Source organism: Macaca fascicularis, chromosome 6 (genome assembly GCF_037993035.2).
Source record: "Macaca fascicularis isolate 582-1 chromosome 6, T2T-MFA8v1.1".
Classification (NCBI taxonomy): domain Eukaryota; kingdom Metazoa; phylum Chordata; class Mammalia; order Primates; family Cercopithecidae; genus Macaca; species Macaca fascicularis.
The window spans coordinates 93,870,920-93,943,008 of NC_088380.1; the positions used below are offsets into that span (position 1 = coordinate 93,870,920).

The window sequence follows — 72,089 nt, forward strand, 5'->3', positions numbered from 1 at the left end:
CAATAAAGATAGGACCTCATTATATTGTTCCTTCTAACATTTCAAGATGGTTTATACCTCTTGCAATTTTCTAAACCAGCATGTATCTAGACCCTAAATAAACAACCCACAGTGTTACGGTTAATGGTAACTCAAGTGGGATGTGATAATAGAATCCTAGGTAATTAATCTGTACTTCCTTTACTATTTCTCAAATTTTTGTTACACTGCAATGCATTTACACTCCTGATTCAGAACTTCAAGTTCTACTCCTACTGTGAAGAAAAAAAAAAGTGCATAAGCTATCTTGGGATTTTCAAAATGTTGTGCATCTTGTGCCTGTACAAATCATAAGACTCTTTGTCTGCACCTCATGTAACTTGCATCAAAAAGTAGAAGTTTTCTCTGAAGTTTTAAAGACACGTTAACATGCATATGCTTAAAAGAAAATGATCCATGAATTACAGAATTTTCCAACATGCAATCTTGCCCAGCCTTGGCTCTCAATTCCTTCGAAACTCTTTGCTTTCCTGATATAAACGCCATGTGCTGGTTTCATTCATGGCCGAGCAAAGGTTTCGCCCAACTTTATAATGGTTTGCATTGACTTCAGACAAGATTGCCTCTGCCAGAGTAGCTTAAAAAATGTTTATGTTGATATAACTCAAGCCCAGGCACCATTTCTCCTCATTTTCTTTTCAATGTGCTTTTCAAAAATTATGGCATATGTCTGCCTGAAAGTCGGAAACATTTTTGACAATAACTTGGAACTTTCTCTAACCTAATATACTAACTTTAAAGTGAATTATACAGCCATAGGTTGACATGGAGCCATTTTAATAGCAGGTAGTTGACCTGAGAACTCCAAAGCAATTGCTTACATATTGAATCATCTTATAGCACAAGACAGCAAAAGCTATGGTTGGCAGAGTAATTGGTAATTATGTTTTTAAAGGAAGTACACCCATGTTGTCCAGGTAAAAGATAGAAATATAGAATAGTAAGGTTTAAAATCTTAGACAATTATTTAAAAGGAAAAAATAGAGTAATAAAATGCAACACAGGACTAATGAATGTAGACTAATGTGCGATGTTTTTAAAGCCTTCACTTTTTCACATGGGGAAAAAATGTTTCCTTTTGTTTACAGATTTTTTAAGTTTAAATAGGTAATCTCAAATATTCCAATAAATTTGCAACTTTAGATTCAAACTTAACACATGTCTACTAAGTGAAATATATTGGAGAAAATAAAGATGTTTCTTGACAACAAAAAGAATTGGTTTATCATAAAGTGCTAAGCAAAATGGTATAGACCTTGTAAAAGTGCTGTTAGGAATTCCAAATGAAAAGTGTTAGGTTTCTCATTTTTTTACTCTTTTTCCTACAATGGAATTTTATATGACATTGCTAATTAACATCTTGTTCCAAGAGACCAACAACAGATAGGTTGGCCTTGCTTTCTTACTCCTGGAAATAGCAAACATGTGGAAGAAAAAAATCCTGGTCCGAATTTGTTCCTTTTGTTGTAATTTTTGGGAGACATCTAGAACATCACAGACAGGTGTGATTTTGAAACACAATTTTCTAGCAAATTGGCTGGCTCAAGATATTAGTAAAAATATATATATATAAGGGGAAAATGCTGGAATTTGGAATTACATATTTTTCTGTTGAACATAATTTGGATCAGAACTACTTAAGGACATACCCCAATGCTAACCAGAACTTTCTTAATTCGTACTGTACCACAGATATGAGGATTCCAGGCTCTCTATGGGATTTGGGACAACAAAAGCAAAGGTATTTTGTTTTCTTTTAATATCTCAAAAGGGAATTGGAGAGATAAACCATACCAAAAAAGAAAGCATTAAGGGATAAGGCAGAGGCAATAGATAACTGTTTTTGGTGCCAGAATTCCAGTTTAGTAGTTATAATTCCCTTTGATCCTGTGACAACTTCTAAAAAGGTAAAGCTCTTTCTCAAAGTTGACTGCTAGGAGTAAAACTGGTACAACCACCGATGGGTGATGTTTTCCAAAAATGTACATATTTATATCTAATGGTCCAGTAATTATTCTCCTCAATGACCCAGCAATTCTATCTCCTAGTTGTATACTCAGATAATATATATATCTCTACACCAAAGACGTACAAAATCCTTCACAGCAGATCTATTCATTACAGCCTCCAAACAAGGTGAAATAATACAAACATATGATCAATTGTGGTTTATTTCTGCAATGGAACACTACAGAACAATGAGAATGAATTATCGTGTTTAGCTAAAAGATCCATTCCAATATTATTTCATCAGTTATGATGTTTGAATGACAAAACTTACTTGACACAAAAAAAGTTTATTTAAATTCTTATCAAAATGTGTAGTAAAAGTCATTGTTCACTATTCCTCTATGTTTACTTTGATAAATTATTCATATGGTGACAAGAAATAAAAAGGATCCTTTCACTTGAACACTTAGAGGCCATTATTATTGGCCTAATTTTAATATTTTTGTGTCTTGGGGAATAGTGAGGCCCTAGAAGAGGAAGAGAGATGGGAGAATGGCCAGATGGTGGAGCAGTCAGAAGACACATATTTATTGATAACATACGCTATCTTATATGGATGCAGTTGATGGTGCCCTAAAATAATTATAATAGTAACATAAAAGATCACCATGGAAGATATAATGATAATAATAAAAATGTTTGCTATACTGCAAGAATTACTAAAATGTGACAAGAGACACAAAGTGAGCACATGCTAGTATAAAAGTGGCACCAGTAGACTTGCCGTACAACAGGGTTGGTAGAAACCTTCAACTTGTAAAAGATGCAATATCTGCAAAGTGCAATACAATAAGGTATGTCTATATGTAGTGTTTCAAGGTTTTAAGAAGCCTGGCATTTCTTTTTTTTTTTTTTTTTTTTTTTTTTGAGACGGAGTCTCGCTCTGTTGCCCAGGCTGGAGTGCAGTGGCCGGATCTCAGCTCACTGCAAGCTCCGCCTCCCGGGTTCACGCCATTCTCCTGCCTCAGCCTCCCGAGTAGCTGGGACTACAGGCGCCCGCCACCTCGCCGGGCTAGTTTTTTGTATTTTTTAGTAGAGACGGGGTTTCACCGTGTTAGCCAGGATAGTCTCGATCTCCTGACCTCGTGATCCACCCGTCTCGGCCTCCCAAAGTGCTGGGAAAAAGCCTGGCATTTCATTTAAGGTGACATCCCATTTTGGTTTTTTGAGAAGTGAGTGAAAACAAGTCTCAACTTTAATGATTACATTTTGCAAAACTAAGAACTTTGTATTGGGAAGAAAAACGATGCTTGTGATGGTTAAAATTATGTGATGACTTGACTGGATGAAAAGATGTTCGAATAACTGGCAAAACATTACAGTTGTTCCTAGATGTATAGGAGGGATTGGTTCCAGGACCTGCTACATATTCCAAAATCTGCATATACTCAAGTTCTATGATCAGTGCTGCAGAACCCACATATAAGGGTTAAACACTATTTTTGACCTGCATTTGGTTGAAAAAAATCCATGTATAAATGTACCTGCACAGTGCAAACCAGTGTTGTTCAAGGGTCAGCTGCATTTCTTGGTGTGTCTATGAGAATGCTTCTGGAAGATATTAGCATTTAAATAGGTAGATGGAGTATAGAAGGTCACCTTCACCAATGTGGATAGGAACCATCTAATCTGTTGAGGGCCCAAAGTAAACGAATGGGCAAATACAACAAATTTTCACTGTTCTTGAGCTGGAGGATCTATTTTCTCCTGCCCTCACACATCAGAATTCCTGGTTGTTGAACTTTTAGACTACAGGGACTTACAGAAGTGAGCCGCTCTGTTCTTAGGCCTTCAGACTCAGAGTGAATTATACCACCAGATTTCCTGGTTCTCCAGCCTGTGGACAGTTTCTCATGGGACTCCTTGGCCTCTATGATCATGTAAGTCAATTCTAATAATATATCTCCTTGTTTACATCTCTATTTATCTATACATATCCTATTAGTTTTGTCTTTCTGGAGAATACATAATTATTGTTATTTAACAATCATTGGGAGGAATAAAAATGAGAAAAAACTCAGTGTGTTTTGAGTGTGGAGTGAAGAAATTAGAAATAGAGAATATCTAATCTTATATTTGATATTTCAGTTGTAGCAGAAGTCCAATAAGTTCCCTGAAATTTCATTATTTTAAGTGAAATATATAGAAGTCACAGAGTTACTACAAACTCTCTACAGAGGGTTGCTATGAAACTTCAATATCTACAAAGTGCAATACAATAAGTTATGCCTGTACATAATTTTTCAAGGTTTAAAGGCTGGGATTGCTTTTAATATAACTAGAGAGTTATCTAGTATATAAGGCCATCCATCCATACAAGTATTCTTATCATAAAAGAAATGTTTGAAATTGAGAGTGAGTGCTTTCAAAAGGTGAAGTAGTGGTCTGCTAGAACTGGCTTCTACAGGCTTATGAGAGCAATAGTCAAATTTAGAAAAGTTTTACAAACCAGTTTCTAAGCAACCATCATAAAAAAATAAACGCTATAAACATAATTAAATGAATTACATCGTAAAAATGGTAATACAGATTCAAAATCCATCACTTTGTAATTATTTTACATTTTTCTGTTATCTACAATCTTGAGGTTATTTAGGTCTATTGTATCTGTATGGTGCAAATGACACAATTATGGGTTTTTCCATTTTTCCTATTCTACATTCTTTTTTTTTTTTCTTTTTTTTTTTTTGAGACAGAGTTTCGCTCTTTTTGCCCAGGCTGGAGTGCAATGGCGCGATCTCGGCTAACTGCAATCTCCGTCTCCCAGGTTCAAGCAATTCTCCTGCCTCAGTCTCCTTAGTAGCTGGGATTACAGGCGCCTGCCACCATGCCCAGCTAATTTTTTGTATTTTTAGTAGAGACGGAGTTTCACCATGTTGGCCAGGATGGTCTTGATCTCTTGACCTCATGATCCACCTGCCTCGGCCTCCCAAAGTGCTGGGATTACAGGTGTGAGCCACCTTGCCCGGCCCCTATTCTACATTCTACATCAACTTGGTAGGTTGAAATCACCCATTGTGAACCACTTACAGCATGGAAATTCAACAAATTTACAAAAATATCAACACACATTCATGTCAGAATGACTTTCATTCATTCATCATAGGCTAGTTTAGCTGCATATAAGAATTCAGTCACAATCAACTAGTTATGTTCATTGTGCAATACAGGGTACTGTGTATTTTGTTCTTATTTGTAAATTGTATGTTACCCATATTTTATATCAGAACATCCTATAATAAAGTTATACATATACATGCATGCTTTTTTTCAGAAATCTGATAATTAAACTTTTCTAGAGCACCAATAGATATAAGTGATTCATCACATTACGTTTATATTTTCTGTATTTCAATGTTTTGTGATACTGTCACATAAACCTTTCTGGCCGTTTTTAACTCTGTCCAGTGATGGCCAGTATAAAAGATCAACCTTAGAACCCTGCATTGTGGACACTGGAGAGACCATAGAGTAGTCAGAAGGAAACCACTGTGGCTCGTTATTCAAATACAGGATCCAAGGCTTATTTTGCAGAAACTGTGAGAGAGGTATATTCCCCTCCTCAGTTCCACAACACAACCTCAGACTGCCCTTCAGAAAATTCTTGTTCTTTTTCCAGGAAGAGATTCACTTCAGGGAGTAAAAAAATAAAGATGAACAGAAACAATGTATTCAGTAGCAATGTCTTTCCTTCCACACCTCTTTAACTAGAGCTCCCTCACCCAAACGTTTTGTTTTGTGTTTTGTTTTGTTTTGTTTTGTTTTGTTTTGTTTTGTTAGGAAGGGAGTGAATTCAGTGTTTCAATGTGGCAGCAATTATTATTTTTATAAAATGATTCTATATATGAACCTAACTTTAAGATCAGTAGACAAACTTGATTGCTTTTACTCATATTGGGGAAATTTCTCACAAAAAAAGAAGACAATTCAAATTGAGTAAAAATTTAAGTGTGGTAGATTATTTATTGAACATACAGGTTTAATACATAATTTAAAATCATTTACATGAACATAGAAGTTTTTAAACATCAGTTTATTTGTATAATAAGCTGTATGTTAGTGTTCTTCAGAGGAAAAAAAAAAGGAGATAGATCCCAACACACACACACACACACACACACACACACACACACACACAATTATGGGACCGAACTAATGTACTAATAGAGGGTTAGTAGTCTCATGATCTGCCTTCTGCAAATTGGAGAACCAGGAAAGCAGGTAGTGAAATTCGGGCCAAGTCCAAAGACCTGAGAACCAGAAACTCTGATATCTGAAGTCAGGAGAAGATAGATGCCCCAGCTCAAAAAAAAAAGGAGAATTCGTTCTTTCTCTGCCTTTTTGTTCTATTCTGACCCTCAATGGATAGGACGATGCCTGCCCATGTTAATGATTTTCTTACTTAGTCCACTGACTCAAATGTTAATCTTTTCCAGCAACATCCTCAAAGACACACCCAGAAATAATGTTTTACCAGTTATATGGACTTCCCTTACCTTAGTCAAGCTGACACATAAAATTAACCATCACAGACTGTGAAGGGTGGCAGAATATGTCACCCCGAAATATGCTAGTTTGGTGTAAAGATTATTTTGAGCTAAAGGCCCTTGAAAAACAGCAAATGCAAGAAGGGCATTCTAATCTCCTCTTTTCTTCCTGAAAACAGGAGACAAAAACTCCCATGTGAAAGATACGCTCCCTGTACCAGAAGAGAAGAAACATTCTTGTCACCGGAGATGAGGAGTTGAGACTAAAAAAAAATCTGTACAAACAGACCTTGTTAAAATAGCTCTTATCTTCCTTTAGCCTCCCCACACATTTTAGTTACTTTTCCACAATTGTCACACTTTATTCAATCTGCTATATAAGCATTTGGGTTTTACCACTTCTTAGGGTCTTTATTGTCCTATGGCAGCACCCATGTACATGTAAAAAGTCTGTATATGTTTCTCCTGTTAATATATTTTATGCCAATTTAATTCTCAGACCCAACCAGAGGACCTAAGAGCATTGAGGCAAAGTTTTGCTTGCTCTGTAACTGAGATGTCAGGATTATCTGACAAAGACTCCTTGATCAGGAAGATAATCCCAAGTTAGAATGAAATCTTTATAGAAAAGGGGGATCCACATTGCAATTAAATTGCTTGTAACAGTTTCTGGTTACACCTTAGTGGTAAAAAGTACAGCTTCCTATAAATGGTGATTAAAAATAAAAGTCTAGAATTATCCTTACTTCACTTGATTACTATTACAGAGCCAATAGGCTGTTTTCCTTTCATTAAGGGAGGTAATGTTCCTAAGGAATTAATGAGATTTTTCATCAGTTCTCAAGGTATGTATAAAGTTCCTAGAAACAACTCATCAAATGGTCATTTGTACCCACTCTAGGACACGCATACCAGAGACCTAACAGTGATTGTCTCCTCCTTTCCACTTTGCCCTGAGTAAACAAAACAGCAAGGCCCATTTTAACCTAAAAAGGATTCACATTTTCAACCAACTTTTAAAATTAAGATTCTTTTTGTTTTGTTTTTTTTAATTTGTTTTTATTTTTTGAGAGTCTCACTCTGTGACCCAGACTGGAGTGCAGTGGCACTATCTTGGCTCACTGCAATCTCCAACTCCTGGATTCAAGAGATTCTTGTGCCTCAGCTTCCCTAGTGGCTGGGATTATAGGCACCTGCCACCACTCCCAGTTAATTTTTGTACTTTTAGTAGAGATGGGGTTTCATCATGTTAGCCAGGCTGGTCTTGAACTCCTGACCTCAATTGATCCACCCACCTTGGCTTCCCAAAGTGCTAGGATTACAGGTGTGAGCCACTGCACCTGGCTGATTCTTCTTAATAATCACAAAGGGTTCTCCCTTTTGAAAAAGATGTAACAATTTTTAACATTTCATGTTAGAAACAGTGTGAGGTTTTCTCATACGTGGTACCTAAACTCAGATGACAGGCAGAAACCTCAACTTGTTCCTGAAGTCTCTCAAGAGCCCAGTGCCATCTCAGGCCACCTTCACTATGCAAATAGACCCAAGGTGGCAGGAGGATGCTGCAAGGACCAGTTCCAGCACATTCCATTCCATTTGCTCAAACTCAATACCTGAAAGACAAAAGAATCTCTTACCAAACTTGATAGTGTTAACTTTTAGGGACCTACATTGGAGAGTTAATACAAAAATGTGTTAATTCATGAGGCAATATTTCAGAAAACAGCTGAAGACAATAGAAAATATTGTCTTCCCTACTTCAGGAGACAAAATTTTTCCCTACTTCAGGAGAAAGCCCCAGTTATTTAGAATATGAAATCATAAAATTCAAGATAAGGAGAAAACCCCCAGAATTTATTTGATCATTCAGGTTCTCTTGAATGAGTCAACATGTACCAGTAGAAAAAAATGAAGGAAATCTTTCCACATTGAGAAGCTTATTTAGTCAGCAGATGACTCTCTAAAGGTTTCTGTTAAAGTCCCTGTGCCTGTACTTTTAGCCCCAGGGGGGTAAATAAACCTCAGAGTTTAAACAATTCATCACAGCACCTGGATCTATTTACAATAAAATCATATTTTCACCAAAACCTTTTCATGCTAATACTGGGTCCAGTGTATACTTCTGATGTACAAGGTTGAAAGTATTTTTTCTTTTTCCAATGGAAAAAGGTGCTTGTGACTCAATTTTCTTATACTTCACAGTCCTGTTACTTGGTTGAGGGTTTATTGTACTAATTTGTTTTGGGTGAACCCCATACACTTAACAAATCCTTCTTTAGCCAAAGCAACTTGATCTTTTTTTGACCAAAACAAATCAACCAAATCAGAGAGAGGTGGGAAGAGAGTAATTTTTTCCCCTGAAAGATTAAAAATGCATGGTTGAATAGATTATTAAAAAAAATTAAGAACTTAGAAATCACATGTGGGTAAGGGGAGAGAAGGAGAATTTGACAACAAAAATGTCAAAACTTTTAAAATTCAATGTATTCTTTGCTGATTCTAGTTAGTCCAGTATATATAATAATCAAAGAACAAATTCTGCGTAGTGGTGAAGAGATTTAAACTAGGGGCTTTTAGGTACAGATTCACATTACAAAACCTTGGTTCCTGCACTTCCCTGGCTTTTTCTAAGAATTTTTTGTAAACCTGAAGAAAGTTTATAATTAAACAAGAAAACTCCCTTTATCCCAATCAACAAAGCAGGTGTCTAGACTGCTATGACTGTGACTTCTACACTATAGTCTCCACACCCCTTTCCACCAATAAAACTAAAAGTAAAAGAAAGAGTCTCACCTGAGTAACTGTGAATTCCTGTGTAGAAAATTTTAGTATTTTACCAAAAAGGAAAGTTGGTCATCTTGAAAGTACATAAAGTGCAATACTATTTAGAGCAATGGTGAAATCAAACATGGTGTGCTCACTGGGAAGTTTGCAACGTTTGACAAATTGTAATTCTGTTCTTTGCAAACTTCTAAACACTTCCTGCTAAGTGACAACAAGCTTCAGCAAGTTTCCACAAACCTTCTGCAGCTTCTTCATCTCACTATAAAGAACAGATGCCTTTTAGGGGCTGCTGTGAGCTCTTCTGTTCTCTGTACAATATGTACACGTACAAAAAGGAATTCACATTCGATGAAAATGTGATAGTCAAGGCCTCCAGAAAGCTTTTGCAGTAACTGCACAGCATTCCAACAGCTGGCCTAATTCAAGGGCTCTCTGTCAATCACAGAAAAATGTGACAGACTTGTGACTTTGTGGCAAAAGCAACAAAATTTACAGTTTGAGAGAATTACATCAATAACAAAATAATTTGTGTCGTTAAAATATACAAAGATGCTTCCATTTGTTTTCTAACAAGTTTAATTAAAATGAATGCATATTTTCATAGTTAATATTAGAAAACTGAAAAGTAGATAAATAAAGCTCTAGTCATTTTAATTCAAATCATTAGGGCAAAAAATACGTATCTGGCAATATTTTTTTATGAAGATTAATGCCAATAAATTCAAGTCAAAAAAGAACTCATGCATTATGGGAAAATCACAAAGTTTACTGCGTACTTGATTTTCAAGTTTTTTTTTTAAGTGAACTCAGTTTCCAAAATATTAATCTACTCATAGAATTCACAGGTCATATTTACCAGTACATACATTTATTTTACAATATTTTAAATAAATTTTTGATTGTTCAATTTAAAATTTTATCTAGTATTCTTTTTCTTTTTTTCTTTTTTTTCTTTTTTTATTTTGTTTTTTTTTTTATTATTATACTTTAAGTTCTAGGGTACATGTGCATAATGTGCAGGTTTGTTACATATGTATACTTGTGCCATGTTGCTGTGCTGCACCCATCAACTCGTCAGCACCCATCAACTCGTCATTTACATCAGGTATAACTCCCAGTGCAATCCCTCTCCCCTCCCCCCTCCCTATGATAGGACCCAGTGTGTGATGTTCCCCTTCCCGAGTCCAAGTGATCTAGTATTCTTTTAAACCAAGTTTCTTTTAGAATTTGTATTCTATTCAATGCAAAAAAAATTGTTTGTAGTCCAAAAGACTTATTCTCAGACATTCTTGTTCATATTATCTTAATCTTTAGCTTCATCTGTGATAATTGTCAAAATCAGCAATTACTGGAATTACTCTCTGAGAAAGTTAAAGTAGCTGATCTAAATTGGGGATCCTTAGACAATAATTAGACAAGTTTGTCACACATTGCTCTAAAAATAAATACGTAAATACATAAATAAATACATATAAACAAATAATTGAGAAAACAGTTGTCCAAGACATTTGAATAATCATTAGTAGTTTAACTGGAGGACAACTGCAAAAAAAATAGTAACTTAAAATAGAAAAAGAAAAATAACTTTATAGTAACTGAATGACTTCTATAGCTACTCCTTTAAGCAAGAAATAAAAAAAAAGTAGGGAGCTTGGAACACAAGTCAAAAAGAAGGAGAAAAATGATAGTTTTCTTAAACATGCATATCACATGTTTTATTAGGTAAATTTTGATACAAAAGGTCATATACACATTACTATAATTTAATTTTGTCATTAAACTGTATAATTTGGGGTGGGAAGGCCAATGATACAAATAGTTTTCTTGAGACACATATTACATGTGTGATACCATAAATTTCTTTGCACTATTCTTTTCAGAATTTTGCCTACACTAGGTTTTCATAATTGGCATCTTCTACTTTACAGTTTGGGTTATAATTGATAACCATATTATATTTTATTTCCAAACCTATGATCAATATTTTCATTTAGTGATTCCATTCATGTTATTTTTGTTCACTTTAATTACCTAATTAAGTTAGCAAATGTATTAAGTGTGAGAGGAAAAGACTATACTGCTCTAGCACTTATTTGTTCTGTGATATTTGGCAAGATTTTTAACATCTCTGAAGCTTGCTCTCATCTATAAAATGGGGCTAACAAGGTTACCTGACTTACAGTGTTGTTATAAGGATTAAGTGAATTAAAATATTTGAAGCACTGACAATATGGTCTGACACATGGTCAGTGCTCGACAAATATTAATTATTAGTATTAGAATCGAGATGCCGTGTCTTCTCATAAAATACAGTCCCTACAATGACCATATAATTTATCAACCAAACCAGAAAGTTTGTGAGAATAATATATGGCACGATTACTAATTTCTTAGGAACAAAGGTGAAAACCTGGACAGTCCCAGGAAAATAGAACTATATAATTACCCTCTGACCCTTAAATCTCAATGAGTATATGTTTTAATTATTTTAGAAAAAAAATAGACTAAATTGAAATTAAATTAGGATAGAATTTACAGAACTTTGGAGCTGGAAGAAACTTTAGAATCATATAGCTTCATTTCACTATTTTATAGACAGGAAATTTGAGGCCCCAAAACCTGAAAAGAATTAATCAAATTCTTAATGTAAAATCAAGTTCTAAGCTGACTAGATGAGCCAGAGTGACTTGGTTGCAAATTATCTTCAAAAGATAATTCAGTACAGTATGTTTTATTTTATCTTGTTTTTCATGAGTACTAAAATCTGAGCAGTGAATGAAGTATTCAGGCTGCATTTTATTGTTTGGGGTCCGTTCTAGAAAGGAGAGAGATAATGGGGAGGGAAACAGAAAGGAGATGATGTCACTCGAGGCTAAATGGACACCTGTGGATTCATTCAGAGCCTCTTCAGGAGGGGACTGAATATATTTTTTACAGTCCTCGGGTGAATATAATATGTACACTAAACATCAGATTGAAGGGATTCTCTTTATTTCTTAAGACAATTATATGCTAATTTTGTTGAGGAAGAACCATTCCTTTCTACCCTCAACTCTCTGCTGAGCTTACAACTGATTCTACTTTCAGGTTGCAAAGATGGAATCAGTGGCTCAGAATAAACCAAGCCACACCCAGAGAATCCCTTGTGGATGCTGTAGGGATGGATGGAGAATGCTAGTCAGGCCAATCAGAGTCAAGGAAGGAGTTGCATTTCAGCTACAGGAGAGCATCTTTCACTGAACTAGAGTGTTGATAGTAAACTCAGAAATGTACCACTCTAATGGAAGTGAAATCTGATGTCAGCTACATTTGGTACCAGAAAGTTTTCAAGAGCCAGTGAACACTATTTTGTGCAATCCAGTAAGGACCAGATTTCCTATCACTTGCAACTTATCTGTAAATGTATCTATGTCAGCTCACTGAACACCAACGTTGAGGGAGGCTCATGATTGCATACGGAGGAGGAGCTAGAACAGGGCTGGGCCTGCAGACAGAACTCACCAGTTGATGGCAAGTAGGAGGAAAACAAGGTAGGACTTAGATACAACCAGAGCAATGATTCTCAGACTGGCTGTGCATTATTATATTCACCTGCTGACCTTTCAAACTATACCTAGCCCTTCTCCCCAGAGATTCTAATTTAATTGATCTGGCCTGGAGCCCATATCTCCTGATTCATTGAGTCAGGGTTGAGAACCACTGACCCAATTAATTAATCAAGAGAACCAAATCAATTCTGAAAATTCCTTACTTCCTGCTGACCAATGCGGAGTCTTCTAGAGTCTTCTAATGCAGCGCGGACAAGCCTGGGCCATGGCCTTATGTGCACCTGAATTTTAATCTTGCACTGCTTCTTACCAGTAAGGTACTTTGCACAAGTCTCTCAAGCTCTTGAAAGGTGAAATTGTTGTTATTTAGTATACTTAATGGATATTAAGCCCTCACACATTACTTGGAGGATTGAATGAAATAGTATACATAAAGCTCTTGCGCCAAGCATGGTGGCTCATGCCTATAATCTCAGCACTTTGCAAGGCCGAAGCAGGTGGACTACTTGAGTCTAGGAGTTCAAGACCAGCCTTAGCAAAATGACAAAATCCATCTATTAAAAAAAATACGAAAATTAGCCGGGTGTGGTGGCATGCACCTGTAGTTCCAGCTACTCAGGAGGCTAAGATGGGAGGATTGCTTAAGCCTGGGAGGTGGTGGTTGCAATAAGCTGAGATCACAACACTACACTCCAGCCTGGGTGACAGACCTAGACCCTGTCCCCTCACCAAAAAAAAAAAAAAAAAAAAAAAAAAAAAAAAAAAAAGAGAAAGAAAGAAAAAGAAAAAAAAAGCTTTTGACACAGAGATTGACCTAAGTGAGCACTCAAATGTCAGCTGTATGTGGTAATTAAGTAATAGTACAAATGCTGACATTTCTGTCAGATAATTCTGTGCTATATAAGTACTGAATATGTGACTTTGGACAAATAAATTTCCCTTCTCAGTATCAGTTATCTAAGCTATTCAATAGTATAATAAAATATGCATTAAAAATGTAAACATGCATCTTTAGTTGGTTCTGTATATCGTATATCACATGTGACAGTTTCTACTACACAATAGTCACTTAAACCTTTGCTATCTTATGTTTTTATTTAATTTCATTAAATCACAACTTTTCCCACTACAGAAAAAAAATGTTGAAGTTATTTGTGGGAGGTTTTACATAAGCATGTGAAATGCATTGTATTAGTGTTCTCCAGAGAAAGAAAACAAATAGGATATGGATAGGTGATGATTAATAGATAGATAGATAGATAGATAGATAGATAGATAGATAGATAGAAAATAGATAGATGATAGATAGATAGATAGATGATAGATAGATAGATAGATAGATAGATAGATAGATAGATAGATAGATAGATAATTATGAGGGGTTGGCTTACATGATTATGGAGACTGAGGAGTCCCATTATCAGCCTTCTGTAAGCTAGAAGAGCAGGGTAGCCTGTAGTACATATCCAGTCCAAACCCAAAGGCCTGAGAGCCAGCAGTGCCAATATTTGAGGACAGAAGATGGAAGTGTCAGTCGAACAGAGAGAAAATTCACCCTTCCTCCTCCTTTTTGTTTTCTTTGGTCCCTTAGTGAATTGGATGACACCCATCTGCACTGGTGAGGGCATCTTCTTTACTCAGTCTACTGATTCAAATGCTAACCTCTTCCAGCAACGCCCTCACAGACACATCCAGAAATAATGTTTTACCAGCTATCTGGGCATTTTTTAGTTCAGTCAAATCATCATATAAAACTGGCAATCACATGCATGCTGGAAAATTGATTCCCCTTGGTGAAGTGTATATTGATTCTTCTAAAATAACACTAATCACAAATAGCCAGTGGCAGAAAGCTACAAAACAACAGCATTATCAAAGAAAGGTAGTACACAAGAAGTTAAACTTATCTTCCAAAATAGCATGGTCAGGAAGGATTCAAAAGTATGTAAGAGCATTTCTTGCAAATGAATAAGAACAAGCACAGGGTGATTTCTCTAGCAAATTTTGGTAATCCGTCCAATTGACAGAGCAAATGTTGAGCTGCTTCAAACATAATCAGTCCACATGCCAGCACCACAGTGCCGGCCGGGTTCAGGGGTTGGATGAAAAAATCGATTGCTTTATGAGCAATAAAATACATACATACAAACATATACACACACAGACACAAGAGAATAAAGTAAAATAATGAAGGTCAACGCTAAATAGAAATATTAGTTGATGACATTTCCCCATAAGCTCCTACTCTTAAGATTGAAACGTTGAGCTACTGCAGTTTTGTGTACTTCCAGGGTATTTTTTAAGAGTTCACCTAAACTAGGAGCAGAACTGCCACTGACTACCGCCTTGTTAGAGCACCAGATAACCTACATAATTAGCGAAGGACTATGAGAGTAAATCCTGGCTTAGGAAGTGAAAGTGGAAGCTAGAAAATGGAATTTTAAAAACGAATAGGCAGATAATTATTCATCAAGTAGTCTTTGATTCTCTAGTGTGAAATAAGACCAGACATTATTTCTAGTGTGAAATAAGACAGACATAATCATGACAGGTGAGTTTTGTGAAATATAGGTAGAAGGTAAGTTTATTATCTGGGAGTGAGGTGTCAGCTTCTGGATGAGGCTTATGTGACTTCTCCAATTGCGTTCACAGGAATTCTGGATGTGTCGGCCAGGCCTGTGTATTGTTTGCACTCAGCCCCAAGTCTCAGTTTTTAAATGCGTAAAAATCACCAAATTTTACAGTCTCATGTGAGACTACGAACATTTTTCTTTCTTGTTTTTAATTACTAGAAATTGTAATTGACCTGTGTAAGTGATATCCGTTGCATTTCTTAAGTAGCTGAGCTCTGATGTGAACTCCTTTCATTGTTAATGAAGAAAGGAGTGTTTGCTTCAGGAACTTGAGTGTGACGGAAATGTCAATGAAGAAAAACATAACAATTTTATCCCTGAAACAAAGAATAATTTTTCTGCTGCGTATTTTTTTTTTCATTGCAGCACCATATGATGTACAACCATATGATCTAAAAATCTGGTTTAGTTCACTCCTCTGAAAATCTCAGAGATTAGAAATATTCTTATTCTTTCTTAATTACCTTGCTCATTTCCAAATTAAATCTCTGTTTTTTTAACAATCAATTTGCATTCAAATTCCGAATTTCTTCATGGCAGTAGGCCAGGCTCTAAAGAAAATATTGTTGGTTAAAAGGACTATAAGTGAAGCTAGGGGAGCCTGATTTATTTTTGTCCATTCTCTCTCATTTGTATTGCAGGAGAGATTTTTCTTAATTTCTTTTCAGCCATTGGTTTATCGTTCTGCCTTCCTATAAACTTTAGGTAAGATAGCTGAAGGTCTTAGGATTCTGCGTTTTCTATATCAGCAAAACTCAGAGTCTGTGCTATGAAAGGGGTGTGATTTTTGATTATCCCAGTGTTATATAACTCTGCAGATTTTCTAAGATGTAATGATATTTAGAGGTGACAGTAAAAGCATTACAATTCCACCAAGTGTTATACAGAGAAACCATGCATAGCAAAGGCTCAAATTTTTCAAACAGCTAGTAGGAACATAATGAACTATGTTTTTCTCTATAATATTTTTATCAAACTAAAATAGCTAGTTGAAATTTTGGTCACTAACTTGAGATGCTGTTATAATATACCTATTAACTGACAAATAAATCCTTTATACTATTTATGAATTTTCAGTACTTTCATAAGATATACATTAAGCAGGAATGAAAAAACTCATGTGGACTATTATGCAGTGAATATTTTTAGTTCTTATTTGAATGAAAAAATATATTGACACATTTAGAAACTTTGGAAATTCCTTGAATTATTTTTCCTTTAAAGTGTTCGTAAAGCTTAGTTTCATCATGACAGTAGTAGTAGTAGTACTAGTAGTAGTAGTAGTAGTAGTAGTAGTAGTAGTAGTAGCAGTAGTTATATGGTGCTTATAAAAATGAGCATTTATCCTAGTATCCTTATAAAATAGGTTGTGACTTCAAATCTATTTTTCCACAGGAAAGACAAAAATGTGTCAGAATGAAAATTTAAAGATGAAGATAGCATTTTATGAAGTTCTGTCTCTATAAAATTTCCCCAGAATCATGAAATTAATGATGGTCACACATATCAGGATGACTTGTACCAGTAGATGTTAAGGCCTTAAAGTAGTTATTAAGGTAGTACAGTATTGATGCAAAGAGACATAATCAAAACATTGGAACAGATTAAGAGTCCATAAACAGATTCACAAATATAAGCATATAACTTATAACAAAAATTTCACTGCAGAGCAATGAAGAAACAACAGTATTTTTAATAAATAGTATGATCAAGTTAGATATCTATATAAGAAAATGATTCTTGATTTCTATTGTATTCCATAAACAAAAATCACTTTCAAATAATGGATCTGAATGTAAAAGGGCAATAAAAAATAAAGAATCAAGAAAAATAATATAGAACGTTTTACTTTGAATAGACAAAGATTTCTTGAAAAGCATTCAAATAGCCTTAGCCATAAGAAAAGAGATCTAGAACTTGAACTACATTAAAATTAAGAGCTTCTTTTAATCAAAATACACCATTAAGAGAATGGAAAAGCAAGTCACAAATCAGGGGGGAAAATATGCAAACATATAAATGACAAAGAACTAACACAAATGTTTAAAATATTCTACAAAATAATAGAAAAATACAAACAGTTTAATTTAAAACTAATAAGTATGCACTTCACAGAAGAGGATAATTAAGAAAGAGTGCTCATTCTCATTAATCATTGGAGAAACACACGTTAAAACTACAATGTATTCTTAATCTGTGTTCTGCTGCTATATGGAGTACCACAGATGAGGTAATTTATAAAGAACAGAAGTTTATTTGGATCATGGTTCTGGAGACTGGAAAGTCCAAAAGCATGGTGCTGACATCTGGCAAGGGTAGTCCCATGGCGGAAGGGATCACATAGTGAGGAAGTACACTTGAGAGACAGCAAATGGGGGCCAAACTCATTCTTTTATCCAGAACTCACTCCTGTGATAACTTACTCACTCCTGAGTTAACTACATTAATCCATTCATAAGCTAATCACCTCTTAAAGGCTCTACCTCCCAATATTGTTAAATTTCAACATGGGTTTTAGAAAGGATATTCATACTATAGCAAATGGGATGCTATTATACATCAGAGAGCTAAGTTTAAAAGATTGACAATAGACCTTATTGGTATGAATGTGCAACAACTGGAAGTCATATATATTTCTCTTGGAAGTATAAATTGGCTCAACCATTTTGGAGAACTACTAGCTGTTTCTACTAAGACTGAATATATGTACACTCTATAACATACAAATTTCACTTTTAGGTATATTCTAAAAGTGAATAGAATACCTTGGTGTGTGCACTAAAACACATGTTTAAGAATGTTCGTAACATCATTAATGATAATAGCCAAAGATGGAATCAGCCCAAATGCTCATCAACAGTAAAATGGATAAATCAATTAAAATGCTCATACAGGAAAATTTATAGAGCAATGTGAAAGAATAAACAAGTATTAAACGCTATTGCATGGATGAATTTCACAAACATAATGTTATTCAAAAGATGCCAGACATACACTGTTTGTTTCTTTTTACATGAAGTTCAAAATGAGATATCTAAAAAATTTGAAGCCAGATAGTTGGTTACCTCTGAGAAAAGGACTCATGAGTGCTGGTAATACATTATTTATTGGCCTGTGTGGTGGATATATGGGTTCACTTGGTGAAAACTTATCAATCTGTATACTTTTGATTTCTACATTTTGCTGTAAATTAACTTCTATAAAAAGTTTATTAAACAGAAATATGCATATGCATTTCAAAACTGAAATATAAGATAAATTATGCCTGGCATACTTCAACCTCCCTTCAAGGAAAGTGGGAAATTATAAAGTAGCAAAAAAAAAAAATGCTGTGAAAATAAAATATTAACAGAATTAGCAATATTTGGGATTTTTCCACTGAGAACTGCTTCCTACAGTTACCACAGTAATGTGACACAAATCAGCTTATAGATTTTGTTAACCCTTATTGACCTAATGTGACACAAATCAGCTTAAAGATTTTGTTAACCCTTATTGACTTCATGAAGCACGTTGGCATTGTTGGGATATGAATGTAATATTTCAATATATTACTCAGGAGTAAGTTTTCACATAAATTTGTATAATCTAAACTTCTTTCAATGTTACAGTATAATTCAAAATTACTTGTATTTAAACCTTCCCCAACTCCCACCATTATCCCAACCCACATTCATAATAATTATTGAGCAATATTATCAAGAAATAGTATTTGTTCTTCAGGATTTCTTTCAACCATATCCTTGGGTCTTGATATACTCTCCTATACCTCCATAGTAAACCACTGCTTGAAATTCACCCAAGATGAAGGTGCACCATGTCTCAAAAATTCAAGGAGGTTTTAGCAATATTTAATAAAGTCACAGTAATGAATCAAAGAAGAAATCACTTGATAATCTGACTTAGAGAACATCAGAAAGTGACAAATTCTAACTTACTATAACTATAAAGTGTTATAAAACAAGGATGGCAAATACATGATATTTATGATATAGTTGCCTTCCTTAACACATCAACACATCTCAACATAGTACATATCACTTATTTATAAGGACTCTTTTTTCCTGCAAAAGCCTAAATATCATCTCAAAGTTCTTCTTAATACCACGATCTAGAAAGCATTAGGCAATTGTTGACATGTGAATTTTCATATAGATTGTTTTCATAATCTATAAGAAAATTTGAGACTTACCAAATACAGTAGCCATTTTTACAAACATAGATCATTATAAGAGAGAATTGACAATATCATAAAACACCATTTTTCAGCAAATCCAAGGCAGACACTAATGCAGACCAAACAGCTTATATCTCTTTCATCTGAGAATCTCCCTCTTAAAATATATCCAAAAATGTGTTCTTGTTTCTACTGTTCACATTCCTACTGCTTGAACATTTTGTTTGCTTGGGGTTTCAATATCAGTAAACTAGTACAACTGACTTTAATTAATTAGAACAATAACATCTTTCTGCAACGACATTTTTCTGGCCTGCCTAATGTTCAATACATGTTTGTTTCACTGTCACTTTGCTATTTCACCACCCTAAATCAGGCTTTCCAAATTGAAAAACTTTCAAGAGATTACATCACAAATAATGAAGGCTGTATATATGCCCCAGAATATAAGCTATTCTTTCACTATGTTCATAGTGACATACTATGTTTACAGCACCTGACAGTCAGAATGCAATCTATATTTCTGAATGAATAGTGAAAGAGAAATCTTCAAAAATACACCAGGTTATGATAGTATTCATCGGTCTTTGCAAAATGAGTATAAGATATACCACCTTACAACATTCTAACGTAAACATTACCTGTGTATCCTTAAGTTCATCCCCTTTTAATGACATGGAGAAATATTTAAGACATGTGGGTGCTTACAGGAAACCCTTGCTTTAGGAAAAAAAAAAAAAAGATAAAGAGTGCTCTAATTTTTTGTGCTGAATGATGAGTGGAATTCTATAAAATTTTGAACATTTTTATGACACGTTTTCTAGAAATAAGAAAAGCAACTCAGTTTAACAGACTAATAAATATATATATATACACACATTCATATATACATATACACACATGTATGCACATATATATACACACATACATTTATATATATATATATATTTATTTATATATATATTTATACTTTTCTTTTGAGACAAGGTTTCACTCTGTTACCCAGGCTGGAATACAGTGGCATAATCATGACTCACTGCAGTCTCAAACTCCTGGCCTCAGGCAATTTTCCCAACTCAGCCTCCTAAGCAACTGGGACTACAGTTGTGCACCACCACACCCAGTTACTTTTTTATTTTATTTTTCTTTCGTAGAAATGGGTCTTTCTATGTTGACCATGCTGGTTTCAAACTCCTGGCTCATGTGATCCTCTTGCCTTAGCCTCCACAGTGCTGAGATTACAGGCATGAGCCACCATACCTGGTCTGATAAATATTTTTGAATGATCCTTTCTACATCAAAATAATATTTCTAGTTAAAATATAACAGGGTATCTTTTTACATAGATGTAGGCTCAAAATCTATGTAGACTTTATATACATTCTCAGAAGAGTTCTAAGGTCGTACCCCAAACGTCTTAGGTTAAATGCTCTTAATACAGTGGCTCATTGAGGGGACAATTCAGCAAATGCTAAAACCATAAATAAATTTTCTTCCTTAAAAAGGCATCTGGACCTGGTATTGTTGACAGAGTCATACTCAAGCAGGACGACTGGACTGGGTTCTAGAAACAATAGCCCTGCCCCGAAATTCACAGGCCTCTAAGCTAGGTATACTTCTCTCATTTTCTGTTTATATTGACTTCCAAAAGTGTCCAGTGGTATGACCCACTGATGCTTGTTTTACACTGAAGTGTAAAATACATCTGCCAACATTCTACAGTGAGGTTTGGAGAAGCTGTTTGGTGCATACCCTCTCTGTGGGGATTTTAAAAGAGTCACATTCCCTCAAACACTTTACAATGCCTTAGAGCAGGTTTGACAAGGTGCCCAGTCAGGAGGCTAAACAAGGCTTGAGAGGCAAAATGGACCACTATGACCTACGTCCATGGCTGAGGAAAGCTTAAGATGAATAGTGGGACTTCAAATGGACTGTAATGGAGTATGCTTTACTATTTATTCCTCACTGAATTCTTTATGTGGGTTAGTTATGCAACATAAAATAACCACAGAATCTTTGTGGTTTTAACAAATATTTATTTCTCATTCATGGCTTGTGTTCACTGTGGGCCAGCTTTATCCCAGCTCCAGATTCAGACAGCATTCTCCCTGGTATGGCGGCTGATGGAGTGGCCTCTCTATGGGGCTTCTACGAAGCATTGTCTCTCTTGGTAGCAAAGAAAAAAAGAGAACACTGTGAATCATGCACTGGCTCTAAGCACCTCTGCTAGAAAATGACTCATCATTTCCACTCACATTTCATTAGCTAATGCTAGTCACATGGCAGTGCCTAAGTGGAGAACTGCAGAGATATATAAGCCTCCTCTGCAGAAGGAGGTCCACAGAGAGAAGCACTGAATATCATAAAAAGTATTCCAATCTTCCACATTAAGTCAAAGTAATTTCTACTCTCAATTTGCGCTAGGTAGGAGGAAGCCAGAAGTCGTTTTAATCAATTCTACTACATAAATGAGGTAATAAAACAGGAGTCATATTTATTGGAAACCTCTCAGGCTAAGTGCTTTACATAATGATTGCATATAATCATCACAATGCATGGTGGCGTGACATCAGCATTCTGATTTTACAGAGGAAAATACATGTGCTAAAGAGTAATAAAGTTATGATAAAGGCCACAGCAGACTGCAGGTAAATTTGATCCTTCCAATCAAGTATACAGAGGGACATTCTCATTGTCAAAAAATTTTTATTTTTATTATAGAACTAACCTCTACATTATAGGCAGAGCATGAACATAGTCTTCTTTAGAGTTGATGGCCTTGGAGGCATACCTAGTACAATTATGCTTTAAAAGACAATCAAAACATGAGTATAATACCTAAGCACTTCATAAAACAAGGTAGGGACTTTATGAAACTTATGAATAAGAGAATAAGAATAAGAAAAATGAAAACAATCATTCAAGTTACTATAACCTTAATGATCGATGTAATTAGAAAACAAAGGTAGATGGAACCTCAATTGAAAACTAATATAATTTTATAATATTTTTACTAGCTCAGCAAAAGGGAAAGGAGTGAAATATATGCCCCCAACTTTCCTTTTGATCAGAATCCAAAAACAACAACATATTTTTATAATCATGTGCAGGTAAATCCCAAAAACTGATTGGTAATGAACAATTAAGCATACTTCTATGCCTTCTTTAAGTCTCTACTTCTACAACAGAATAAATAGATGTATTTTTTTTTAAATACAGGAATTCCCTCTCAGTAATACTAATCACAAACAAATAAATATTTTAACTTCCATTCTCTGTATTTTCTCCCATCTTCATCTTTTTTGTGTACCATAATTCAATCCATTCTCCTAGACCTCACCCATCCCCACAAAGCCCCATATCTGGAGCCCAGTTCATTTCTTACACTTGTTAACTATCACATCTGCAACATGATTAACTACAGTCTGAGTCTTCTATCTTCTACAATGGTTCTTAAACCTTAGTTTCACTAGTATCACCTAACGCATTTGTGAAAAGAAAAAAATGAAATTTTGTGCTGTTTTCTTCTCCATCCTGATTCAGTATATTCAATATAGACAGAGGCCCAAGAATCAGCTGTTTAAGTCAAGCCCTCAGGAAAATATGATGACCTTCCTGAATCACTACTATTTATAGATATTGCCCCTGCATGTAATGCCACATTTTTATAGCTCTTTCCAAAGATGTTCTGTATCAATGCTATTGTTTCAGGCTAGAATTTATTATCACTCTAAACTGGGGAGTGAATCACTGAGCTGTCTTCTAAATAATGTATTTTTGGGTTATTATGACCCTTGAAGCTGTGAGAATGTGCATATTCAAGGTGAATTTTCAGGCACAAAAATGAATAAAAAACAGCTTCTGCTTGTTGATTGCTGATTATGAAAAACCTGAGCTGATGGAAAAGCAGTAAAAACACATGGAAACTCAGGACAGCATCAAACAAGCTTAGATTGCTATAAAAAAATCTAGTTTGTTTAATGCCCAATATGAACATTTGACATAATTTTTAAAAACTGTTATAGTGATTCTGACATGCACATTTTTAGCATAATAAAGAAACAATTTGGCCTTTGCTGTTAAAACCTGGGTAAGGAAACGAAGACTTTTCCCAACTACATCTCTCTGTATTGACCTTGATGCATTCACCCTGAAGTCAAGCTTGGCCACCACTGACTGTCCCATAAGCCTGCCTCTGCCTGCCCCAGCTAGCTCCATATACCTTTCTTCCTTTCTCACTTCCTGACTGTCCCCTAACCTCAGCATGTACAAATTGCAGGACCCAGTTCTGATGCTCTCTCCTCCATTGTATTTTCTGTATTGCTCCAGCCAGATATAACCAAATCTTTCTGACTTCTTCTGGTACTTTCTGTCTGCTCTTGTATGATTAACCAGTTTTTAACCTTAAACTGTGATTATTTTAATTCACAGATACATTTTTGATGATGAAGCCAGAGACAAAGACTTATTGTCACTGTGTTTCCTAGAGTACTTAGTACAGACACACATTAAATGTTTAGTAAAAAATAAATCAGTGAAGAAAGAAAGGGTACTACACTTCAATAACTGATATTTTATCTGGGTGTAATTGTGTATAAGGGGAGAGACAGAAAAAATGATTTTAAAGAAAATATCTTAACAAAAACATAAATAATTTGAGTTGTTTTAAATCAGATTATCTCACACTAAACACTGATTTTTTTGACCAAATAATTATTTATTGTGGGGGCCTATCCTGTACATAGTAAAATGTTTAGAATTATCTCTGGCCTCTACTCACTAGATGCCACTTTCACCCTTTCTCTCAGTGGTGACCACCAAAAAATATATCCAGAAAGTGACAACTCCTGATGAGAATGGGAAAGATGACAGAAAACTTGAGATGAGCAACTTTACTGATTTTCAATAGGGAAGGAAGGTGGATACCAAAATCCCAACTAGTCCCTAAAATATTGTTGAAATGTTTCATGTTGGCAACGTTTATGAAGCAATGGTGGTCACCAGGATTAAACATGGATCTATTATGATCAAATATATACTGACCTCATTTCCTTGTATGATCATATAAACAAATTTTAAAATACATCTGGAAGGATACCCTTATAAAACTGAATTGCCATCCATCTGGTAGAGTTCCATCAAGAAAAAGTCTGCAGCAGATACATTCAGGGACCTTCCATCTTTAAGACTGTAAGACTGAAGGTACTCTACCATACTCCGATCATACTTGGTCTCATTGATAAAGCTCAAGGGGAAGAGTTCCTGGTAGAGCAGCCTGAGGATCATAGAGTCATGTTTTTGCTGAATGTAATTTTCCTGAGTTTCACAGGAAGATGAAAACAAAGCCAATGTAGATCCACCATGTGACTTTAAGTTTCAAGAGGACAGAAGTGATACCTGTTGGGCTTATTATTCACCTGGCACATAACAGGAGCTCGTAACTATAATTAAATGAATAAATGTCACAAATTGCCTTGGTTCATTTGATACCAAAATATATAAACTGGTTGGCTTATAAATAACAGAAATTTATTTCTCACAGTTCTGGAAACTAGGAAGTTCAAGGTCAAGGGACCAGCAAATTCAGTGTTTGGTGAGGGCCTGTTTCCTGGCTCATAGGTGGCACCTTCTTGTTGTGTTTTCATATGGTGGAGGGGGCCTCTTTCATAAAGTCACTAATCCCCTTCTTTAGGGCTCTGCCCTCTTGACCTAATCACCTTCTAACACCATCACGTTGGGGGTTAGGATTTTAATATATAAGTTTGGCAGAAGGGGGTAGGGCACAAACATTCAGCCCATAGCACAAATTGTATTTTACTATACCTATTCATGAAAGCAAGATTGTGGCCTTTACTCTAAAGATCCAGAAGACTAAATTATACTTATGCCTTGCATGCTAGTTTAAATTTGTAAAGTATTAGACAAGTTGAGACAAAATTTCTTTGCTGTTTCTTTTGAGATTACTTACAAATAAGCAAAAACATATTATTCTCCAAAGATGCTACCCTGGTGCTCTCCTAGCAGTTGAACTATATTAAACACAGTTTTCCTTTCTTTGCCTGCTGCCACATCAGTGTGGAAAGAAGGGCTGATGGTTTTTCCTTCTTCAACACATGGGAGGAAGACTCAACAGACATTCGCTGCAAATCTAGTCTGTTTGCACCCTCTGAGGGTCATGTTTATGTGTCCCCACATTTTCAGGGCAGAGGAAGGTGATGGGAAGCTTAGCATGACAATCAATCTCAAAGTTGCAACTCCATGATAAGAGATGCTGTCAACGTGGTAATGACTTGTTTAAACATTTATTAAACCACTTCACAACAAATAGTAACACATGAAGTGTTATCCTCACATTTCACAGCAACATCACTTCTAAGGAGAAAAAATGCTAGCCAAACTGTTTTAAAATCTTCATCAAGATATTATTTAGTTAATATTTAGGGTTTTAATTTTTCCCATTTGTTCACAAAGAAAAAAGGTTTTTATAAATGAATTTTGCAAACAAATACAAGCATGGTTGTATTATTATTGCTAAAAAAATAAATATCTGAAATGGGGAAATTCAATATTAGAATATCTACAATACAATAATTTTCATCTTCTTCTATGTACTTTTCAGGTCTTCTCTTCCTCATTGACTTTTAGAGATCATGAATTATAACAAAGTTATTACCGACACCAAAATAACAATTTATAAAATTATATGAATTTAATGTTTAACAAGATATATTTTTTTCATTATTTTTTAAACTTGTTTTTCTTTTTGTCTTTCTTTCTTTTTTTTTTTTTTTTTAGATGGAGTCTGGCTCTGTTGCCCAGGCTAGAGTGCAGTGGCGCAATTTCGGCTCACGGCAACCTCCACCTCCCAGGTTCAAGCGATTATCCTGTCTCAGCCTTCTGAATAGCTGGGATTACAGGTGCCTGCCACCACAAGTAAACAAATGAAAATTTTATAAAATACTCTCTTATTAGTCATCCCTAAAATACTTCCATTCTCTTTCCATATATATTCTCTCAGAGAATGGGGTAGTCATCTATACATACATATACATGTGTATATACTTATACTTTCATGTATAAGATTGCTGGCACTGGTCAAAGAAAGTTATTGATAATGTAACATTTTAATGTCTATTTATTACCTCATCATTTAGCTCTAGATTAGTTGAGATATATGTTAGGCTATTGAAGCAAGAAGCCATTAAAGTACAGCAGTTATAAAAGACATCAAGGTTTGGGTAGGTAGCTCAGGAATGAAGTGGCAGCTCAATGGAGCTAGAGATGCAAAATCCTTCTTTAATTTTACTTTACCACCCACCAGGACTTGCCTGCCTGCAGTTGAAGATGGCTCAGTACAACGACCACTGGGTTCTCATTCCAGGTGAGGATGTTGCACGGAGGTATGAAGTAGCATGCCCTTCCTTTCAAAACACTATTTAGAAGTTGTTCACTTTATCTTTCTTTGGCCTTTTTGATCACCAAACCACTTTAATTGGAGGAGAAATTAGAAAATGTTGCCTTTGTTTTGGGCAGCTATTATTTGGAGGTTCTATTAATAAATTTAAAAAGGATATAGATATTGGAGACATCTACATGAGTCTGCCACACTCACTTTTTGAATATTTGATATTTTCCTATTTGAACAAATACAATCTTGTTGTAACCATGGAAGTGGAAATGCTTTGTCTTCCATGAGCCAAAATACCTGATCCCAAACTTGGTGGGGCAGCTGTCCCTGAGAGACAGTGAAAAGCCTTGTGTTTCATTGTTAAGACAGATTATTCTCAGGGTGACACATCCTGATCGCAGATGCAAAAAGGTCTGACTTAACAGACTCTGGGTCTATAGAAGCCTGGATGTCAGCTATGAGCACCATTCATGCTGTAAAAAAATGAGAGCAAGCTTCAAAAGGAGGCAAACTTTTATGCAGAAGTTACTTTCAGGAGGAGACAACTTCCTCCCCTTTCTCTGACAGAGCATAAGTCACTAAACTGAGAGTAAGAGAGAAGTAGATATGTGCTGAAATAACTCATCTGTTTCTTTGGACTCTGATTCTGTGGTAAGATCATGTACCTGGTTAGTGATAGATGGGACGGCATCTACACCAAACTGCCTCTGGCAACCTGCATCAACAGAAATACAATAAGAATGCCCAGAGGTCATTATATTGATAATTAAATAATCCAATAGCGGATGGGAAGGAAAAGAAATAAAAATCCAGTAAACCAGCAAAGATTTCATTCCCAAAAAAGGCTTATATTTCTCTGCCATATAAGCTCCCTGAGAATAGGAATTTTTGTGTGTTATGTTTATTGCTATTGCTGTCACACAGTAGAAATGAAATATTTATTGAAAGAATGAACAATCTAGTCTCATATAACCACTAACCACTGATGTATATCTGAAACACAAACTCTGCAAACTCTTTCCTTATGCTGGCTGTCCTTGGAGCAGCTCTCCTTGAAACCAGTAGCGGCAGTGTCCAGATGTTATTAAAACATTATTAAAAGACTGGTGGCCTCCAGCGGTCCCCCAGTAGCTAGAGTACAGAAGGTCTCCCTTCTCCATAGGAGCAGCATGGATCCATCTAATCACAGTTGTATGCCCCCCTGGAGCATTTTCCTTGTACTGTCTTACGATGTTTTATTTTCCATGCCACCTTCTTTCTCTCTTCCCACCTTTTCCATTTCTCTTTAGAAATCATAATCGGTCTATTCCTTCTTACTTACCACACCCATAAGATTTTAAAAATAGAAATTCCTCTTAAAATAATGAGTAACTCAACACTGTGAAATTCTCTAGACAATTCAGCAGTCTCCTGATCACATACTGTATCCTATCTACACAATTGTAAAATTCCCAATTCACCAGAGAAACTCATGATGAATTAGAAAAAACAAGTTGTAAAAGTACTGTGGGGTTAGCTCTATTCAGGAAAGAAAATGAAAGCAATGAGAGCAAAACAGAAAAAAAAAAAAAAAAGCACTGTGCATTGATACTGTTTTTATAATAATAAAAATCCAAAATTGTTGAGTACTTTGCAGTTTACACAATCCCATGGTACATATAATTAAACTGAGGTCCAGTATTTTTAAGTGGGCTCTTCAATATTATTTAACTGATGTATCTTGGAACATAGAACTAGACTCAAGTCCTCTGAGTCTAAATGTTATGTTCTTATCAATACATTGTGTTACTTCTAAAAAGATTAATATACATTCAAAAATCGTTAAAAAGCCTTATATCCTCTGGCAGGCCAGTACACTTACTGAATATAACAATTGTTTAAAATCATGGTATTGTAGCTTAGTAATTTATCTTCATCAGTTGAAAGGTATGTAAGACGTAATTTAATAATAATAAGATGCCATTCTTCAGGCATGAAAAATGGCTACTTTTTCTATAACTTAGAGCAGATATCCTTGTCACCCACAGTCATTCACTTGTATTACAATATGCCCTTTTAAAGGAACACAAAATTAGTGTAGTGATAGCTATCACTATCAGGCCAGCATTTGTACAGAACCTTGGTTCCACCAATGAAAGTGCACCTCAAAGGGAAATAGCATTTTTGTGTATGTCATTTATGAGAACCTCTGGGTCAAAAAAAGAAATCTAAGGTTACAAATGTTATTTGTTTATTTATTATTTATTTATTTATTTTACTGGCCACAGACTACACCAGCCACAGTACAAAGTTGTGCCTTTGGGTCATACATGAGACCAGTGAACATCTGGGGTTAGAAGAGACCTGGAGCTATTATTGGAAAAGAGAACACATGTAATCATCTCTGTATATAAATGCCAACATCTTGCTTTTGGTCACATTTATTATTATGACTAAAGGAGTAGGAAAAACTAGAAAAAATTTAAAAGAACAGGACTCACCCTCCATTAGCTGGTACAAATGCCATTTCTCTGTAATCTTCTATGTATCAGGCAATTCTAATTGATTGCTCCTTTCTCCCATGTTCTGTACATACATTCAGTACTATAATAGTTATTGCTCTTGTAATGATTCATTGCATTTTTGTCTTCTCCCAAACCTAAAAACTCCTTAAGGAGAAGAAAAATGTTTTATTCATTTTTATGCATCTATAATAGGTACTCATAAAATGTCTATTTAACATAAACGAATGATTAGGATTGGAAAGTAGAACTTATGTTTTCTTTTAAAAAAGCACTGGGAAGTTTTCAAGATGTGGAGTGGTCAAAATAAGAGTATTTTTTAATGAATGACTACTAAGATAGATATAGACAGTGATCAAACTCTTGTCTTCACCAGAAAAAAATAACAATTTTATCAAAGTGATATTTATGTTACTCTTTGTGACAGGTTAAAGGTTTTCAAAGGGACCCAGAGTTGAATGGCAAGTTGTAGGTTGGAGGCAGCCTTTCACGTCTACATGTACTCTGATATGAGCTGCCTGCCTTCTCTCCTCTAGTAAGAGATGGAAGTGGGACTCTTGTGAGGGATGGAGTTCTCAGGAGATGGAATGTACTGGTAGTAAATGATGCTGGGAGATGGTAAGGGGTATAGAGCCAAAGAAACTCAAAGGCCAAGTCATTAACCAAGTGATTTAGGACGTAAAGGACAACTTTATAGTTAAACCCAAGAGAGTAGTGATGAGATACAAAAAGAAAGATCACGAATGACACCCTGCGAGGCATCTTGGGACTCTGGGAAGAATGAAACTCTCTAAAGTATCATGCAAATTTAAGTATAAATTTGTAAAAATGTTTATATAAAAAATTTAGGACAAAAATAATGAAAATGGGAATAACACTAGTCAAGTGAAAATACAGCAGTTTTGAAAGCATCTCTCTTAATGGTCTACATGAGTTTATGTGATAATGTTTGTTATACAAGCTTTTACTCACCTAATAATGGATTTTTATAAACATTCAGTTTATATTTTCATGTCAATCTTCTAGATCATTTAATTGATATTCAAAATATGACCCAAATGTCATGGACCTTTTTTTCAACTCTGGTGCATAAACAAAAGTCACTTCATCATGTCACATGTTATAAGATCCAGTTTTCTAAAGAATTAAATCACAGCATTTAGTCTGACTTCTCTCATTATAGGATTATAGTCTAGGTCATATTTGTATACGTTCTTCTCCCTTCAGTGCACTGCTGCCTTTACTCAATTGTAAGCTTCCTACAGGTAGTATTTATAAACAGTCTCTGGTAACCTCTCATCTGTATGGTCTTCATGGCACTTGGCTGTGAAGGCTCAAACAGTGCTCTTTGAACTCTGTATAATCACTATTTCTATATTTTCTCTAGCCATGCTGAAAGTTTTGCCACGGAAATAAATTCATTACTTTTATTTTTAAATTAGGTTTTCTGATACAAGAGATTTTTCCAGGGTCCTTCATTCATTCATTTATTGAACAGATGTTTGTTAAGTACCTTTCTGTCTTAGACATAGGTCTACATACTGGAGAAACAGCAATGAACCTCAAAACAATTCTTGTTTACATGAATTTTATATCTACTAGTGGCAAAAGGTTTTAAAAAGTTATAAGTATTTAGCATGTTGACAAGTACTACAAATTTTAAAACTATGGTGGCAAGTCTATTATATAGAGTGTAGTCAAGGAAGGTCTCACTGATAAAATGACATTTCCCAGAAAATAACAGTTATATGGGAATAAGCCATGTGGTTGTTTAATATAATAAATAAATAAAAGATATAGGTCAAAGCAAAAGCCTGGGCAAAGGCTATGAGGCAAAAGCATTCTTGATGTGCTCAAGAAACAACAAGGAGACCAGTGTGGAGCAGAGTGAATAAGGGATGAGATAATAGAACATAAAGACAGAGAATTATTTTGCACTTACCAGTTATTATGGGGCTTCATAGGTGCTATGATTTGAATGTATGTGCCCCCGCAAAATTCATATGTTGGAACTTAAACCTCAATGTGACTGTATTAAGAGGTGAGGACTTCGGAGGCGATTAAGTCATGAGGGTGGAGCCTTCATGAATGGGATTAGTAACCTTATAAAAGTACTGAAGGGAACTAGCTAGGTCCTTTTGCCCCATCTGCTTTTTGGCCTTGTGAGGATACAGCAACAAGGCGCCATATTAAAAGCAGGGCACTTTGAGAGGCCGAGGCGGGCGGATTACCTGAGGTCGGGTGTTCGAGTCCAGGTCAAGAGTTCGACACCTGGCCAATATGGTGAAACTCCATCTCTATTAAAAATACAAAAATTAATCAGGCATGGTAGCACATACCTGTAATCCCAGCTACTCGGTAGGCTGAAGCAGGAGAATTGCTTGAGCCCTGGAGGTGGAGGCTGCAGTGAGCCGAGATTGTGCCACTGCACCCTAGCCTGGCCAAAAGAGCGAGACTCTGTCTCAAAAAAAAAAAAAAAAAAAAAAAAAAAGCAAGGAAGACCCCTCACTAGAACACCAAATCTGCTTGCAGCTTGATCTTGGATTTCCCAGCCTCCAAAACTGTAAAAAATAGATTTACCTTATTTACAAACTACTCAGTCTAAGGCATGATATTACAGTTCAGAAACAACCTTAGATAATAGGACTTTGGGTTTTACTTGGAATCTCATGGAAAACCACTGGAGGATTTTACATAGACAATTTACATGGCTGTGATGTTGAAAATAATTTGTAGAGAAACAAAAGGCAAAGACAGGGAGAAGAGGTGGGAGGCCATAATAACAATTCAGGCAGGAGATTATAATGACTTTGGTAAGAGTGGTAGTAGTGAAAGAAAAGGTGGCAGAATTCTAGATTTTTATTATATGATTAAAGTAGAGACAAGAGGATCTCCATATAAATTGGTTTCCATGTGTGTAAGGAAGAAAGACGACAGCAAACACTTCGGCTGGAACAGTAAGAAGAATGGAGTCTACAAGCCTTGAGACTGAATCATACAGGTAAAAGAGAAAGTGTAGGTAAAGAGGTATAATGCAAGAGATTTCAAAGACTGTGATATTTAAAAGTGGTCAGAGAAGTAGAAATAGAGCTAAGAGAAAGTGATGTTTTTGCAGTCATGTGAAGGAATTATTTTAAAAAGAAGGCATAATTGTGTCAAACCAAATGAGGACCAAAGATCCATGGACATAGCAAAATGGAAAACATTGGTACACTTAAATAACAGCTACTCTTGGTGGAGCGATTGAGCTAAAATTCTATTGCTATGGGAACAGGAGAAAATCGGAGGAGAAGACCTAGATACAGTGTATATTGATAGCTCTTTTGAAGGCTTATGTTGTAAAGAAAGAGAGAAGAGAAATAGAGAAGAAACTGGAGAGGGGCATGTAATTAAAAAAAGGGAGTTTTTTTTGTTGTTGTTGTTTTGTTTTGTTTTTTTTATTAAGTAGGAAAATCACCTAGATGAGGTTCTAGTGAACATTGGAGGGGTTGCATAGGAACGCAGTTAGCTGATTTACATTAAGGAGAGGGAAGATGAAGTATATGGGTAGGTCTCCATGCAGATGGGATGGTAGATGTGGTGGTGGGACACTGGGAACAATATTTTCAGATTGTTTCTATAATTTCAGTGAAATACAAATCAAGATTATCAAAGAGATTAAGTATGAGGGAGAGTTTGATGATTGAGAAGAGGGTAGAAGTAATGGGAAAAATGAAACAGACTAAGGAAATGTAGGTCTGCCTGACAGCACTGTAAGTCTAGTGGACATGGTCATGAATTTAAAAGTGCAATGAGTTAGTATACATTCGCCCTCAGTTTAGCTGCTGAGATGTAGGCACAAAACAGGCAGAGTTTAAATACTGCTTCACCACTTATAAGCTGTGTGTTCCTGGAAGACTTACTTAACTTCCCCAAGCTCCTATTTTCTTATTTATTTTTACAGGTGTGTTGTAAGACTCAAATGAGATAATATATGTATACTGCAGTGATTAGGAGCTCGAACACTGGAATTAGTCTGATTGGGTTTAAATCCTGATTCCTAAAAGTGAGAGAGACAAGGGAAATGCGGGCATATGCAAAGTAGTGTTTATAATTACAAACCATGGAATCTAAGCTGTTTAAGGAGGAAAACAAGAATAAAAAATCAGATAAGGGAGGACGGTGAACACATGATTGAATCAGTTGAGTTTGTTTTGGAGTCAGCTTACTAGCTAGAAAAATAGAAGGTAGTCACAAAGTAGAACACTTAAAGTTGAGATTATGGAAGGAGTGTAGTAATTGATAGAACCTTGAAAACAAATGTCTCACATAAGGTGGAGGAATAGATTAACAAAGAAGAGGTCAAGAAGCTCAATGTCAACAAGTGTCATCCATGTGGTTATTGAGATCCCTAAGAAGTATGATGGGAAGTGGTGGTGGTAAGAATGACAATAAGGCAAAGTTTAAAAAATACTAAAGGAATGAGTGTATTCTGTAAGTGATTGCAGCAAGGAAGGAAGTATGGATAATCTCATGGCAGGATTTTCAAAGACAGGGAAATGTTAAGGAGAAATATGGGAAAAAGAAATGAGGAAGACACCACCTTACCTTGAAGCCTAGCAATACAAAAGATGTAGGAAAAAAAAAAGTCCCTGCTTCGTAGAGATCAGAGCAAATTTGAACTGTCTAGTTTCCTAACACTCAAACTTCATATTCCTAGATCATAAGCCAATCAATCCTGCCACACTTTATAGGAATGCACTCTCCAACATCATTCCTCCACTATATTATAGCATTATGCTGCATCCTTAGAGGAGTCTGTTGCAAATAAAAGGTCAACACATGTAATAATGGAGTCAAAAGAGTGTGAAAATACTGAAATAGGGCATCCTCAGAAAACTATTCAGAGTAATCAACTAAGTACGTATCTAAAGTGAGTATTAATAGTAGGATAAATATAAAACACTATTTTCTTTTAAATAGTTACATTTTTTGGTCCTTTCCAAATTTTTTTACATTGATATAGAAATCATTGAAGGAAAAACTTATAGATACTATTTTCTCTGTATTACAGTGTATGTGTGAAAATACATATATACTTTTCCTATAATATATACTTCATATATACATACACACATCACTATAATTAGTAATTAGAAACCATTATAGGAAAATATATTTCTATAATATATATTCTCTACATGTGTGTGTATATATATGTACACACACATGCACACACCCCTATTCCTTTAACATGTTATTTTTGAATGCAGAAATCTATAAATACATGAATAATAATTTTTTAAATTTAAAATTTTATTTTTTTTTATTTTTGTGGGTACAGGAGCAAAGTATCACAATTCTAAATAAACATGAGATCCACCACTTGAATGACTCCACCTCACTCACATTACCCTAATCCCATGCCTGGTTTCAATAAAAATTTATTGACAAATACAGGCAGCTGACCTGCAAGCTATAGTTTGCCGATTTGATTTTTTAAATATTGCTTTAAAATATTCTTTAAGTTGATTACTGAATTTTTTACACCCTTTTGAACTTTATGCCTGAAACATGGATTTTACTCACATCATGCTATTCCAAGACTATCAAAAATTTTTGAACCAATAATAGTAAGTTGGCAAAATCGGAGCTTATACTCATTATGTTGCCACAGAAATATTAATTTTGATAACTATCCAAAGACAGGAATATTTCTCTGAGAACCTGGGGTTCCAGTGGAGAGAGTCCCTAACCCTATCCTAGCAAATAATGTGAAAATAAACACACTGAAGGGGTAAGAAGAACAATTTTACTTCATCTGTGTCACCTCTACTGCAAGGTGGCACAACTCAAGAGAGACCCCCTTGGCCTGTGGTTTGTCTTATGAGGAAAGTATAAACAGAGTGGGCACTGTATTAGCCTGTTCTTATGCTCCTATAAGGACATACCTGAATCTGGGTAATTTATAAAGGAAAGAAGTTTAATTAACTCACAGTTCCACATGGCTGGGAAGGCCTCAGGAAACTTACAATCATGGCAGAAGGTACCTCTTCACAAGGTGGCAGGAGAGAGAATGAATGCCAAGTGAAGGGAGAAGTCCCTTATTCAACCATCAGATCTCATGATAACTCACTCACTGTCATGAGAACAGCAGATGGGGAAACTTCCCCATCATTCAATTACCTCCCCACTAGGTCCCTCCCTTGACATATGAGGATTATGGAATTACAATTCAAGATGAGATTTGGGTGGAGACACAAAGCCAAACCATATCAGGCACTCAGCCTCACTAGCCTTGCAGAATGCTGTCCAATGGGGTCACTTACTGTCTTGCCCTACTCAGATTACTGAGGAGACAGGCACAACTGAACAGCCTGAGAAGAGTAGTGCAAAGAGCAAGGAAAAGGGGCAAGGCTCACAGCAAATGACACATGGATCTCAAAAACTGCCCACAGATCCCTGTAACTGGCTTACAGACTTCACCAAGAGACCCACCCATGAATTCCATGGGATACATCACCTGTAGCTACCACCTCCTGGCCAACGTGTGCCCCAGCTCTCAATACATTTCCTCAAAACAATGCACAAAGCCACCATAGAAGGCATTAGCAAATCCTTACCGATAGTACATTAATATGAGCAGCCGGCTCAACTTTGTAAGATTGGGAGAAAGTGCACAACTGCAAACACTTAAGGGGACTTTCCTGGAGAAGGAAATGAAAGGCTGTCAGCATTCAGACAGACTTTGTGAGAACAAGAAAAAGCACACAATCCTAAGACTCTCTTCCCAAAAGAAGGGAAAAAGAGAAATGGGACAATATAAATACATAATGCCTGAGAGACTCCCAGTACGTCTAGGTAGACTGGTGAAAGTCTTTCTTTCTCTCTCAAAGCCAGTTAGTAAAGACTAGAGAAGGACATTGCTTCTTCAAACGCAAAAACAGCAACACAAGATTTTAAGAAAAATGAAGACTCAAAAACATAACACCACCAAAGAAACACAATCAAGTTCCAGTGGCTAACCCTAAACAAATGAGGATTTATGAATTTAATGACAAAAAAAAAAAAAAAAACCTTTTAAAGAAGCACAGTGAGCTACAAGAAAAAAGACATAGACAAGAGTATCAAGAAAACAATACATTAACAAAATTAGAAATTCAATAAAGAGAATAGAAACTATAAAAAAGAGCCAAAAACATTCTGGAGCTGAAGAATGCAATGACTGAAATTAAAAACTTGATAGACAGCTTCAACAGCTACTCCCAAGTAAACGTAGGAAGAATTAAATAACTCAAAGATAGATTATTTGAAATTATCCAGTCAGAGGAACAAAAAGCAAAAAGAATGAAAACAGTGAAGAAAGGCTGTATGACTTATGGGTCATCATTAAGTAAAACAATGTATGCATTATGGAAATTCCAGAAAAAGTAGATAAAGAAAAAAAGGAAGGAAGCTTATTTTAAAAAATGATGACAGAATAATTCCCAAATCTGGGGAGAGAAATGAACAGTCAGACCCATGATGCCCAAAGAACTTCAAATAGGCTGAATATCAAGAATTCTTCACCAAGACACATTATAATTAAATGTCAAAAATTAAAGACAGAAAGTTTTGAGGCAGTAAGAAAAAAGCAACTTGTCACATACTAGGGAAGCTCCATAAGACTATCAGCAGATTTCTCAGAAGAAACCTTGAAGATCAGGTGACAGTGGGATAATAGATTAAAAGTACTGAAGGAAAACATTCAACTAGGAATACTTGACTCAAAAAGCTATCTTTCAGAAATAAAGGAGAGATAAAGAGTTGCCCAGACAAAAGCTGAGGGAGTTAATTATTACCAGACTTGCCTTACAAAAAATGCTAAAGGGAGTTCTTAAAGTTGAAAAAGAAAAAAAGAACACTACATAGCAACGTGAAGGCATATGGAAATATAAAACATCCTAGTATATGTAATTGTATAGCCAAATTCAGAATACTCTAAGACTGTAATGGCAATTGATAAAAAACTTTTAGTGATAGTATAAAAGTTAAAAGACACAAATACCAAAAATAGCTGGAGCTACAATAATTTGTTAATTGATACACATTTTAAAAAGATATAAATTGTAACATCAGTAAAATAAAATGTGTGTTGGGAAAGTAAAAGTGTAGATTTTTTGTATGCTATTGAAGTTGAGTTGTTATCAGATTAAAATAACCTGTTACAACTGTAAGATGTTTTATGCAAGCCTCATGTTAATAACAAAAGAAAAATCTAATACATCTAACAGATAGATGAAAGATTAAGAAGAAATAAACCGTAACAATATAAAAACAATCATCAAATACTAAATGAAAACAGCAAGAGAAGAAAAGAACAAAGAAACTATAAAACATCTAGAAAACAATGAAGAAAATCACAAAAACAAGTCCTTATTTATTAAAAATTACTTCAATTACTTTATAGGTGTATGGATTACATTTCCCAATCAAAAGATACAGAGTGGTGGAATGGGAAAAAATTCCCCACCCTACTCTATACTGACTACAAGAGACTCACTTTAACCTTAAAGATACACATTGGCTAAAAGTAGAGGAATGGAAAAACATATTCCATGCAAAGGGTAACCAAAAGAACAGGGGTGGCTATATTTATATTGTATAGAATAGATATAGGTCAAAAATTGTCACGAGAGACCAAGAAGGTCATTATATAATGATAAAGGGGTCAATTCATCAAGAAGACATAACTATTGTAAACATATATGTTCTAGAACAAATATTAATGGAACTAAAAAAAGAAATAGAAATACAGTAAGTGTAGGGTATTTTAAAATCCTCACAATATTAGATAGATCATCCAAACAGAAAACCAATAAAAATAAAAACAATAGACTTGAATAATACTGTAAATCAAATAGATCTAATGGATATATACAGAAAATCCAGCAAGAGCAGAATACATATTCTCCTTAAGTACACACGAAAGATTCTATGAGATAGATGATATGTTAGGCCATGAAACAATCCTAACAAATTTAAGACAATTGACATTGTATCAAGTATCTTTTCTGACTACAATGGTATGAAACTAGAACTCAATCACTAAAGGAATACTGGAAAATTTCACAAATATGTAGAAATTAAACATCACACTCCTCAACAACCAATGGGTCAAGACAGATATCTAAAGGAAAATTAAAAATCATATATTTAGACAAAAATGGAAACACAGCATTCCAAAATTCATGGTATGCAGCAAAAACAGTTTCAAGAGGGAAGTTTATAGCAAAAATACCTACATCAGAAAAAAGGAAGATCTCAAATAAACAACCTAACTTTATGCCCAAAGCAATTTGGAAAAGTATAAACTAAGCCCAAAGTTAGCAAAAAGAAGGAAAGAGTAATTATTAGAAGAGAAATGAATGAAACAGAGATAAGAAAAGCAAGAGAAAAGATTTTTTAAAAAGGTGTTTGGTTTTTGAGAAGATAAACAAATTTGATAAATATTTAGCTAAATTAAGAAAAAAAGAAAGAAGACTCAAATACAATTGTGAATGAAAAAGAGACATTGCAACTGATGCCACAGAAATACAAAGGATCATGAGAATACTATAAAGAATTATATGCCAACACATCAGATAACCTAGAAGAAATGAAGAAATTCCTAGAAACATACAACCTATCAATCCTAAATTATGAAGAAGAAAATCTGAACAGACCAATAAAAAATAAGGAGATTGAATTAGCAATCAAAAACCTGTCAATAAAGAAAAATCCAGCACCAGATGGTTTCATGGGTGAATTCTATAAAACATTTTATAAAGAATTAATTCAAATTCTTCTCAAACTCTTATAAGAAAACAAATATGAGGGAATACCTGCCAGCCCATTTTATGAGGCTGCCAGCATTACCCTGATACCAAAAACAGACAAGGACTCAACAAAAAAAGAAAAGTATGGGCCAATATCCCCAATGAACACAGAAGCAAAAATCTTCAATAAAATGCTAACAGACCAAATTCAACTGTATATACCATGAACAAGAGGAGATTTATCCATGGGATGCAATAATGGTTGAACATACACAAATCAATAAATGTAATATACCACATTAACAAAATAAAGAATAAAACATATATGATCATTTCAATAGATGCATAAAAAGCACTTGACAAAGTTCAACATCCTTTCATGATATAGAAAGCATACACCTCAACATAATAAAGGTCACACATGACAAGCCCACAGCCAGCATCCTACTCAATTATGAAAGGATAAGAAAATGGAAAATGGAAAGATATCACATATTTACAGATTAGAAGTATTAGTGTTGTTAAAATGTTTATACTACCCAAAACAATCTACAGATTCAATGCAATCTCTATCAAAATTCAATGGCATTTTCTGCAGAAACAGAAAAAGCAATCTTAAAATTTATATGGAATCACAGAATACCATGGATAGCCTAAGCAATCTTGAGATAGAAGAACAAGTATATGGAGGCATCACATTTCCTGATTTTAAAATATACTACAAAGCTATAGTAATAAAAACATTGCTGTACTGGCATAACACCAGACAGGCAGACATCATAGACTAGTAGACCCATACAATAGAAAGTGAAGAAATAAACCAATGCATACATGGTCAACTAATCTTCAACAAAGGTACCAACAATACACAATGGAGAAAAGATAATCGTTTCAATAAATATCATTGGGAAAACTGGATATCCATAGGCCAAAAAATGTAATTGCACCTTCATATTACACTATATACAAAAATCAACTTGAATTAAGGACTTAGAAATAAGCTCAAAAACTATAAAACTCCTAAAAGAAAACATAGGGGAAAAACTCCTTGGCATTGGTCTTACAAACAATTTGTTGAATATGGCACTAAAAGCACACAAAAGCAAAAATAAACAAATGAGATTACATTAAACTAAAAAGCTTCTACACAGGTAAGGAAGCAACTAACAAAATTAAAAGGCAACCTATGAAATGGGAGGAAATACTTATGAAACATTTATCTGATTAGGAGTTAATATCTAAAATATATAAGAAACTCATATAATCCAACAGAAAAAGAGAAAACAATCCAGTTTAAAAAAATGGGCAAGGGACCTAAATACACATTTTTTTTCCCAAATAAGACATACAGACATTCAAGTATATAAAAATGCTCAATATCACTAATCAGCAGAGAAATGCATCTTAAAACCACAATGCGATACTACCTCACACCTGTTAGAATGGCTTCTATTACAGAGACAAAAGATAGTAAGTTTTAGCAAGGATGTAGAGAAAAGAAAACCCTGGTACACTGTTTGAGGGGATTGTAAATTGGTACAGACATTGTGGAAAATAGCGTGAAGGTTCCTCAAAAAATTATAAATAGAACTATCATAGACCCAGCAGTCCTACTTCCAGGTATTTATCCTAAGGAATTAAAATCAGGATCTTAAAGACATACCTGTACTCCTGTGTTCACTGTAGCATTTTTCACAATAGCCAAAGTATGAAAATAACCTAAATGCTCATAGACAGAAGAATAAATATGGAAATGGTAGTACACACACACACACTCTTTCTTTCTCTGTCTCTCTCTCTCCCCCGCAACACACACTCGCACATATACAAAATGTTATTCATCCTTAACAAAGAAGGAAATTCTATCACATATAACAACATGGATGGACCTGATCTAAATTATGTCAAGTGAAATAAGACAGACACAGAAAAGCAAATACTATGTAACCTCACTTATATGTGGAATCTAAAACAGTCAAACCCATAACAGCAGAGAGTAGAATGGTGGTTACCAGAGGCTGAGGAAAGAAGATACGGGGAGATGTTGAACAAAATGTGCAAAGTTTCAGTTATGCAGAATCAATCAGCTCTTGAGATCTCACATATAGCATGGTGACTAAATGTAACAATATTGTATTGCATACTGAAAATGTGCTAACAAGGTAGATCCTAAGTGCTCTTGTCCCCAAAATCAACAACTATGTTAAATAATGAATACGTTAATTAGATTGATTGTGGTGAATATTTCAAAATGTGTATATATGTACATCAAATCGTCAAGTTAAATATATACAATTATTAAATACATAGAATTTTTAAAGCCCCTGAGAATGAATGTTTATGGTATTAATATTTCTACTTCCACACTCCCCACAAATCCTGCTTCACTTTACACAGAGACACAGACAATTAATACACGAACACACCTTAAAGCACCAAGCAGTTACTCATTCCATTCATTTCAGTACAAAAAGTACTTCCTGGGCATCTTTTGACTCTTTGCTTGCCAACCGCCCAGTTTGTCCATGCAGTATCTATTAGTGAAGCTATCTTGGGGCAAACAGGCAGCCCAGGAGGGTTGGCAGTTATAACCAGCAATTACCAAACTGGTGTTGAAATTATTTAAAACAGTCTTGATAAGATTTGTTAAACACCCTTTGAAACTATTTCACATCTGAAATGGCTAAATTGAGGTAATTTTCACAGGAAAATTAAGTCACCGAGAATAGCATGATAATAAACCATGATAAGAAGTAGCAGTTTTATATCAATGATGTTAAGCTAATGGGAGAAATACAGAAGTCTCAATTTTATCACCATTCAGTCTGGAATAAATAAAAACTTAGGACAGAACAAATTAAGAAGTGAACAATTTAATACCATAATTAGTGGTGAGAAATGTAAAAATTAGTAATCATTGAAGAAATTATTACCATATGTTTAATGTATTAACTGTAGCTTTTAAAACTATACTATATTATTTTGTCAGATTATGTAATTAGTGAGATTTTTCTAGAGTGTAAGCTACTTCCTGAGAGGAAAATCAGGTTTTTTGGAAGCCTCAATATTTAGGCCATATTTAACTGTATATTAATTCTGTATTAAGGTTTATGCAATGGAAGTTCTGATTCAATTGTAAAAACAGGTTTTTTAAGGTGAGGTGCCAAATAAGGTGTCAAAAAACAATATTTAGTCACTGGTAATTACAGGTCACTAAATAAATCTGAAGTCTTTATGCCTCCTACGATCTTACAAGGTTTTAGGAGATAGACCTGGGAAAGTTAGGGTGACCCTCGTAGATCTTAGAATGCTCTCCCTGTCAAGACATACACCCATGTCAAAGACCCTCAGAATATCAGGTACATTTCAGAGTATTCCCAGGATACTAGTATAGACTATGAGATAAGTCCATTAATGACTAGAAATTCTTGAAGGAAACTGGAAATGCAGACCTACTTAAAATAGTCAGGATTTTTGTAACTTATCATCACTTAATGCAGGGAATATTCTTTTTCATTTATTCATTCGTCACAAAATAAAAAATATCCACATTGTAGCAGGCACTCAGATACATATACTCTACTTATAGGGCTTATATTTTCTTAGAGAAAAGACTAAATATAGACATATAAATGTGTAGGCACACATGTAAATGAAACAAACTCAAAATTAAGCTAAATGCTGTGAAAGAAATTCAAAAGAGATCAAAGATATTATGGGGGCTGGGGATCACCTTTACAAAGCCAGGGCAGTCCTCTCTGAGGAAGTGACATTGGCAACAACTTGAACTAAAAACAACCTTGAGAAGCTTGGTGGGAAAGAACATTCTAGGGAGAGGTTGCAGCTTGGTAGAAAAATCTCCTGGAGCAGAGTAAAACTTTTGTATATTCAAGAAACAGAAAAGTTCTATTCGAGCTGGAACATTAGGGAGGAGGGTAAACGTCACACATGCACACCTCAATTTCCCTGGACTTACACAGCATGCAAAATTGGAATACAGAGCTATAGAAATTGGACATAGATGTATAGAAATGGATAAGTATTCAGAATCATAGTCTTACTAAGATTAGTTTGCATAGCATAAGATTCATCTGAGTATCAGCTTAATGATATTTAATAAATACATATATAATTGTGCAACCAACACCCCCAAATTTAAAACATTTTCATCACCCCAAAAACTTGCCTCATGTTCTTTGCAGTTGATTTCCACTCTGTTAATCAGACCCAGGAAACCAGTGATCTATATTTTTTCTTCATAGATTTACATTTTCTAGAAGTGTCATATAAATTTAAACATACAATACGTAGTCTTAGTGTCTGGCTTCTTTCACTTGGCATAATGTTTTTGAGGTTAATCTGTTGTTTCCTGTATGCACAATTCATGGATTTTATTGCTGAACTGTATTCCTTTGTATAAATATACCACATTCTCTTTATTCACTTACCATTTGATGGACATTTGTGTTGTTCCCAATTTTGAACTATTATCCATAATGCTACCATAAACATTGGTTGACAAATCTTCACATGAACACAAGTTTCAGTTAGATACCTAGAAGTGAAATTATTTGGTTGGTTATATGGTAGCTCTGTGAATAGCTTTTTAAGCAATTGCTGTACTGTTTGAGTCACATGTTCTTAATTTCTTGCTCATAAACTGGTCATGGAGGACAATAATAATTATGAGAAAGTCTGCTGGAATACTTAATGGAATCTATAGAATACTCATCTCTTTCTAACCTGACACCGTAGTATCACAAGGAACCTGGATATGAGAATAGCAACTACTGTCACTGACTTGGAAATAAAAGATCATGAAAACAAAGTGGACAACCTGTAAAACGTTTACGAGGGCTTTACATAATTTTTTTTTTGTGGTGGATTTTTGCTCTTGTTGCCTGAGCTGGATTGCAATGGTGTGATCTCGGTCCACTGCAACCTCCACCTCCCGGGTTCAAGTGATTCTCCTGCCTCAGCCTCCAGAGTAGCTGGGATGACAGGTGCGACTAATTTTTTGTATTTTTAGTAGAGACTTTGTTTCACCATTTTGGTCAGGCTGGTCTTGAACTCCTAACCTCAGGTGATCTGCCCACCTCGGCCTCCCAAAGTGCTGGGATTATAGGTGTGAGCCACCACAGGTGGCCTACATAATTATTTTAATGAACCTCTCAGTTCATCACATTAATGCAGGGTCTGTCGTAGAAAACATTTTTTCTAATTCTTGAAACTGAAGTTTGTGTAATTCCAACCAATGTGGAAATCTATCTTGCGATATATTCCTCCAGAAATATTCCTCCACCATGAGGTCCAAAATGTAAGTTTCCCTTTTCTCCTAATAAGAACTATTTCCATGACATTAACCTATTTCTTGGCCATCATCTACATCTGGACAATGGAATTTTCCTATAATAACTTCAGATCTCAGAAATTTAAAAGGTAAATGAAATGCTAAATTTGCCTACTAGTGGAGGGTGGCAAAACTGATGAAGACAATGTGCAATGACTTTCTATATGAGGCAGAAACATGCACAACGCATAAAGAAAAAGAAACTAAAAATATCTGATGTTGTTATAAAGGAAAGCAGAGCCAAAAGCAATTTGTCTGTGCTTCTTGCCCATCTGTGTGGCTCCTTCACTTAAACAGCCAATGCAGTCAAATCTGATTTGCTTTCCTGTTATAAAAGTTGTGGCTTAACTAGGAGCTATGCTGAAATGTCTAGATAAAGACATCTTTACATAAATACTGTATATATGTCTATGTTTTACACATATGCTTTCTACATGTGATTTTTGTACACACACCCTGTCTTCCCATCTTCAGGTAATGTGTTAGCCCATGAGAAATATCTAAAGGGAAGTCTTTCTTCTAGAGCCGGGAGAATTGTTCTTTCTTCTAAACTTGACTGTATCACTAGCAAAGCTACAGCGAAAGAGTTATTTCTCTGGTCTCGTTTCAGAAAAGAAAGTTACCTTCAATGCACTCAAAACTGGAAGAAATAAACGGAGCACTTATAAAAAATACTCCTGGGTACACAGGAGGTATATGTACTGTGGTCCTTGTCCATCAAATTGGGAGCTAAGAGACTAAGTGATTTGTCCAACATTATTAAGTTCTTCCCATGAGGAGCTAAACATGACATCCAGATAGCCTGTCCTTCAGACTAGTGTTCCAACCAGCTGACCACTCTAGCTATAAACAGTTGCCCCGGCTGTATTTTCCCACTCCTGGATGATTGTCTGCCTGGCAATGAGACGACAGAAGCACTAAGCCAAAATATCCTTATGTGGGCATAGCTGCCTCTTCATGGCAGAGCCAATTTGGATCCCATCCATTGGCAGGGATGTCCCAGAAGCAGCCAATTTTAGTTCAGCCTCTTTAAAACTCTGGATTGTAAACAAACAGTAGGAGTTTCTTTCCACAGTGGAAAGGAGAATAATGAGAAGAAGGATGCAGAAGAGAGGGGGTAAGTGAGGCTAGCACCTAGTTTACCAGAGGAATCAGGAATGAAAAAAATGAGCTGGAAATCTCCAGAGACTAACTGATAATGCCCTAGATCTTTCAACTTTTAAAGACTGAACTGCGCGGAACTCTCTTTCCTCCTTTTCTTCCATACTCCTTTAAATTTTCATCTCATTGCTTGATTCTCTCCATTATTGTCTTGGCCTTTTCTTTCTTTCTTTTTTTTTTTTTTTTTTTTTTTTCTTCTGTTGAGACGGAGTCTCGCTCTGTCGCCCAGGCTGGAGCCAGACTGGAGTGTAGTGGGGCGATCTGGGCTCACTGCAAGCTCCGCCTCCCGGGTTCACGCCATTCTCCTGCTTCAGCCTCCCGAGTAGCTGGGACTACAGGCGCCCGCCACCATGCCCGGGTAATTTTTTGTATTTTTAGTAGAGATAGGGTTTCACCATGTTAGCCAGGATGGTCTTGATCTCCTGACCTCGTGATCCGCCCACCTCAGCCTCCCAGAGTGCTGAGATTACAGGTGTGAGCCACCGCCGCCCTGCTGTCTTGGCCTTTTCTTGATATTTGAAACAGCAGGTAAAAATGGGCCATGTCTAGTAGGCGGTTGCTAGTTTAGTAATAAAGGGTAGTAACTGTAATTGCCCATTTTGAATAGTGTTCGTGTTTTTAAGGATTTCACAAACAAATCTTCATCAAATGAATGTTTTTAAAGAATCATTACTGATTAGATTCGATATAAATTAAGGAAGTTCCCATCATATCTCTTGCACAAATCAATGCCTTCCAGAATTAAGCACAGCATCGATCTGTATGTCTTACATGTCATACTGCTCTGCAATGTGATGGAATCAACAGAACAAGGTGTTTGGAGTCAGGTGGCTAAACTAGGATTTAAAGTTCACATTACTTACTAGTTAACTGTGGGTGCTAAGGCAATACTCTTGAAGTCTCCATGTCTTGATTTCCTCTTAGTGAAATGGGAATCATCATAATAATAATTTTACAGGGTTGGTGTAAAAATGAAATGACTGCCTGCACTCAATACAATAGTTATTATGGTTATTGTTAGTTATATTATGATTAATTTATTAGTATAATATTGATAAAATGAAAGTGAAATTGCTAGTAGCCAGCTCACAATATTAGTATAACAAAAATTATTTCAATTTGGTTTAAATACAATACCTGTGGTCAATAACATCATCTTTTCTTAAAATGTAATGCATTGAGCACTGTCAATTACATTGAAAAAAAATGCAGATAATCCAGTTGGACTATCCATTAACTGAGAAAATATAAAATTAAAAAACCACCATGAATTCAAGATCACTTATGAATGTAGTTGTATTTTATTGATAGAATTTATATGCATTTGGAAAAAACAGTACGTTTTATGTTAGATATATTTATTCAGATTACCAAAGAAAATGCTTACCGTACATATGGATTGATGGGCCCTATCCAATAACTTTCATCACTCCTCAAGGGCCCTTGGCACACAGGCTGGGAATTACTAATGTTGGTTAAGGTCACAATAGACAGGGGAGGCTTATACTTATAGTTCTGCTTGCCAAGTGGAAATGCTAACCTGCTCTTTCCCAGGAGTTTAGAAAAGCATTTGAAATATTTCACAAGATAAATGAAAATGGGATAAACACAAGGCCTTAAGGAAAATATACTTCTGGTGCATTTATTAAGCACTTGGATCTGATGCATGACACCTGCTTAAAAATCAAAGAATTATCGCAGGCTTTGCTGAGGAAGAAAGAACAAGAAATATGACTGCACACAGGCTCATACTTCAGCAAGTCAATGTTTTTAAATCAATGAAAAACAATCCAGTGATTGTGTTTGCTACAAAGGGAAAGCAATGTAAGATGACATACAGTATTTCAAGCTGTTCAAATTACTGATGGCACAGTGGCAAGATATATATTCATTAAAACCAAATAGTTGTTTCAAAGTATGTTGGCCAACAGAGATAAATAATGTTTCTCTGAAGCGAATATAAAATAATGTCTCTCCTCAGAATTTTGGACCCTATAATGGTTTTAGCCACAAATACCTCTTGCTTATTTGGGGAATATGCATTTTCCACCTTCATTCAGAAATTCTTGAGTTAGCTCAACAAAATTCATCTTCTACCTCAACAAAAAAAGCATGCGCATTAAGTATCAAAGTATGTATATTTCTACAGTAGGCTCGCTGATGGTCTCATTCGTATTGGTAAATTTGTCATAGTGAATGAGTAAAGTGTGAATAAACACAATGTGTTGAATGTAGAGGCTACTCTCACAAGAATATTGCATCATCAGTGGGCCAATGTTTAAGAGCATGTTTGTGAGGAAAAGGTACAGACAATTTCTCTTTTTTATCTTAATTCTTCTCTTATCAGCATTTTAATTAATAAACATAAAAAGGTAACATTGATACGCAAAGTATTAAAAGGATTGCATTCTCCTAATCAGTGAAAACAATTATTTCTTCTTTATCTGTATAGAAAGTTGAAAGTAGCTGATGTGGGGCCACAGAATATTGGACAATCAGTAGCATATACCGACTCTAGATGTCCAAAACTTAAACAGGTTTGTTCTATACAAGGATTTTGTTGATACAAGTGATGATTTAAAAAATTACCTCAGTGCTATTTCAGGCTCCATCCCTCTCAACTATAACCTATACAAATTCTTATAACACATAGCCTAAAAAAGAGATATGTTAAATTTTCACAGCTGAAAAAAATTCCTCTTTTTAATCCCTCCTACCATACTCCCCTCAAGAACTTCATCATAATAGTAAAGTCCAAATTTAGACTTCTATTTTCATCAAAAACCTGGAAAAATCCAAAAGATACTTATAAATTAAGTTTGATAAAGATACTAAATACAGAATAGTGGTGTTCATTGAAGGTGAGAATATAGCATGACAGTTTTTAAATAAAATGTGAAATGAAAAAATATATGATAAAGTGAATGATTGTTGGTTCTTAGTCTTTTATTATTATTATTATTATTTTGTTTGTTTTTTGTTTTGCTTTAAATAGGGTTTCTCTCTGTCACCCAAGCTAGAATACAGCATCAAAATCAGTGCTCACTAAAGCTTTGACTTCCTTGACTCAGAGATCTTCCTGCCTTAGCCTTCTGAGTAGCTGGAACCACAGGCACATGCCATCACACCTGGCTAATTAAAAAAATTTTTTTAGAGATGGGTTATTTATATGTTGCCTAGGCTGGTCTTGAACTCCTGGGCTCAAGCGATTCTCATGCCTCAGCCTCTCAAAGTGCTGGTACTACAGAAGTTAGCTACTGTGTGTTGCTGGTTCTTATTCTTTATAAGGAAAACCACATAGGATACTAAAGATGTAAAAATAAAAAATATTTGTATTGGATAATAGTATAAATATCTATAGGTCTTAGTAGACAAATGAACCATTGGGAAGCAACATATTATAGGCATACCTTGAGAATATTTCAGTTTATTCCAGACCCCTGCAATAAAGCAAATATAGCAATAAAGTGAGTCACACGTGTTATTTGGTTTTCCCATGCATAGAAAAGTTATATTTAAACTATAGTTTATTAATTTTAAGTGTGCAACATAATTATGTTTTAAAAACGCATATCTTAAAAACACTTTTTTGCTAAAAATTACTAATAATCATCTGAGCCTTTAGCAAGCTGTAATTTTTTACTGGTGGAGGGTCTTCCCTAGGTGTTGATGGCTGATAACTGATCAGAACGTCAGTTACCTAAGGGTGTGGTGGCTGTGGCAATTTCTTAAAGTAAGACTACAATAAAGTTTACACCATCTATGGACTCTCTTTCCCAAAAGATTTTCTGTAGTATGCAGTGCTGTTTGATAGCATTTTACTCATGGAACTTCTTTCAAAATTGGAGTCAATCCTCTCAAACACTGCCACTGCTGCTTTATCAACTATGTTTTTGTAATGTTCTAAATCCATTGTCGTCATTTCAAAAGTATTCACAATATCTTCACCAGGAGTAGATTACATAACAAGAAACCATTTTCTTTACTTATACATAAAAAGCAATTCTTCATCTTTTCAAGTTTTATCATGAGATTGTAGCAATTCAGTCACATCTTCAGGTTCCACTAATTCTAATTCTCTATTTCCACTACATCTGCAGTTAATTCCTCTCCTGAAGTTGTGAACTCCTTGAAGTCATTATGAGAGTTGGAATCAACTTCTTCCCAAACTCCTGTTCATCTTGATATTTTGACTTCCTCCCCTAAACTGCAAATGTACTTAATGACATCTGTAATGATGAATCATTTCCAGAATTTTTTTTGACTTACTTTTCCCAGATTCATCATAGGAATCAATGTCTCTGGCAGCTACGGCCTTATGAAATGGATTTTTAAAATAACAATCTTGAAAGTTGAAATTACTTCTTGATCCATCGGCTGCAGAATGGATATCGTGTTAGCAAGTATGAAAACAATGCTCATTTCATTGTACCTCTATCTTTATTTGAGCTTCTGGGCGAACAGGTGCCTTGTCAATGAGCAGTAATATTTTGAAAGAATTTTTTTCTTTTTCTGAGCAGTAGGTCTCAACAGTCAGTTTAAAATATTCAATAAACCATGCTATAGACAGGTGTGCTGTCAGTCAGGCTTTCTTTTTCCATTTGTAGAGCATAGGCAGAGTAGATAGCACAATTCTTAAAGGCCCTAGAATTTTAAGAATGGTAAATGAACTCTGACTTCAACTTAAAGTCACTGGTTGCATTATCCCCTAACAAGAAAGTTAGCCTGTTCTTTGAAGCTTTGGGGCCAGGCACTGACTTCTTCTCTCTAGCTATAACAGCCCTAGATGGCATGTTCTTGCAATATAAGACTGTTTCATCTACACGGAAAAATCTGCTGTATGGTGTAGTTACCCTTATCTATGATCTTAGCTAGATCTTCCAGATAATTTGCCGCTTCACCTTGCACTTTTACGTTATGGAAACAGCTTCTTTCCTTAAACCTTAGCGAACCTCTGCTAGCTTCCAACTTTTCTTCTGCAGTTTTCTCACCTCTCTCCACCTTCAGAAAATTGAAGAGGGTGAAAGCCTTGCTCTGGATTAAGCTTTGGCTTGAGGGAATGTTGTGGCTGACTTTATCTTCTATCCAGACCACTAAATCTTTCTCTGTATCAGTCATAAGGCTGTTTCACTTTCTTATCATTTGTGCGTATACTGGAGTAGCACTTTTAATTTTCTTCAAAATGTTTCCTTTTGCATCCACAACTTGGCTAACTGTGTGGTGCAAGAGGCCTAGCTTTCAGCCTATCTCAGCTTTCAATATGTCTTCCTCACTGAGCTTAATCATTCCTAGCTTTTGATTTAAAGTAAGAAACATGGAACCGTTCCTTCCACTTGAATACTTAGAAGCTATTGTAAGGCTTCTAACTGGCCTAATATCAATATTTTTGTCCCAGGGAAGAGGGAGGCCAAAGGAAAGGGAGGAAGACTGGAGAATGGTCAGTGGAGCAGTCAGAACACACACATTTATTGATTAAGTTCACCGTCTTCTATGAGTGCAGCTCATGGCACCCCAAAACAATGACAACAGTACCATTAGAGATCACTGATGGTAGATTACTATAACAACATATCACGTGACAGTAAGGATCATGCAATAATAATGAAGAACTTTGAAATATTGTAAGAATTACCAAAATGTGACACAGAGATAAAAGCGAGTACATGCTATCAGAAACATGATACTATAGACTTGCTTAATGTGAGACTGCCACAAACCTTCAACTTGTAAAAATAACACTATCTGCAAAGCTTGATACAGCAAAGTACAATGAAATAAGGTTTGACTGCACTGCAATAAAATGATATGAATGTACTATGGTTAAAACAACACTGTGGTATATTTATCTCTCCCTGGAGCACCATTCTCCCTCATTGAGTACGACTGACTCTGCCTTCTTATTCAGATTCCAACTCAGATGTTAACTTATCTGGGAAGAGCCTTTCCTGACTCCCAAATCTAAAGGTAGCCAGGCAGTCACTCTTTTGTCACCCCACCCTATACTAGTTCTCTGCATTTTTCACACCCAGTGTTTTCTTATTCTTGTTGGTTCGTTATTGGGTTTCTATGCCCAAATGGATATTACTTTGCTACTTCGCTAAGACACTGTCTGGTTCACTGCTAGATTCCCAGGTCCCAGACTCTAGATGTTCAAGGAATACTTGTTGAACAAATCACAGCTGAGGGGAGCTTCTGTACAAATATGGAGCATTTTATCTGATCACCTACACAAAATGATTTCAGTGATGTTGACAGTAGTCTTCTACCTTCCTTTATCTAATTTATATAGTAACCCTACAATTAAAACATAAATGTAAGAAAAAATGCTCTTTGTTAAAATTTAGCCATCTTCTTCAATAGCTTACATTTTACACTGTAGCAATTATTTACACTTTCATGTGGATAAGGTTAACAGTTATACATCTGAAGGTTGTTTGATAAGCTATAGATGAGAAAAACAGAAAAACTAAAGATATTAAGTGACTGAAAATAAGGAAAAGTAAAACTGGGGCTTTAAGACTTACCTGATGACTTCAAAGATTGTCCCAGCTTCTGTCCTGAGTAGGACTTTTGCATTAACAAGTGAGCCTGATGGAGGCTTAATGTTTCTTAGAAACAGTCTTCAAGTACTGACAGAAGATGGCCATCTGTTCTTCTGATTGCTGAGCCAGAACAAAGGGAAAAGAATAAAATGCAGTACAGAGGGTTTAGATTAGATCTGAAGAAGGATGTCTGCACAAAGTGAGTTGTTATACAATAAAATAAGTTTCAGGAGAAAAATAGTTTTAAACTCTTTCAATATGGAACTCTTCAGAACTAATTCAGATTTGTATCCATAAAGGATGTTTAAGAAGAAATTTTCTTTCTGAAGCCAGGAAAGCAAACTTTGTTCCTTTATTCTTGGAAGTGTTATCAATTTGATATAGTGAATTTGAAGATATTCAAATGACCTTAAGCAATTTGAAATCCAGGGTGAAAATTGCAGAACAACACATGTGATATATGCAAGCCTGTCACTATAAGCTGTAGCAGAACGGAGACCCCAAAAAATCAACCTGAGTACCTTAAGCTGCTTTGTTCAATTTACTTGTATCAGAAGTCCTCTATTGTATAGCATAGAGTTGCCTGACTGTGGGATTTTAAGTGGCCTGCAAGGAAAGTGTCAAGAGAGGACATAAAATAATAGACAAGAGTGCCAGTGGTTTATTTTTTACTTTTACAATGTTCTCCTCGTAGGATTCTTTCCTTCTTTAAGCCCTCTTCTTTTTGAATATCTAATAAATCTCTTACCCCTTGAGGTGCCCATTACCCAAAATTTGTCTTCTCCTGTACTAATTTCCTCTTTTACTCTACTCCCAATCCAAACCAGTGCTCCAAAGAATGCTTTCAGGTTTCTAAGGACCCCAAGAGCAAAGGTCTACTCATTTTGGCTTTGGAGCTCTGGAAGTTTTGTTTTGTTTTACTGTTATATTTTCTTTTCTAAAAGAATTTTGGAAAGCTGGTATTTGCATATTCCATCCCAACTATGTGACTACCTGTGACCAGGTACTTAAGTTACATTTGAACATATTCTAAGTGACTGAAGGCCAAATGATGCCCAGCACGCATTCTGAATGATATTGAGTTATCAAAAAGCTTACAATTGTTGAAACATACTGACCAGAGAAAAACCTCCCTGACAGACAGCAAAGGCCAGTCTTTGAAGTGCTCATTGACTACAGACTATCTTACGACAGTTCATTATCAGAGCACATAAAGACAAATATGTTCTGGAGAATTTCTCATTTAATTTTTGATCAATTTTATTACTATATTTTATATTGTGTACATATTCTTAAATTGATTGATCCATGAAAATAATAGAATGGTAGTTTAAAATAACAGTTAAAAAGGAGAAATGGTTATAATGATGATGAATTAAATTATAGCCCCTTATGCTCTAAAGCATAAAAATTAAGTTGACAGCAAGTGACACAGTAAACAAAGAGGTACATTTGTCACTTTTAAATATAACAGGAGAAATATAGTTTAAATAAAAATTCTGGCTCATTTTAAATGTTTCTTACTTGAATTTTATGTTTCTGTAGTTTTGTTTGAACTTAAACATTAGGTTTAATTTTATAGCTGTATAAAATGTAAACATTGTGTTACGTTTGTACAATATTTAAGAAACTTTATATTAAATAGAATTTGAGTTAACTATGAAGATCAAAGAGGTGTTTGTTTTGTTTTCCTTTAAAAGGTGGTGGTATATTATCTCAGATTAACAAATGTTAGAACAGCCTAGTTCTATGTGTGTTAAAAGGAGAGGGACTTGAGTACTTGATTAAAATAACCTATACTAACTCTGCACGTTACCATCATTTTAAGAGAATCCCTGGTAATCCAAACAAATCTCCACTTGGACTTTTTGCCTTCTTAGGCATCCTGTGTGAAACCTAACTCAGGACTGTCACCAACTAGAATCGACTTCCCCATGCTTCATCCCTCGCGTACTGAAAGAATGCTGTTGATAGGCCATATTCATGAGTTTGATGATCCTGAGAGAGAGCTATACTGAAAAGAGTGTACATAAGAACCACCAGGATACCTGGGGGGAAATGCAAATTTAATTTATTTGGGTGAATTCTGAGACTATTTTTCCCAAACACCTAAGGTAGCACTCATTCAAGGAGGCCAGAGTGCACTCTTAGAGAAACATGTCTTACCATGCCTTCATAGGAACAAGACAATGGGTACTTTAGGTTTCATGTGACTGTGTATAAGTGACCACATAAGTGGAATGGATCAAGAGTTACAACTGGAAGAATATTTGAAGCTACTTTGCTACTGAATATGAGTCAGTGGCCATCATTATTTAGAGAGATTTTTAAACTACAGAATAAGTGTAGATATAGCTGTCTACTTTGTACCAAAGTTTTAAGCATCTTTATTTTATGGTACTAAAAGTTTCATTATCTAAGGAATCAGGTCATTTGATTCTTGAGGCTTATGAATGGAGATCACATCCCAGCTACTCTACTTATTAGTTGGGTGACTATAGTCACTTAACTTCTTGGTGCCTCAGTTTATTCACCTATAAAATGAGAATGAAAATATGGGGATAATGAAGAAGTTAAATGAAGTAATGAGTGAAACTAGAACCATGCCTAGCCACATAATAAGAATCCAGTAGCTATTAGTTGCTCTTATTATTATCATATAATATCATGTTTATTACTTCCATTTTCATGACTATTATATAAATAACAGAAATCCACACATATATATTAATGACTTCTCTTTCTAAGATACTGTGCTAGAAAAGATAATAAAACCCAAAATGTGCTCTGAAATACCTTACAAGCTAATGGAAGAATTTAGGTATGTATCTAAGTATAAATAATAAAATGTAGAGAAAGTAGAAATGAAATGTAAGAGAAATGAAATGCAGAAAGACTTCAGAGAAGTGCCACATTACTTGTGACTTAAGTAAATGAGAGAGAACCAAGGATGCCTTATGGGGGATGAAATATTTGGATTGAAACTTGTATGACTGAAATATAGAGATCAAGAAGAGCTTTCTAGATTAATTGGAGTAACATAACAATGGGATGAAGGTAGGAAACCATTTGGACAATATGGAAAATTGTGGAGAATTCTCCATATTTGAACCATATGGAGAATAACGCATTAGTTACTCTATGTGCTGTAGTGTTAAGGGTCCAGGGGAAAACAACTTAAAGATGAGCAGAAAAGACAGACTTGAAATGGGTGGGGCACATGATAGCAATTGCTAAATACCCTGCTAAGTTTAGCTTGATTCTAAATACTCCTACGAGATAAAAAAGGGTTGTAGAAATGGGAGTATTAGGGCCAGACTGGTTTTAAGGTAATCTATAAGGCTCCAAGGAAGTGGTTGTCAAAGTGTGGTCCCTGAACCTGCAGCATCAGCATCACCTGGGAACTCGTTAGAAATGGAAATTCTCAGGCCTCTTCCCAGACCAAGTGGATTAGAACCTCTGGAAGTCCACCGTTCGGTGTTTTATCAAGTACTCCAGGTAATTCCTATGCAAGCTCAAATCCGAGAACCACTGCTGTAAATTACATAAGAGATTGAAAAGGAAAGCGACCAGAAGGTCTGGGATCCACTACGAATCAAGGAAACCAGTTGATGGGCTATCAATGATACTGAAATCCTACGTAAGAGGGAGTGAGGGCATGAGCCAAATCAATAGAAAGAGGAAAGGAGGTTGAACCAGGAATACTGTAAAAATAATGTCATTTATACAATAAATAATGTTACTATTCTTGGCATCTGTTAGCCTTTAGCATCATTAATTTTTAAAAATGACTTACCAAAAGATAATCCTTAGTTAAAACTATACATATTATGTTATTAGTCTGAAAATATGAAAGTGTGCTAATGGTGCCAACTTCCCGCTTCTACTTTAAATTTTTGAATTTCATTAAAAGAGAAAAGAGGGAATATTCTGCTGTACTACCATTAAAATTAGCATAGTGAGTACATTTTGTATGAATTTGACAATCTCTGTTACCAGTAAATCTAGAACTACCAATCTTCTCTTTATAAAACCCAACTCTATTTGGTTTCACACTGTGATTTTTTAATGGTCTTATTTGTGCATTATTTCAATTTTCATTATATATTGTGCCATTTCGTATTCTCCATGATTATGTTTTCACTGAACAGATGCACTACAGTTTTGCTGCACCAAATTCTATGATCCATAATTAGATGTCAATATGTTTTCTTTATGAACTAAATACATTTTTAGTTACTTGGACATTAATTAAAATCACATGCTGGATTGTTACATCCTTTCAACACATTTTTGAGGAAATATTTTTGGTTTACTTGAATGCTTTAAAACATTCAATTTTATACTATATAATTCTTTTTTCCTAAGAACAGATACTGTAGCTAATATATAAATACTAATTACAGAGTTATACCACAGAAGCCATTAATGAAATATACCCATTCACACACAAAAGAAATGACACTTGATAAATCAGGAAAAAGAGTACCATTATTTGTATTTATTTTATGGTAATTCTAGGAAAAAATAAATAAAACAAAATTTCACAATAATGGCAAACAATGACCAATACTGAACTACAATGGGAAGAGAAGCAAATTTTAAAATTCACTTACAGACCAAAAAAGACAGGATGAAAAGATAATACAGAGCTCATACTCTTTAGTCATGTTATATTGTACCATTATGGACATTTTTAACTCTTCATAAGTTTGAATGAGTGATGTACTCATCTCATGGAAAAACTGAGAACAGGTTTTCCCAAGGATGAAGAGAACATTTCCAACCTGTAACAAAATGTTGAAAAATCTAATCCCACAGAGTTGCTCTACATATTCCAGGCATTCCCATCCATTTTTATATCATAAATGTAGTCTGAAACTGGTGAGAGGGTAGGACAGATAGGGAGGTAAATACATATGGAAATTATTCTAACATGTCTCTGTCATTCTATCTCTGTTACTCTAAAGTTTCTGCATTTAAAATTACATCCACCTCGTGAAAATTCAACAGGTATAAAACTTCCTTCAATAGAAGATACAGGGTTTCCTAACATTCATCCAGTTCTGGCTCCAATATATAGGGATATAAAGTGTGGCTTTATAGAAATCTGTTTATTTGAAATAGCTCCTTACCTTCAAGTTTATATTGACTTGCTCCAGGGAATATAATAAATAGCAAAGTGATATTTATTTGGTTATCTGTGAAATATCCTGAACTACTTATATCTATACAAAGTGGTAAAGAGAACAGTAGTGGGTTCCAATACCTTAGCATTTTAAATAGTGAGGTGGTATTTTGGAGAATATGCTACAAGAATTGGGTCTATAGTCACACTTTATTAGTGTTATTTATGTGCATGCTTAATAATAAAGTTCAGAACCTGAGAAAATTAATTCTGCCTTGAAGGATCCAGGAGGGAGCAGCAAGAAATTCTTTCCTGTTGAGCAGAGATTATTGCTTGACATTTCTCTTACTCGCTGAGCAGTTTCCATGTTAACACAGAACCCATCCATGTTAGGAATGCAGAATCTCATGCTCCATCCCAGACCTACTGAATCAGCATCTGTAGTTTGACCAGATCTTCCAGGTGATTCGTACTGCACACTGAAATTTGAAGACTATTTCTTTGAGGCTTTCAGTAAGTCACAATGGAGTGTTCATAAATCATATATTCTATCATATCCAATGTTACTTGGATATTTGTAATGAGAGATGACTGGATGCAAGAGAATATGGGAACATATGTTTTAAAAAAGTATTGTTCATCTGAAATTCAAATTTAACTGGATGTCCTGATTTTATCCAGCAACCCTATCTGTGATACACATGCTAACATTATTCCTGTCATTTTAAACATTGCACAATGAAACTCCCAGGGGCCCTCACCAAAACTAACCTTTCCACTGGGAGCAGCTCTCATTGGTCTCTGTCCCACACAACTCTCCATAGTCAGGAATCACTAACTGCTGGCATGCCTGTGCTGAGAACATCCAAGCTATAAGGAATTATTAAAAAACAATGGTAACTTTTTTTCTTTTCTAAGTTTTATATTGATATTTGCTAGTCAAAAATCAAATACTGAGACTTTCCTTTCTGGAAATATGGAACACCCACTTTCCCACTGAAAAACTTCTGAAAACGCCAGATATCTACTTAAATTGATTAATTCAAAAGAAAATAAGGAATATTAAAATTAAAATCTAAATTAAAGTGGGAAATAGAGTGTTAAGGAATTATTGAAGCTAGGTTTAATCCTGAAAGATTTACTAAACAAAGTAAACCTGCGATGTTTCTAACATGGTCTTCTAGGACTCAAAGAACAAGACACAAAGGCCTTATAAGGCCTAAGGCCTGCCAGAGTAAGGAGTCTAAGAGAATATCCTTAAACAGCTGTGACTCCAGAGGTCCAACATTTATAAGTAAAAGTGAAAGTAAAGACATTACCCTGAGTTTTCATAAGTAAAAGCTAGTTTCACATGGGTTTGTAGCTTAAATTCACATGGATTGTTATCCTGAAAATCTTACACCAAAAACTGAACGTACATTTGTTCCAAAGTAGGTAATACACACAGATGCTATACAGAAGCAAATGGAAATTTTCTCTTGAGCACATACCTTCATCTTGGACTGGAGTATTTCCTACAAATAATATTCAAATAAAGATAAGATCAAATTGCATAACCTACTCCGACTCTGCCAAAGAAGACACCAAATCAGAAAACAAGCATAGGAATAGTAGAAATGGACTTATCAGAATAAAATATTAAATAAATACATCCAATATATTTTTAAAATAAAAGTAGTATTAAAATATGAATATAAAAATTACTATGTTATTAAAGGAAATGGCCAAGCAGATTTGAAAAAGAACTAGAGACAACTTATGAAAACAAAACATATAATTGAAATTTAAAATTCAATGGATAATAATAGATGAGGGATATATAAAAATGGAATTATTAAACTAATGAGGAGTCTAAGAGAAAACCCCTAAAAATCTGCAGCCTCCCAATTGTCCAATCTTTGTAGTAAAGGCAAAGTTAATAACATTTATTAAACAAAATCCAGCTTCACATGGCTTTGCAGCCTAATTCAGCCGATTGGCATGCTGTGAAAAACTCAAGCTAAGATTTGAGTTTACAGAAACATATACAGAAGAAGAAAAAAACTAAGGTAGAGGCAATATTTGAAAAAAAAAAAATCTGAGCATTGTCTTATATAAATGAAAGACATCAATCTACATATTCAAAAAGCCTCAAAATTTTCAAGGTAAATAAAGGAAAAGAAATTCTCACTAGACTTACAATAATAAAACTGCAGAACCAAAGACAAAGAAAAAAATCTTACACGAATTGAAAAGCAAATTATTTGTCAATGAGTGAAGGGTAGACTGATAGTTGACTCACTCACAGCCAGAATTAAAGTTTGCATTCAATGTGAGGACAAAAATAACTATGAACAATCAATTCTGCCTATAAAGTTGTTATTTCTTGAGAACAAGATGGCATAGGGACTTTTCCAAAGAAAGCATGATAGATTTTCTTAGCACACAAGAAATAGAAAAATGTTTTTACTGGATAAATGTAACTACAAAAAAACCCTATACTTAACATGATTCTTAACAATGAAATACTGAAAACTTGCCCTATAGCATCAGAAACAAGACAACGGTACTTAGTATCATTACTTCTATTATGACTGTAGTAGTTGTGATGGCCAGGACCATAAAGCAAGAAAAATAAGTCAAAGTATATACATTGGAAATTAGAAAACAAAAATTTCATTAATGATCAACATTAATGAACAATTTCCATCAAGGAAAATCAATAAATATATTATTATAATTGATTAGAAGACAGTGTAGCAAGCTTGTAAGATACAAAGTAGCAAACAAAAAGTAATTACATTTGTATACACCAATCACAAATTTAGAATGTACAAAAATTTTTAAGTGTCATTTAATGTTTTATAGAAACATATGGAGTCTGAGGAACAAATCAAACAAAAATCTGTGAAAAATGTCTGAAGAAAATTATAAAACTTACTTAAAAATTAAAGAATTAAATTAGAGAGATATTAAATAAATTGAATGTTAATAAGTTGAAGGATTCTGCATCATAAAGATATTGAATCTCTTTTTGTCAATAAAATACAGTTTCTAAATAGATTTTCTTTATGTAGAACTTGACGAGTTGATTAAAAATGAAAGACTAAAGGACGAGGAATTGCTGACTCTTCTAAATAATAAATTGGAGTGTATCACTTACTAAATTTCAAGAATTTTTATTTTTAAATTATTGAAATTAAGACAGTGTGGCCTTAGCACAGAGACCAAAAAATAGTCCAAAGAAATTAGTCTAGAAAAAGCCCACCAATATAAAGAAACCTGATTTATGACAAAGGTGACATTTCAGATCAGTGGTAGAAAGATGAAATTTATCGTAAACACTGCTGGGGCAATTGGTTATCCATATGGAAAAAATAAATAAATCTGGATTTTTAACTCATGCCTTTCACAAAAAATAATCCAATGGCATTAGGAACCTAAGTATGATAAAACTTTTATTAGACAATATATATATTTGTTTTTAAGTGAAAGAAAGTTTGTTAAGAAAATAAAGAAATAAAAGAATGGGTACTCTATAGGCAGATCAGCCCCAAGGGCTGCTGGTTGCTCACATTTATGGTTATTTCTTGATTATATGCTAAACAACGGATGGATTATTCATGCCTCCCCTTTTTAGACCATATAAGGTAACTTCCTGATGTTGTCATGGCATTTGTAAACTGTCATGGTGCTAGTGGGAGTGTAGCAGTGTGGACCAACAGAGGTCACTCTCATCTCCATCTTGGTTTTGATGGGTTTTAGCTGGTTTCTTCACTGCAACCTGTTTTACCAGCAAAGTCTGTATGAACTGCATCTTGGGCTGGCCTCCTGCCTCATCCTGTGACTTAGAATGCCTTAACCTCCTGGGAATGCAGCCCAACAGGTCTCAGCCTCATTTTACTTGTTCCCTGCTCAAGATGAAGTTGCTCTGGTTCAAATGCCTCTGACATTTTCCCCCTCTGTTTTATAAGAAAACTCTTAATCCTAAGGGTTGTAGAGGGATGAAGATCCATCTTCTGTAACCCATTCAGGCTAATTAGTGGGGATAACATTACTGCCTAACTAATGGGTCTCTTGCATTCAGGATAGAGAAGAGTTCAGTCAGAAAATACTGCTATGGCATGGGCCATTCATAGCTCTTGAGTCCCAACAAAAGGATATCTAGAAGATAAATAAGTGTTCAAGTTAATAAAACATTTAGTAAGTTTATCCTGTATTTCTACACAAAGAATACAACAGCAAAATATTCCACAACAGTAAAGTAAAATAAGTAAAACTATCCCAAGTAAACTAAATGAGAAGTTTTTCTATGAACTGGGCAACTGTTGGAACCAAGCTGATATGGGATGCTAGCTGATTCCAACATGTGTCCAAAATTAGAATACTAATCTGGATTTTTATATTACCCATCTCTCTTGTTTCTTTTGCACTGCAGTCAGAGATTACTGATTGGTTCACAGGAATGAGCAAGGTCAGCCTAAATTGTAGGAAAGAAAAAAACCCAAAAGCAATTGATGACACTAGAACCTAAAATAGGAGTACCATAGTCCTTGAAACATAATTTTTTCTCTCCAGTTTCCCATTTCCACTAAAGACAAATCATGGTAAGGCTGACTTGCTTTAATATACTTGGCCTGATGATTTGTATAAAGTGCAGTAATAATATTTTTTACAGAGACTTTTTAAATTGACTTTGAACTTTGTTTCATAAAAGGAATCTTAGATAAGACTTTTTTAAAGCTGGGCCCAGCTATGGCTTTGTACCCTGAAATACCTATGAATTGAGTAAATTCCTCTCCTCTTGAGGTCCTAAGATAACTTGGGACTCCTAGGCCTGTCAGAAAGTGACATTCTTTACTTGCCACAGGTCAGGAACCCGGCACAGGGACTGTGTAGACAAGGTATGAGGCCAGTTTGCCCAAAGGACTTTTATTGGCTCTATAAGTCAAGTTTGACTCCTTAAACGAGAGCACACCATTACAGTTAAAGTCTTGGTAAAATAACCAGTTTCTCCAGTTGTGTCCTATTACAAAAGAGAACATTCTGATTGCACTTATGCAAATAATCATATTGTCATTAGTTAAGAATACTTACAATTAGTTTCCAAATTCTGGATAAATCAGGTAGAGAGAAACAAATTCTGCTTACAGGAGTATACTTTACTCAATTGTTAAAAGCTGTAAATAACTCAAAAGAAAGTATCCTTGACTCTGAAAAACAAAACAAAGGATCAATAATGTTTTAAGCAAAGTCAAAAAAGATGACTTATATTACTTATATTAGTTCAGTTCAGTCAGTCAACTCCTGTTCTGCTTGATATTCATGAACATTCCAGCTTTCCATGAGTCCTGAAAGATTTTTTCCTGTATGCTAAAGTCACAATCTCTAAAGTTATCAGAAATCTGCATTCAAGAACACATGTCAAAGTCCTATCACTGATTATAAACTACCTTTTAAAGAAGATAGATGATACAGGAGGATATTTTTATAAACAGTCATAAATGAACTTTTTGTTAACAATACAAAAAATGTAAGTCATACAAGGTAAGATTAAAAAATTGGATCACATTCAATTTCTCTTCTTATCTGAATGGTGTCTATTGTTTTAACATATGTTTTCAACATATATAACAAAGGACTAGAATCCAGAATTTCCAAAGAACTTCTTCAAATAAATAAGAAAACAGGAGAAAAAAATAGGCCACATAACTGAACAGATGCTTCAGAAAGAGGAAATTCAAATAGTTAATAAAAAAAAAAAAACTAGTGACAAACTGCATTAGTTTTCAGGTGAATGTAAATTAAAACTACAAGGTAACATTACATACCTACTAAATGCAAAAAATGTAAACGTCTGAGAATACCAAGTGTTGGTAAGCATGCAACACAAGCAGAATATTGATACATGTATACAATGCTTGTAGTCTGTAAGTTGGTAAACTACTTTGGGAAGCAGTTTGAAGTTATCTGCTATATTTGAATAGGTACAGTTCTTATCCACAAATTAAATGTATAGGTTTAAATCCTAACTAAATATGTAGACATACACATCAGGAGATGTAATTAAGAACATTCAAAACTGCATTGCTTATAATAGCAAGTAGCATTTAAAAATATAATATACAAGTAAATCGGGGTGTGATTATACAATGAAATGCTAGAGAGCAATGGAAAGTCAATTAATTACTTGCATCAATATATCCAAACCCCTGAAACCTAACACTGAGTGAAAAACACTAAGTCCTGAATACGTATGGTATTAATCCACTTACGGAAAGTTAAAGACAACATCCAAAAGCAAGCAATATATGGTTTAATGTTAAAAACAAGCAGTTAAAAAATATACAGAGGGGCTGGGCATGGTTACCAATGCCTGTAATCCCAGGAATTTTGGAAGCCAAGGCAGAAGGAGCGCTTGAGACCAGGAATTTAAGACCAGCCTGGGTAACATAGTGATACCCCTTCTCTACAAAAACGTGAAAAATTAGCTGGGCATAATGGTGTGTATCTGTAGTCCCAGCTACTCAGGAGGCTGACATGGGAGGATCACTCGAGCCTGGGAGTTTGAAGCTACAAAGAGCCATGATCGCACCACAGCATTCAAGTCTGGGAAACAGAGTGAGATCCAGTCACTTAAAAACACACACGCGCACACACACACACACGGAAATAATAAACACACACACGGAAATGATAAACAAGTTCAAAGTGGTGGTTTTCTCTTCATTCCATGGCATGGAATGAATTCAGAAAAAGGAGCACAGATTTGTGATATGGAATGATAATGTTCCACCTTGTAATTGTGTGATATGTAAATAAACATTCATTGAATAATGATTATGTGTACATTATCTATATTTTATAAATATTTCTTAGCAGCTACTCAACATTTTATAAAAATACAAAAGCACTAAAATGAAGTGAATAGTTTTATTAATCTTCATACATTTCATATGATTGACTTTAAGAGTAATGTGCAAAATTAGCATAGAATTAGAAACAACTTAATGATACATCAACTGTATCAGGTCAAACATGGAAAAGCATTTAAATAAAATCTCTGATGTCAGTCTCTACTTGGGGCTGTCACTGAATTCTCCTCCTTTACCTGTGCTTAGAAAACAATGAACTAGGACCCAAAGACTGCATGAAAACATCCACAAAACGATGAAATGTTTATTAGCATATATGTTAATCCAACAAATATTTATTAAGCACCTTTATATGGCAGGCAATGTCTAGATATGTGGACTATACAAAAATGCAAAGGATACTCAGGTCTTCTCCACCATTCACTTAGAATTTCTAAATACACCTCCTAGTTTCTCTTGCTCTCTTCAACAAGCACATTCCCAAACCATCTTCCATGTGGCTACCAGACACATGTTTCTACTGTAGAGAGTCTGGCCAAAGTACCCAACTTATGATAAAAGTTTTCAATGAATTTCTCTGATTACTCTTTACTTGCAAGCCACTGGTATTTCCCCATCCCATTTAGAGCCCATCAAGCTAAATGCCTACCAGGGCGAGGCTAGTCATTTGATGAGTGAAGCTTGCCAAGGAGAAGAAAGAAGATGAACAGCAGAAGCTCTGTATATAAAGGGCAGCAACCCTATTCCAGCCAAGTATTGCCTTACTAGGTGGGAAAAAGCCACTAGTGTGACTTTTCTTGAGAAGTATGAACTCTTGATTTTTTCTTAAAATCACCTATGCCAAATGATGCCAATGAATTCATTTTCAAAAACACAAAAAGACCTGCTGATTTACAAAATAAAATACAAACCTCTTGACATATCATGCAGGGCTCTTCAAATTCTATTCCTGAATTGACTTCCTTAAGCCTCTTTCTACACTCTATGTTCTGCATTCACCCTTCTTGAATACGCCATGTTCTTTGACAGTTCCAAGATGGGTGCACATTTAGACTGTAGGTCAATCTCTGCTCCAGGTCTACTCACCCCCAAGGACTGTATTCAAAACCACCTCCACTCTGAAGTCTTCTTTAACACCTACAGGACAACGTCAGCCAGGGTTTACTATATCTGTCTCCTTTTCTTTGTTCATATACATACAGGCTGTCCCTGACTTTCATATTTTCAGCTTCTGAACAGCCAACACTTTCATGCATTATACATCGACACTCCAAAGTGCCTTTTGTATGCCAAATCCAGACTTTCATACATCAGCAGATCAACGAACATTTTGCACTAATGTGTGGTGGCACTGCCTGACAGCCAAGAGTTCTGTTTGGGCAGTCATGCCATCTTTGTCTGTAAGAGCAGGCTTTATATAATTATTTGAATATTTTTTGCTCTCTGCCCTTATTATTTTGCCAAAATGAGTAGAAAATGAACATTGAAAATGCTGATAATAGTGATAAAAATCATAGGTCTCATAAGCTTAATACACTTGAAAAAAGATGAAATCATTAGGCATTCCCATCAGGGCACATCTTTAACCCCACTCAGGCTCTTATTAGATTTAAACCCAGTCAACTGTGGTTCAATTATGAAAGGAAAAAAAAAAATAAGACTAAAGACTCTGTATAAAATGCTGGAAATAAATTTGTTGAAGATTGTGTGTAAATGGCAAGGTATAATTAGAGATTATATCATATATTTTAGCTCTCAAGAGAGGAAAAAAACTCTTTATAATATGTAAGTCTACTTTTTTCTTACTTTAACATTATGACTCTTATGACTCTTTTATATGGTTAAGAAATGCATTATATATGAATCAACAGTTATTTGGTGAGCTCTTTCATTGGGAATCATAGTGCTTTTTTTTTTACTATATCCTTTACCTTTGAATACCTTTGATTCACTTTCACACTCATTGTTTACCAGCTTTCACACCATCTAGGGGTGCTAAGGAATCTAGCCTGCTCATCATCCACTTAGTAGCCACCAATTCCAATGCGGAGGCTGCAGTATATCTTCTGCCACCAACAGAGTTGGGATGATCAAGTTAATGGAAACATTGCACTTGCCTTGTGAAACAAACAGACAGAACCTCAGGTTTAGAGGAGAGGGAGAGAGCATTCTAACAATTTCTGAAAATCTAACTATATGCCAAATAATATGTATATGTCACTTTATTTATACTCATAAATACTTGTGCTTGTGAAACAATCGTTGAACAGATGAGGAAAATGAACTCAGAGAGTTTAAGCAACTGACCCAAGGTCACACACACACACGATAGCCAAACTGTTATTTAAAACCAAGTGTGTCTGAATCCAAAGTGTATACACTTTCAAAAAATAGCATGCCTTCAGTGTATTCAGTGTTACAAATACTGGTCAGACTATTGTCAAATGATCAATAGATATATTTTCTGCTTCTCTGTCATTTACTCTTATCCATCTGTCTATAATGATTTAACCTCCTTTTTCTGGTAAGTTTAATGCAGTCATTACTCACAGGGTTCACTTTAAAAAAGAGCTACAAAGAAACATCTTGTTCTTCACCCAAAAAGCGGTGAATTTTTCAGAAATGTTACATGTTTTATACAGTTCACTTAGAGCCAGTTTTCTGAAATGAATTTCTTTTGTTCTTCTTAAAAGTGAATTTTTTCTGTGTGCATCATCTCACAGTTCTTCCACTCAAACGATATTTTGAAATTTCAATAAAGCAATATATATGAAAGTAATGAATAGTGTATAAAGTACAAGGAAAATTAAAAGTAAATTTTCTGCTCATAATGATATACTGTGTGATGCCATGCAATCACAGCAATTTCAAACAGTTTTTACTCTATAAACGTGTGCTCAATACAGAAATGAATAACTAGGCACTATTCTTGTGAATGTCTTACTCCCTTGCCTCAATTTATCACTATCCTTTTCTTCCTTAAGATATTGCAACTAGTGCCTACAAATCTAACAAATCTGTGGGTCTTAAAGGTATCCAATATCCACCTGCCCAAGCTGAATAGTTTGTTTTCCTTGATCTCTATATAGCATTTAATATGTGCATGGTTCTACTGTATTCCTATTATGTACTCTGGATGCTCTGAAATGAACAACTTTCAAAGGATGTGAAAACTCTCCTCTCTGGCCGTAATCACTTATCTGTCCATCTATATCTACTTCTGCCAGCTGGATCCTTCCTGCAGCCATTGCTAGTGCCCCTCCCAGATATTCAGGGATCCTTTTTACCTGCTGCTATAGGTGGTGCTGCTAACAGCTCATGAGTTCATATTTCAACCTTTTCAGACAGATAATCCCACAGGGTCTTGTAATCACCTCACTGGAGGTGCCCGAGAGAAATACCCTTCACCTTAGGTGACCCTGACCCAATGAGTAACTAATGCAGAATACAAAAGCACCCCTCCTCAAGGCAGGACAGACTCTGTGATAGAATTTATGCCCAAGTGCTTCCCTGTGGGATCAGACCGAGGTTTGACACCTGAAACCAAGTCTCTACTTAACTTTGTTCTTTTCCCTATCCTCCTTCCTCCCTCATGTATAGATTTATCCTAATCATATACTATCTATTTTAATCCATTTTGTGCTGCTATAACAGAATACCATAAACTGGGTAATTTATAAAGAACATGAATTTATTTGCTCACAGTTCTGGAGTCTAGGAAATCCAGGATTAAGATGCCAACAGGTTTGGTGTCTGATGAGGGCCCAGTCTCTGTATCCAAGATGGCACCTTGAAGGCTGCATCCTTGTGAGGGCAGGAACACTGTTCCTCACATGGCAGAAAAGTAAAAGAGAGTCAAGAGAGAATAAAAAGAAGGCCAAATTTGCCTTTTTATCATGACAATAATTCTATTCATGAGGGCAAAACCTTCATGGCTTGATCATCTCTTAATAGCCCCATCTTTTAATACTGTTACAATGCCAATTAAATTTCAACCCGACTCTTGGAGGGGACAAATGTTTAAACCATAGCACTCTCTTTTCTACTTTTAGGCATTGTCTTAATTTAAGTTCTACTTCAAGGAAACCTGATCCCAGAAAATGCCTAAAACCAAAACAGAGAGTATGTGGCACTTTTTAATTTTTTCCTGGAATCAATGGTCATAACCCAGTTTGCTGTTTGTGTGATTCTAAAATTCTGGATTGTGGATTGTCCCTTCCAAAATCTGCTACTTGTTTGCTGCATTCAATTGGAATTTTAAATAGATGTTAAATCCATCCTGGCAATTTCAGAATCATTCATTTCCTGTCCATCCCATCACTTATTGGCTAAGTTTCCAGTCTTCACACTGCTCTACTGGAGTAAAAGGAAACCTGGTAGTATTGCCAGAGCGGGAATTCAGGGCCTTGCAGCTTATGAACCTATAGGTGGTGTGGATTTATGAGCAACTAAAGAGACCATTTCTGATGGAAAGAAGGCTTGGGACCAAAGAAACAACCTGAATAAGTCAATCCCAAAAAGGTAAAACTAAATTCCAAATCAAAGAGTTTATGATGGAATCAAGAGATGAATCATGAAAGTTTAGGTGGTGAATTCAAGGCTAAGCTTGGTACAGATTCAGGAAACACTGACATATAGCGCATACATACACCAATGGCCTAGGGGTATGTGGTGACCTTTAACAACTAAGCTATTCTTCACATAACTAGACGCTGAAATCCTGTCTACTTTATCGCAGATCAATTTACTTATTCTCTTCTGACTTCCAGAATAGTTTTAAAAACTATTTCACTGCTTGACAATTCCTTTATCATTAACCTTACAACCTGTGACCAGTGCCCCTCCTCACCTTAGCTCCTATAGTTAAGACTCCTGCACCACGTCTATTCAATGTAGTACTGGAAGTCCTACCCAGAGCAATCAGACAAGAGAAAGAAATAAAGGGCATCCAAATTGGTAAAGAGGAAGTCAAACAGTTGTTGTTTGCTGATGATAAGGTCCAATACCTAGAAAACCTTTAAAATTATTCACAAAGCTCCTAGAACTGGTAAATGAATTCAGCAAAGTTTCAGGATACAAAATTAGCATACATAAATCAGCAGTTCTGCTATACACTAACAGTGACCAAGATGAGAATCAAAACAAGAACTCAACCCCTTTCACTCCCAAACCTTCAAAAATAATTAACTACTTAGGAATATACCTAACCAAGGATGTGAAAGACCTCTACAAGGAAAACTATACAATATTGCTTAAAGAAATCATAGATGACACAAATAAATGGAAACACAGCACATGCTCCTGGATGGGTAGAATCAACATTGTGAAAATAACCATACTGCCAAAAGCAACCTACAAATTCAATGCAATTCCCATCAAAATACCACCATGATTATTTACAGAACTAGAAAAAACAATCCTAAAATTCATATGGAACCAAAAAAAGAGCCTGCGCAACCAAAGCAAGATTAAGCAAAAAGAACAAATCTGGAGGCATCACAATACCCGACTTCAAACTTTACTATAAGGCTGTAGTCTCCAAAACACCATGGTGCTGGTATAAAAATAGGCACATAGACCCATGGAACCGAATATAGAACCCAGAAATAAAGCCAAATACTTACAGCTGACTGATTTTTGACAAAGGAAACAAAAACAAAGTGTGGAAAGGACACCCTATTCAACAAATGGTGCCGGAATAATTGGCAAGCCACACATAGGAGAATGAAACTGGATCCTCATCTCTCACTTTATACAAAAACCAACTCAAGATGATCAAAGACTTAAATCTAAGAGCTGAAACCGTAAAGATTATAGAAGATAACATTGGAAAAACCCCTCTAGATATAGGCTTAGGCAAAAAGTTCATGACAAAGAACCCAAAAGCAAATGTAACAAAAATGAAGATAAACAGATGGGACCTAATTAAACTAAAAAGCTTCTGCACAGCAAAAGAAATAGCAGAGTAAACAGATTACCCATGGAGTGGGAGAAAATCTTCACAATCTATACATCTGACAAAGGACTAATATCCAGAATCTATAAAGAACTCAAACAAATCAGCAAGAATTAAACTCTAAAAAAAAACTCCTCAAAAAGTAGGCAAGGACTTGAATAGACAATTCGCAAAAGAAGATACACAAATGGCCAATAAGCATATGGAAAAATGTTCAACATCACTAATTATCAGGGAAATGCAAATCACAACCACAATATGATGCCACCTCACTCCTGTAAGAATGGCCATAATAAAAAATTTAAAAAATAATAGATGTTGGTGGGGATGCAGTAAAAAGGGAACATTTTTACACTGTTGATAGGAACGTAAACTAGTACAACCACTGTGGAAAACAGTGTGAAGATTCCCTAAAGAACTAAAAGTAGATCTACCATTTAATCCAGCAATCCCACTAGTAGTTATCTACCCAGAGGAAAAGAAGTCATTAAACAAAAAAGATACTTGCCCAGCATGTTTATAGCTGCACAATTTGCAGCTGCAAAAATATGGAACCAGCCCAAATGCCCATCAATCAACGAGTGGATAAAGAAAATGTGATGTATATACATAGACAATGGAACACTACTCAGCCATAAAAGGAAATGAAATAATGGCATTCGCAGCAACCTGGATGGAAATGGAGAGTATTATTATAAGTGAAGTAACTCAGGAATGGAAAACCAAACATTGTATGTTCTCACTTAAATGTGGGAGTTAAGCTATGAGGGTGCAAAGACATAAGAATGATACAATGGACTTTGGAGACTTGAAGGGAAAGGTGGAGGTAGCAAGGGATAAAAGGCTACACATTGGGTACAATGTACATTGCTTGAGTGATGGGTTCACCAAAATCTCAGGAATCACCACTAAAGAAACTGTTCGTGGAACCAAACACCATCTGTTCCCCAAAAAGCTATTGAAACAAAAAAAAAATTTAGAAAAAAATTTAAAGATTTTCATAGGTTAATATTCCTGAGTATCTGACCTCTTCCATGTAAACACAACCATACGAAAACTGGGGTTTCTTGTAGTCTTATGTGCCCCAAACTTTTCTAAACCACTTAATTATATTGCTACCCAAGAAATATTATGGTACATTGTAACATTAATTTTAACCATTAAAGTTACGTACAATTTTTAATTATATATCTGCTTTCATCTTCCCAGTTGGATTAGAGACTCCTAGAAGAGCCACATTGATATCCCCTTTAAATCCTAGTGTTTTTTTTTTTTTTTTTTACCATGGTAGGTTTTCATACATTTTTAGAATGAATAAATAGCATGTATTTATTTAGCAAGAAATCATTGTGTACCTACTATGCCCTGGGACTTTTCCACCCCTACCCACTGGTATAGGTATATTACTTTGAATAATATAAACTAAATGTCTCCTCATGGAATTTTACATCCTATTGAGCAAAATTGGTAGATTAAAAATAAGCACATAGTAGTTAAGTTATATAAGGAAAATAAAAGAGAGAGGTGTGATAGCAATAACTTCTGTAGGAGAAGAGCTCCTCCAGTTAGCATGGTTAAAGAAGGTTGTCTTAAGAAGTGATGCTTATACTTAGAAATCAAGAACAAGGAGGAAGGGTATAGTGAAAGGAAGAAAAGGCAAATATAGAGTTCCTGAGGTAGGACATAGAAAGAAATTTGTTAAAGAAAGAGGCAGAGGGGACTGGCAAGTTGAGTT

General features: G+C 35.1%; 1 long non-coding RNA gene across 4 annotated transcripts; it reads right to left on the reverse strand.

Annotated features, from left to right (window-relative positions):
- Positions 1–5,986: 5,986 nt before the first annotated feature.
- On the reverse strand, positions 5,987–52,454 carry LOC123573997 (uncharacterized). 4 transcript variants are annotated; one of them, XR_006698780.3, is made up of 5 exons: positions 52,399–52,454; positions 49,285–49,314; positions 43,812–43,918; positions 29,567–29,734; positions 5,987–8,149 (listed from the first exon to the last, which is right to left on the reverse strand). It is a non-coding gene; the product is annotated as an uncharacterized lncRNA (long non-coding RNA). The 4 variants fall into 4 exon arrangements; XR_006698779.2 differs by lacking the exon at positions 5,987–8,149 and adding an exon at positions 21,040–21,844; XR_012414561.1 differs by lacking the exon at positions 49,285–49,314.
- Between the last annotated feature and the right edge of the window lie 19,635 nt (positions 52,455–72,089).